The sequence below is a fragment of the Triticum urartu genome, chromosome 5A (genome assembly GCF_056163025.1).
Source record: "Triticum urartu cultivar PI428250 chromosome 5A, HENAU_Tu73, whole genome shotgun sequence".
NCBI lineage: Eukaryota > Viridiplantae > Streptophyta > Magnoliopsida > Poales > Poaceae > Triticum > Triticum urartu.
This window is the reverse complement of record NC_141877.1, coordinates 518,785,429-518,857,277: the sequence shown is the minus strand read 5'-3', so window position 1 is coordinate 518,857,277 and position 71,849 is coordinate 518,785,429. Positions and strand designations below refer to the sequence as shown.

Here is a 71,849-nt window from a genome sequence, read left to right as displayed (position 1 = left end):
CTGTGATCACGTTGGGTGTTGATCACAGGTGAATATATACATACTATACAGGTGGTGACTAAAGTCGGGTCGGCTCGTTGAGTACCCGCCGGTGATTCTGATGTGGGGGGCTGAAGGGGCAGGTGGCTCCATCCAGGTAGTGGTGGGCCTGAGTTCCCGACGGCCCCCGACTGTTACTTTGAGGCGGAGCGACAGGGCAGGTTGAGACCACCTAGGAGAGAGGTGGGCCTGGCCCTGGTCGGCGTTCGCGGATACTTCAAAATAACACGCTTAACGAGATCTGGGTATTTGATCTGAGTCTGGCTACTGGCCTATACGCACTAACCAACTAAGCGGGGACAGTTATGGGCACTCGACGTCATGGTATCAGCCGAAGCCTTCGTGACATCAGCGACTGAGCGGCGCACACCGAGTTCGACCACGTAACGCAACTTCCTTTGTAATGGAGGTTGCTAGGTCTGCTCACCGGCTGCGTAGGCAACGTGCAGGTGTGCAATGGGCGATGGGCCCAGACCCCTGCGCACATAGGATTTAGACCGGCGTACTGACCTCTCTGTTGTGCCTAGGTGGGGCTGCGACGTGTTGATCTTCCGAGGCCGGGCATGACCCAGGAAAGTGTGTCCGGACAAAAGGGATCAAGCATGTTGGGAAATGTGGTGCACCCCTGCAGGGAAGTTAATCTATTCGAATAGCCGTGATCTTCGGTAACAGGACGACTTGGAGTTGTACCTTGACCTTATGACAACTAGAACCGAATACTTAATAAAACACACCCTTCCAAGTGCTAGATACAACCGGTGATCGCTCTCTCACAGGGCGACGAGGGGAGGATCATCGGTTAGGATTATGCTATGCGATGTTACTTGGTGAACTCACCATCTACTCGCTTCCTCTGCTGCAAGGTGGAGGTTACCAGAAGCGTAGTCTTCGAAAGGACTAGTTATCCCCCTCCTATTCCGGCATTCTGCAGTTCAGTCCACATATGATACCCCCCCCCTTTTCCATTTGATACCAATGCATACATATGTAGTGTAGCTCCTTGCTTGTGGGTACTTTGGATGAGTACTCACGGTTGCTTTGCTCCCCCTTTCCCCCCTTTCTCTACTCGATTGCTGCGACCAGACGATGGAGCCCAAGAGATAGATGCCACTGTCGATGACGACTACTACTACTCGGGTGGTGCCTACTACTACGTGCAGCCCGCTGGCGACGACCAGGAGTAGTTTAGGAGGATCCCAGGTAGGAGGCCTGCGCCTCTTTCGATTTGTATCCCAGTTTATGCTAGCCTTCTTAAGGCAAACTTGTTTAACTTATGCCTGTACTCAGATATTGTTGCTTCCGCTGACTCATCTATGATCGAGCTCTTGTATTCGAGCCTTCAAGGCCCCTGGCTTGTAATATGATGCTTGTATGAGTTATTTTATTTGTAGAGTTGTGTTGTGATATCTTCCCATGAGTCCCTGATCTTGATCGTACACGTTTGCGTGTATGGTTAGTGTACGATTGAATCGGGGGCTTCACAAGTTGGTATCAGAGCCGATTGCCTGTAGGAATCCCCCTTCCTAACTCCTTGGCCGAAGTTGAGTCTAGTCTTTGAAAAACTTTTACTAACATGTCTATGTGTCTTACGGGCCCACGTCGCCAATTGGGTGGTATTAGGATCTTTTACTCCTCGATCTTTACTCTGGGACTCTGAACTCTCTTCTACTTGGGTTAAACGAATTTACTAACTCTGACATTAGGATCTCGTGATCACATTCACCCGGAGAGCCCCTTATTATAGATGATCGCCTGCTGCACCAGAAGATTCCGAAGTTACTCTATGATGTCCTCTCGAGAATTTGTGCCCATTGCTTTTGCAATTTCCTACCATCGATATATCCCTATGGATAAATACATACACTTGTTGTTCTTACTTTTATTCCCAATTGATCTTGATATTATAAGATACCCTGAAATTCTCTCTATTGTTTCAAGAATACTTTGTGCCTACTACCTTACTTTTCTTTGCCACATGAATACCCCTACGGATAATTCCTCACACTTATCGAGTATCCCCTCATTCCCAGTTGTTCATGTGTTTCAAAAAAGTCGTCGAAATACCATTTGATCTTCCGAAAATCCTGAGCAACCTATTGCTCTTGAAATTCTTGATTGCTTGCATTATGGTTAATCCCATAAGTCTCGTAATCTTATTGGCATCCCTTGTCATTGACATTTTAAGTCCGTCGATGCAATATGTTGCGAATGCTGGCAATCCTCAATCAGATCCTAGAATTCATCCTTCCGGCTTAGACGTTATTTTAAACACGAGCTGGATCTCGACCAATCAAAGTGCCGTCGATTATGCCCCTAAGTCTATTGAACTTATCCATCCTTGATCAGATTGTCTGCTTCTGATCCCTCGCTTTGTAAATCATAATTCATTTGCAATTGATCTTTGAGTTAGTCAGTTGTTTCTATAATCGAATCTCCTTGCATTCTTTCTTACTCTGTTTGAGTGCCGATGCTCACACCAGATTCCTTGAGGACCACCAGTTCCTTGTTGGATTTTTATGCAATAATGTCCTTCATATTCAATAGCCTTGTGATCCTTTTCATGGGTATATAATGTCTTTGGTAATTTGTATCCTCTGCTTTGATAACCATACTCTACTTTCGAGCTTGTACTATTTACTCTGAAGTTTGAGGTATGTGTTCATAAGATGCCCCGATGGGTTAAACCTATGCCTTCCTTACTCTGTGTGAACCTGAAAGATTTCACGGGTCATACTTATCTGGTATTGCACCAGGTAAAACTTTCAACAACTAATGTCATTTTCAAAAGGTGAGAGGTGAATGGAAGGTTATACATTGAAGAAGTGGGAGTCGACCTTGAACTTTGTGTTCATGCCCATGGACACGATGTAGATCCTACCATAGAAGCTTCTTGCAATAATAACTGTTTCGTTGATATAATATCATTTGGTATCTATGAATTGATCCTACGCAATCGTGGTTCCGACCATATTTTCTCTTTGATCCTATTTCTCGGACAAGTTAAAGCACTTGTCTTTTGCAAGTCAATACACCAGTCCAACCTCTACTTTGATCTACCATCGAGTATTACCCTCTGGTATCTCGAGAATATCTAAGAACCGTGTTGCATCTTATGAGTTCTTCATCAAGTGCTACATTCCCACTGATTCCAATTTTTCACGGGCTCTGAGTTATTAAACACTCAAAGACACCGATAACTGACTCAAGTCCGCACCGCGATTAAACAAATCTTGGTTACCTTCATTACTTACGAGTTTGAACTCGATCACGTCATTCCTAGCCTGGTTGGCTATATCCTTGTCCTGCCGATTTTAACTGTGCTACCTGGTCCTTCTTCCCGGAGCAAAAATTTCGACGATCAGCAAATCTTACATTGATCTTCCTCGTCATATCAATTGTCCTTGAACAACAAGCTTGATTTCGAGTTTGTGTCATACCCATGGTTTCAAGAACTTTTTGCTTCATCATTCCGTTGACTTGCTGTCATCGCCGATAGGTTACATCTTCTTGAAACCTCTCGACAAATGTGTCGTGATCATCATCAACATTCTGAGGTCTTCTAGGATATCAATTGAATTCGTGATGGGAAATACCATCCTTGCCCTCGATGATTTGTATTCTCATCAACCATTTTATTGCCTTCCCACCAACACAAACTTGTTCTTGTTTTGTGTTATACCTTGAGTTCCTTGCTATCCAGCAATTATTCTTCTTACCTTGGAGTATTACCATCTTTTATGTCAAGAATATTGCAAGAATTTCACCACCACTTAAGAATTCTTGATATCGTAATACTTCTCGCCATCTCCGTTCTTATCTTGGTCCCCGTGTTGTTTCTAACCGGGATACCAGCCATTTAACTATGATGTCTGAAGTTAAAACTTCTAACAACCCTATTGCTTGTAAGTGAATGAATGATAGTTACATTCTTTGTGTATTGGATATCAAATCACCATTCTAACATTGATCGTACTACCTATGCCCATATTTCGGGTGCACTTTTCAACCAATGATCGGTTGTGTATGCTTTCCTCGAGCATACATCAGTATATCACTTGATCTGACAAATGTTATCCCCTTTCACATAATTGTCGGAATCCATCTTTTTAGTAATCTCGATGAGTTGTCGCCAACTCCATCAGCCACCTCTTCATCCTCTCCTTGGTTTAATGATGAACTCTTGTTTCAGAACTTGCTTCCACAGTTCATTGCCCGAGAATCTTATAATGTCATCTTGTCAATTGTGTTGCACCTTTTCTTTCTTAGGCATCCTGAGGCTGAGGTATCCTGACACCAATCAGATTTGAATCTCGGTCAGATATGATGGTTGGAACGTTTTTCAAGAGTTATAACCTTGGACTTTATATGACCTGGCAAGGTGTTGTCATGCCTAGCACGCCTGGCCGGAGGCCCTATTGTTATGGATTCCTTTTCAGCAAGGTTATCCATTCTTCCATGACGAAATGTAAAACTTATTCTACAAGTTATTCCTGATGGATCCTTTGTGTTTCCAAAGTCCGACCTTGCTTGGAGACCATGTCAATGCTATTACGGAGCATGTCTGTGGTACTCCAATTTTCAATAAGAGCATTGAAAGCGCAATGCTAAGTTTTCTATATCCATTATCCAAACACCATTGTATGGGTAATGCCATGAAAATTCCTCTCCCATTACCTAAATGGTTTCCTACATTATATTCTGCCATGGATATCATATTCGGCTTGTCCTTGGGAAGGATATACCCTTGAAATATATGTTTAAGCACATTTTCCTTTCCATTCTTCTGTTTAATCTGATAATCACATTTTCCTTTCAATTTTTTTGTTTAACCTTCTTGAGGTTTATATGATCTAAGCAGTAATAAGTCACTGTTTTTGTAAGCACCTCGGTGTACAACTATGTCAGTAAGAACCTATTACTATTGATTGGTGACATTCCGGAATCCACCGATGGACGAGAACTTTGCCTAATGGTCCGCCTCGTTCAACGAGCAGGAGAATGGTTCTGTTCATCCCTCGCCCTTGGTACCGATGTTGTGCCAACATAACTGATAGGCTATCCTCTGGCATGCCTTGTTATCATGATTGTGCAAGATATCACCGCCCTTTCTACTTTTAACCTACATGGTGGGCCCATAACCCACAGTTCCACAGGATCGAAACCTGACTCTCCTGTACACCCTGTTGTCCAAGTTATTCCTCGCGCTTGACTTCGTATATGATTCACGGACCACCTGCCTAGTGATCTATTCTGGTATCAGACACAATACTTATTCCAGTTGCTATGAACACCTTTCACGCCCCATAACAGGCATCGAATGATTGCCTGCCCACTCGAAACTTCCCATGATACCTCCGTACTTTGCTCTCGATATTTTCTTAAGTTTCAATTCGAGAGTTACTTTCTGCCACCTTCCCCGATATTATCGACTAGATAGTCAACCTTGCAGAGGTCCGTTTCCCCGGAATACCCACCCTTTATTCTTCGTAAGTACGATGGAATTCCTGAAGAAAGGATGTCGACTTCATCATGATGAACTGAAGCAGAGGACTGAAGACCTCAAGTAATGGATCAACCTCTTCAGGAAGAGCAGCCAAGACCGAGAAGACTCGATAGAATTTCGTAACCAGAATTCCCCCCCCTTACACCCCTCTTAAATCTCGGGACGAGATTTCTTGTAGTGGAGGAGAACTGTGACGCCCGGATAATTAAGCTACAGGAACCCTCTGCTAATGATGTCATGTCACTTCAATTACTGTTGCTAATCTTGCGTTAGTTCAAAACCGATTCAAATTCAAATTCAAAATCAAGAAAACAATAAAAGTTTTCAGATATTAAAACTAAAATGTTCATCATGTGGCAAATAATCCCTAACTAGTTTTGGTGGTGGAACCAACCTTTTACAAAGTGTTTAAATGCCCTAAGCTTATTAAAAACAGTGGCTAAAATAATAATTTAATTTCTCTTGAAAGTATAAAAATATTAAACTAATTTATTTTGGGTCCAAAATAGGTTTGGCAGTGGCCTATTTTTATGATACTAATTTAGGTGCTAACTTGGTATTTTAAAGAAACTAAAATAAAGTGTGGAAAAAATGATAAATAAAGAAGAACAGAAATAAGAAATAAGAAAATAGAAATGGGCCTAAGTTCTACTGTGCACTTAGGCCTACTGGCTACAGGTGCGGCCCAGCCCACCTGGAGTTCCCTTCTTCCTCCTACTGCTCATCCGAGCTCGGTGGCCGCCGGGCGCTCGTCCAGGCCGCGGATGGCCACGCGGGGACCATCCGCCGTGCCCCCCCCCCCCCCCCCCCCGCGCGGTTAAGGCCACCCTCGAGCCCCTGGAAACCCTAGCTACCCCCAGTTTTCCCCCTCGCTCTCTCTATCACTCCCGCTGCGAGCTTGCCCGAGAGCTCGCCGCCGCTGCTCAATCCTGCGGCCACCGTGCCCCAATTTCCCCGTCGACGTGCCCTAACGGCTCCCCGACGTCGACTACGTCGACTACACCGAACGAACGCGCCAGCAAGCCTCCACGCTACCGCCATATTCTTCTCCTTCCTCGGATCGCCGTCATCTGTCGCCGTCGATTCCAGATGCTCCGCGCCTCCCCGAGCACACTGCCACTTCCTTAAGGCTCCTGGTGAGCCACCGCGTCTCTCCACTCATTTCCCCGCATGGATCCATCACCGTAGCCGCTGCTGCCATCGCCGCCCGAAGCTCACTCCACAGCAGAGCTCGTCATCATTGTCCTCGTCGATGTCGTGCTCACCCGAGCTCGCCACCGTGCTCTAGGCCTCGCCAGGTCCCCGTAGAGCCTCCCCAGTAGTCCTGCCGTGCACTCCAGCCGCAGTTCACGCGAGGGCCGAACTCTGGCGTCCGCTCCGCCACTCGCCGCCATAGTTTCCGGACGTTTATGGCCGCACCGCCACCGTAGATGGATGTGGCGTTGAACGCTCGATCGAACGAGCCTAAGCACGCCCCGAACGGACCACCGTAGTGTTTTACGGCCAAGTCCGGTGATGCTCCGCCGCTAAAATGGTCGTCGGCGTTGCTCCGGCCGCCACGCTAACCTGGCGCCGGTGGGTCCCGCCCTGTGCCACTGAGTGTGGGCCCCGCGGGCCCCTTTGACCCTGTTGACTTGGGTCAACGCTGACTGGGCACCACCGTGGCTATGACATGCGGGCCCCACTCCTTTAAACTGTTCAAAATAAATACATAATTAGGTAATTAATTAATTTAGTTAATTAAATGGCTAAACACCCACTGACAATAGGTCCCGCACAATTATTAGTCTAATTAGATTAAACAAACCCCACTGTTAGTACATTGTCAATGACATGTGGGTCCCACCGGACCCACCTGTCTAGTTTGAGTGGTCAGCCGACCTGTTGACCTGCTGACGTCAGCATTGCATCATGCTGATGTCATAATTCCCTTTTCTGTTAAATAAGTAAATTCCAGTAAATGTCTTTGAAAATTCATAGAAAATAATACGTAGCTCGGATGGAAAAGTTTTGTACATGAAAGTTGCTCAGAACAACGAGACGAATCTGAATACACTGCCCGTTCGTCCGCCACACATCCCTAGCATAGAGAACATGCAACAATCCCCCTCCGTTTCATCTATCCAAAAATGCCTAACACCGGGGATACTTTCCCGGTTGTTTTCCCCCCTTCACCGGTATAGCCTATCCCTACGTTAGGTCACCCCTAGCACAACGTATTGTCGCGTCTTTCCTTGTGTTACATTTGATTGCTCTGTTATTTATTGTGTTCCCCCTCCGTTACCTTTTCCGGTAAACCCCGAAACCATGGTTGAACCAGTGATCGACTACTTCACCTGCGAGGGCCCATTTCTGTCTGCAGAGCAACCAGGCAAGCCCCCCCCTTGATCACCAGATATTGCCTACTCTTCTCTTTTACTGCTTGCATTAGAGTAGTGTAGCATGTTACTGCTTTTCGTTAATCCTATTCTGATGCATAGCCTGTCATTGTTGCTACAATTGTTGATACCTTACCTGCAATCCTAAATGCTTAGTATAGGATGCTAGATTATCATCAGTGGCCCTACATTCTTGTCAGTCTGCCATTCTATACTATCGGGCCGTGATCACGTCGGGTGTTGATCACGGGTGAGTACATACATATATACATACTATACAGGTGGTGACTAAAGTCAGGTCGGCTCATTGAGTACCCGCAAGTGATTCTGATGTGGGGGGCTGAAGGGGTAGGTGGCTCCATCCAAGTAGTGGTGGGCCTGAGTTCTCGACGGCCCCCGACTTTTACTTTGAGGCGGAGCGACAGGGCAGGTTGAGACCACCTAGGAGAGAGGTGGGCCTGGCCCTGGTCGGCGTTTGCGGATACTTCAAAATAACACGCTTAACGAGATCTGGGTATTTGATCTGAATCTGGCTATCGGCCTATACGCACTAACCAACTACGCGGGGACAGTTATGGGCACTCGACGTCGTGGTATCAGCCGAAGCCTTCGTGACGTCAGCGACTGAGCGGCGCGCGCCGGGTTGGACCGCGTAACGCAACTTCCTTTGTAATGGAGGTTGCTAGGTCTGCTCACCGGCCGCGTACGCAACGTGCAGGTGTGCAATGGGCGATGGGCCCAGACCCCTCTGCGCTTAGGATTTAGACCGGCGTGCTGACCTCTCTGTTGTGCCTAGGTGGGGCTGCGACGTGGTGATCTTCTGAGGCCGGGCATGACCCAGGAAAGTGTGTCCGGACAAAGGGGATCGAGCGTGTTGGGAAATGTGGTGCACCCCTGCAGGGAAGTTAATCTATTCGAATAGCCATGATCTTCAGTAACAGGACGACTTGGAGTTGTACCTTGACCTTATGACAACTAGAACCAGATACTTAATAAAACACACCCTTCCAAGTGCCAGATACAACCGGTGATCGCTCTCTCACAGGGCGACGAGGGGAGGATCATCGGTTAGGATTAGGCTATGTGATGTTACTTGGTGAACTGACCATCTACTCTCTTCCTCTGCTGCAAGGTGGAGGTTACTAGAAGCGTAATCTTTGAAAGGACTAGCTATCCCCTCTTATTCCGGCATTCTGCGGTTCAGTCCACATATGATACCCCCCCCCCTTTCCATTTGATACCAATGCATACATATGTAGTGTAGCTCCTTGCTTGCGAGTACTTTGGATGGGTACTCACGGTTGCTTTGCTCCCACTTTTCCCCCCTTTCTCTACTCGATTGCTGCGACCAGACGATGGAGCCCAGGAGCCAGACGCCACTATCGATGACGACTACTACTACTCGGGTGGTGCCTACTACTACGTGCAGCCCGCTAGCGACGACCAGGAGTAGTTTAGGAGGATCCCAGGTAGGAGGCCTGCGCCCCTTTCGATTTGTATCCCAGTTTGTGCTAGCCTTCTTAAGGCAAACTTCTTTAACTTATGCCTGTACTCAGATATTGTTGCTTCTGCTGACTCGTCTATGATCGAGCTCTTGTATTCGAGCCTTCGAGGCCCCTGGCTTGTAATATGATGCTTGTATGACTTATTTTATTTGTAGAGTTGTGTTGTGATATCTTCCCGTGAGTCCCTGATCTTGATCGTACACGTTTGCGTGTTTGATTAGTGTACGATTGAATCGGGGGCGTCACATAACCGTACTTTATTAGATATGGTGCGATCTATGATGTCTCTTACCGAATTACTACTATCTTTTTGGGGTTGTGCATTAGAGACAACTGCATTCACGTTAAATAGGGCACCATCTAAATCCGTTGAGACGACACCATATGAATTGTGGTCTGGCAAGAAACCTAAGCTATCGTTTCTTAATGTTTGGGGTTGCGATGCTTATGTGAAAAAGTTTCAACTTGATAAGCTCGAACCCAGATCGCAGAAATGTGTCTTCATAGGAAACCCAAAGGAAACTGTTGGGTACACCTTCTATCATAGATCTGAAGGCAAGTTATCTATTGCTAAGAATGGATCCATTCTAGAGAAGGAGTTTCTCTCAAAAGAAGTGAGTGGGAGGAAAGTAGAACTTGATGAGGTAGTTGTACCTTCTCCCGAATTGGAAAATGGTTCATCGCAGAAATCAGTTCTAGTAATGCCTACACCAATTAGTGAGGAAGTTAATGATGATGATCATGATACTTCAAATCAAGTTACTACCGAACCTCGTAGGTCAACCAGGGTACATTACGCACCAGAGTGGTATGGTAATCCTGTTCTGGAAGCCATGTTACTAGACCATGACGAACCTACGAACTATGAGGAAGCGATGATGAGCCAAGATTCCGTGAAATGGCTTGAGGCCATGAAATCTGAGATGGGATCCATGTATGAGAACAAAGTATGGACTTTGATTGACTTGCCTGATGATCGGCGAGCCATTGAGAATAAATGGATCTTCAAGAGGAAGACGATCGCTGATAGTAGTGTTACTGTATACAAAGATCGACTTGTTGAAAAGTGTTTTTACAAGTTCAAGATGTTGACTACGATGAGATTTTCTCACTCGTATCGATGCTTAAAGTCTATCCAAATCATGTTAGAAATTGCCACATTTTATGAAATTTGGCAAATGGATGTCAAAACTGCATTCCTTAATGGATATCTTAAAGAAGAATTGTATATGATGCAACCAGAAGGTTTTGTCAATCCTAAAGGTGCTAACAAAATATGCAAGCTCCAGCGATCCATCTATGGACTGGTGCAAGCATCTCGGGGTTGGAATTTACGCTTTGATAAGTTGATCAAAGCATGTCGTTTTATACAGACTTGTGATGAAGCCTATATTTATAAGAAAGTGAGTGGGAGCACTACAGCCTTTCTGATAAGTATATGTGAATGACATATTGTTGATCGGAAATAATGTAGAATTTTCTGGAAAGCAAAGAGGAGTATTTGAAAGGAGTATTTCAAAGAAAGACCTCGGTGAAGCTGCTTACATATTGAGCATCAAGATCTATAGAGATAGATCAAGACGCTTGATAAATTTTTCAATGAGTACATACCTTGACAAGTTTTTGAAGTAGTTCAAAATGGAGCAGTCAAAGAAGGAGTTCTTGCCTGTGTTGCAAGGTATGAAGTTGAGTAAAGACTCAAAACCCGACCACGGCAGAAAATAGAAAGAGAATGAAAAATCATTCCCTATGCCTCAGTCATAGGTTCTATAAAGTATGCTATGTTGTGTACCAGACCTATTATGTACCTCACCATGAGTTTGGCAAGGGGGTACAATAGTGATCCAGGAGTGGACCACTAGACAGCGGTCAAAATTATCCTTAGTGGAACAAGGAAATGTTTCTCGGTTATGGAGGTGACAAAGAGTTCGTTGTAAAGAGTTACGTCGATGCAAGCTTTGACACCGATCTGGATGACTCTAAGTCTCGATCTAGATACATATTGAAAGTGGGAGCAATTAGCTAAAGTAGCTCCGTGCAGAGCATTGTAGACATAGAAATTTGCAAAATACATATGGATCTGAATGTGGCAGACCCGTTGACTAAACTTCTCTCACAAGCAAAACATGATCACACCTTAGTAATCTTTGGGTGTTAATCGCATGGCGATGTGAACTAGATTATTGACTCTAGTAAACCCTTTGGGTATTGGTCACATAGCGATGTGAACTATAGAGTGTTAAATCACATGACGATGTGAACTATTGGTGTTAAATCACATGGCGATGTGAACTAGATTATTGACTCTAGTGCAAGTGGGAGACTGAAGGAAATATGCCCTAGAGGCAATAATAAAGTTGTTATTTATATTTCCTTATATCATGATAAATGTTTATTATTCATGCTAGAATTGTATTAACCGGAAAGTTAGTACATGTGTGAATACATAGACAAACAGAGTGTCACTAGTATGCCTCTACTTGGCTAGCTCCTTAATCAAAGATGGTTAAGTTTCCTAACCATAAACATGTGTTGTCATTTGATGAACGGGATGACATCATTATAGAATGATGTGATGGACATGACCCGGCCCATCCGTTAGCTTAACACTATGATCGTTAGTTTATTGCTATTGCTTTCTCCGTAACTTATACATGTTCCTATGACTATGAGATTATGCAACTCCCGAGTACCGGAGGAACACTTAGTATGCTATCAAATGCCACAAGATAACTGGGTGATTATAAAGATTCTCTACAGGTGTCTCCGATGGTGTTTGTTGAGTTGGCATAGATCAAGATTAGGATTTGTCACTCCGATTGTCGGAGAGGTATCTCTGGGCCCTCTCGGTAATGCACATCACTATAAGCCTTGCAAAAATGTGACTAGTGAGTTAGTTGCGGGAAGTTGCATTACGGAACGAGTAAAGAGACTTGCCAGTAACGAGATTGAACTAGGTATGATGATACCTACGATCGAATCTCGGGCAAATAACATACCGATGACAAAGGGAACAACGTATGTTGTTATGCGGTTTGACCGATAAAGATCTTCGTAGAATATGTAGGAACCAATATGAGCATCCAGGTTCCGCTATTGGCTATTGACTGGAGATGAGTCTTGGTCATGTCTACATAGTTCTCGAACCCGTAGGGTCCGCACGCTTAACGTTCGATGACGATCGGTATTATGAGTTTATGTGTTTTGATGTACCTAAGGTAGTTAGGAGTCCCGGATGTGATCACGGACATGATGACACTAGTAGAAAAAGGGCCTTCAGTCCCGGTTCATAAGGGCCTTTAGTCCTGGTTCTGGAACCGGGACTAAAGGGTCGGTACTAATGCCTATCCCTTTAGTCCCGGTTCAATCCAGAACCGGGACTAAAGGGCGTGGCCACGTGGAGCTCCACCTTTAGTCCCGGTTGGTAACACCAACCGGGACTAAAGGAAATTTTATGATTTTTTTTTTGAAAATAAATTTTGAAATTTTTTTTAAATTTTTTTATTTTCAAATTTCTGAATTATTTTAACCTCTAGTCTGTAATCACCACCCCTCATCACTTCTCAATTTATCCTCTAATCACCCCTCATCATTCCAAATCATCTGACTTCCCGAACGGTCACCCATCCTCCCTCGCTTAACTTCCGGGTTCTATTCTCCCTCGCTCCAAGTCTGCACTTGTTGTTTTCCTGACAATACTAAGATGTCAATCCTATTAACCTTCAGGAATTTTGCTTGAGCATGAAGTGACACATTTCATAGTTTTATTCTGAAACTATTGTTTTAAAAAACAATAATTATTTAGTAACACTAATATTTCTTGAATAATTAGTTTGACCATTGTTTGACCATAGTTTGACCAGATTTGACCAAAATTGAAATAACAGAAATAATTATTTAGTAACACTAATATTCTAGAATAATTAGTTTGACCATCGTTTGACCACAGTTTGCCCACTGTTTGAATTTTTTTCGATTTTTTTCACTCTAGATCTTAAAAGCCCCGTAACCTTTTTTCTATTAGGTTTTTGAGGATTTTGAAAATGTTTAACAGGGTTCCCCGACAGATACTTCATCTACCGGATCAGCAGCAGCACTGGCCTCAAGAAGCCTTTGCTTCGTCTGCTCCCCGACCCTGACAAGCTCATATTTTCTGACGATGATGTTGGTCTCCTGAGCTGCTGCGGCACCGGCCACCACAAAAGCTTCTTCGTGGCCGCCTTCTCCACAGTGCCCTTACCCAGACCTGGCAGCTCTGTCAAGTTCTACATCAACCTGTTTGATTCGAAGACCTGGCAATGGACCACCAAGAGGGTCTTCGCCGATTCACCACATGCTTGCCAATACAGGTTCACAAACAAGGTGATCACAATCGGAGGAGACAACGGTTCAATTGCTTGGGTTGACCTCTCACATGGTATCCTCATCCACGATGTGCTCCTAGGCAACACCATCCTTCGTCACATTCCCTTGCCACCGTCAGAGTTGCCCAACCCCAGAATCAACTCGGTGCGGGACATGGCTGCAGTCAACGTTTGCCTCAAGTACGTCAGCATGAGCTACCCTGGTATCATCAAACGCGGCACTAGCTACTACTTTGGGAATTGGAAATTCGATGGATGGAAGATGGCGATGTATCCTTCAGGGATCTGGCAATGGCAGGACTACCATCTCAGAGCTTCATAGATCGAAATAGATGACCCAAGCCATCTCGAGCTGATGCCTAATCATCTGCCTCATGATTTCGACAAGAAGCTTGTTCTGACGAGGCTCCACGCAGGAAGTCCTGCTGTGAGCTTGCAAGATGATGATACTTTCTACATCATGACCAAGGTTGATTTCTCAGATCACAAGTCATGGGTGCTTGCTGTCAACACGAGCACCAAGGCTCTGCAAGGGCTGGCTGAGTTTGGCGCCGAAAGATGTGTTGGTTTCAATTACACATACACTCAAAGTGGGATATCCAAACATACGGGCATCGAGTCAAATGCACTTCCTCACAAGCATCCTCAGGCTTTATGGAATTTATTCCCAATCCTGGGGAAAAAGGGTGGTCCTCCAGGTAATTTTCTTTTGCTTTTGTTTTCTTTTTGAAAGATGCAGCAGGTAGTTTTGTCGAGCCAGTCCAACTCATGTCTGTTTTGTTGTAGAAACGCCTTTAATGGTGCAAACACTGTTTAATATGGCTTTTCAGAATTGTTGTGTATTACTTTGACTTTGCTAAATGCCAGGTGCCTAGGTTAGGGAACCATTATTGTTTGATTACACGACATCCTTGGTAGCAAACAAGGGCAGACCTCAGTAAACTGATAAAGCGTGCTCCCTCCGCCCCCAAAATGTAAGACCCTTTTTGACATTATCATAGTGTCAAAAATGGTCTTATATTTTGGGACGGAGGGGGTACTATACATCAATACTTGTAACCATGATCAGAGGGGGCTGTAGCGTGCTCATTTAACTTCAGAACCTGTATGACAAACTGCCAACATAGTTCTTTGTTAAATATAACTCACAAAAGAGGCTGTTGAAGTGGAAGGACAATTATCGTGGGTGCTTACGAATGGAGGGCGAATCACATGTACTACTGTTGTTTGCTTGTTGAATACGTGTGCAACCCCATGTAAATCACATATGTGAGACTGCTATTTTATGATCAATGCTGTCAGCTCAATAAAAGCATGCCGCTCTTAGGAACCCCATATAAGTAGCATCTAGCTTAAGATGTTTTTGCACCGATATTTTCAGTTGAACACTGCCTTCTTTTTGCTTCTTCTTTTCAGTCCCAAATGCCATTGCGCAAGGGGTGGCTGTCGAGCTGAACCTGTTTGAGGCCCTGACTTGACGTGGCCCTGAGGTGTCGTGAGGCAGACAGCAGAGGTCATGACTTGACGTGGCTCTGAGGTGTCGTGAGGCAGAGGTCAAGAGTGCGACGGCGGGCAATAAAATTTCAGCAATTTTTGTTGTTTACTTGGTTTGGTGTCTAAGCTAGAGTTTATAGCAACTAAATCCTGAAGTTTGGTTTGACTGTATCCGCTCAAGGAAGCCAGGTGATGTGTATGTGTAAACGAGGCAATAAAATTCGGATGTAACTTTTCGAGTAGATGATTTTTCATATAAAAAACTTTTTCATCCGAGTTAGTATGCAAAAGTTATGCCCATTTTTACAAATTTCAGAGAGATTTTGCAAATAAAGTCAAAATTCACATTTGCAAATTTTCCCAACAACTAGACCACATATGACATGGGAAACTTATTTTCTTTTATTTTTTTTTGACATTTCCATCATTTTCTTTTATTTATTTTTTAAACTGAAAAGGCGATCCACGGGGGGGGGGGGTAGAGTTTGAAAGTGGGACCATTCGTACCGGTTCGTGGCACGAACCGAGACTAAAGGTCTCAACCCCATTAGTCCCGGTTCGTGCCTCAAACCGGGACTAAAGGTCTAATCTTTAGTCCCGGTTTGAGGCACGAACCGGGACCAATGGTTGTGGGCCAGGAGCGAGGCCCATTGGTCCCGGTTCATCCCACCAACCGGGACCAAAAGGTCCAGATGAACCGGGACCAATGGCCCACGTGGCCCGGCCGGCCCCCTGGGCTCACGAACCGGGACCAATGCCCCCATTGGTCCCGGTTCTGGACTGAACCGGGACTAATGGGCTAACCCGGCCTGGACCAAAGCCCTGTTTTCTACTAGTGCGAGGAGTCTCGAAAGGGTCGAGACATGAAGATTGATATATTGGAAGGTTATGTTTGGACACCGGAATGGTTTCGGATGAGTTCGGGCATATACCGGAGTACCGGGGGTTACAGGAACCCCCCGGGGGCTTAATGCACCTACATGGGCTTTAGTGGAAGAGAGAGGAGGCGGCCAAGAGGCGGGGGCGCGCCCCCCAAGCTAAATCCGAATTGGGAAGGGGCCCGGCCCCCCTTTCCTTCTTCTCCTCTTCCCCTTCCTTCCCCCTCCTATTAGGACTAGGAAAGGGGGGAACCTACTCCTAGTAGGAGTAGGAATCCCCCCTTGGGGCGCACCATGAGGGCCGGCCGGCCCCCTCCTCCCCTCCTTTATATACGGGGGAGGGGGGCACCCCATAGACACACAAGTTGACAATTGTTTTAGCCGTGTGCGATGCCCCCCTCCACAGATACACACTTTGGTTATATCGTCATAGTGCTTAGGCGAAGCCCTGTGCCGGTAACTTCATCATCACCGTCAACACGCCGTCGTGCTGACGAAACTCTCCCTCAGCCTCAACTAGATTAAGAGTACGACGGGCATCACCGAGTTGAACGTGTGCAGATCGCGGAGGTGCCATGCGTTCGGTACTTGAATCGGTTGGATCACGAAGACGTTCGACTACATCAACCGCGTTAGTAAACGCTTTCGCTTTTGGTCTACGAGGATACGTGGACACATTCTCCCCGCTCGTTGCTATGCGTCTCCTAGATAGATCTTGCGTGATCATAGGCACAATTTTGAAATACTACGGTCCCCAACAATTAGGGGGTGAGAATAACCTAGCGGAGTAGATCGATGCGGGAGGAGGCGCACGAGCAAGATGGGATCGTGAGGTTGGAAGAGAAATGCCACAGGGCTTCTTAGCTTGACTCGGAACGTCGAAATCGCTGAGGGAGAACGTCCTGGCCGCCACCGTTCGCCGTGCTTGGTGGTGCTTGGCGCTCCCTACACCGCACCAGCCGCTGTAAGTGAAGAGGAGAGGAGGCGGCCGCTCCCGGCGGCGGCTGCAACGGCCCTGCCGCTCCTCGCCGTGGAGAGGGAGATTATGCTTGGGGTGCCGTGATGGAAGCAGATTAGCTTGGTTCCTCTTGCCTGCCTCCCGAGCTACCATCTCCTCGTCCACATCACGTTGTTTGGTTCCGGAGGCAGGGAAGGAGGAGAGGAAGGGGAGGAGGAGGTGCTGAAGGCGGAGGGGGCGAGGCGGCCGTGAGGGACGGGGAACAGGAGAATGCGGCAGCGGCATGGAGAAGAGGAGTTGGATGAGAAGGGAGGAGGGAGAGAGGAGATATTTTCTCGCTGCCCGCTCGACGTGGATTCTTTTTCTCTCGCTCGCTGCCTGCCAACCCTTGAGCACCGCTGGGCCTTTTTCTAGCCGGACAAAGGCACGCAGACACGGCATCACTACAAGACAGGCCCCCGCGCAAAGTTGGGCCAGCCATCAACTGCTCCTAGCCCGATTACGCGGCGTATACAGAATAACGGGCGTACAGATCTTCGCCAGCTCGATGAAAAGTACGCTCACAACCGCCAACGAGACGAATCGAGCGTGCATGATCACTTTGAAATGGGAAGGGCGCTGGAATGGCAGGTTGGGTAGAAGGGTTTATATGTTCGATATATCAGCGCGTACAAATTAGGAACAAAATTTTAGACGCACTATTTAGAAAAAGATGATTTCTTTTCAGAAATAAATGTGATATAAATTTGAATGTCCACATATTTAAAAAAAATCGCGAATTAGAAAAAAGTTCACGGATTCAAAAGAAGTTATGAATTAAAAAAATCAACAAATTGAAAAAAGTTCATCGAATTTAAAAAAAAATCATCAAATTTGAAAATTCGATTTTGGAAAAAGCTCGTTGATTTTGAAAAAAATCATCAATTTTTAAAAAGTTCACCAGAAGTTTAAAAAGGGTTCATCTTTTTTAGAAAAATTTCATCGATAAAAAAACATCGGTTTTGAAAAAGAGTTCACGAATTTTATTAGAAAATTTGATTTTGAAAAAACACAATCACGAAAATAATAAAATCATGCATTTAGCAAAAGAAAAAACCAAATAAAACCATTTGAAAAGGGGGGGGAGGGGGGGGGGAGGGGGGGGTGGGCTTCACAACTCGGAAAGAATAAAATGGAATAACGAATTCAGTCGGCACATGTGGTGTGATGATCTAGTGATTGGTATGATGTTCCCTGAATACCCACCATCTGCTAGACCTAGACATCACGTAATCAATCGACACCATATACTCACGTATTTGAGGCTGATCGAGCCGCCGAGGCGACTTCCTGGGCTATGTGGTTTTCCGTGTCGACGTTGTGCCATGACGCGTTAGGGCTTTGTTCAGCACTTGAGCATTGTAGTCGGCCGGTCGGGCGTCGCACCGTCGCCGCTTGGTAATTAGCAAACCTACCACTTGCCATGCAACAAACCAATACGATTCTATGCACGTACGGACTATGGTCAATGTGAGCGACTCCAAACACCGTCAGAGGCGGAGGTATTAGGGTTTAGGGTTACTACTCCCTCCGTTTCTAAATATTTGCCTTTTAGAGATTTCAACGAGTGACTACATACATAGCAAATTGAGTGAATTTACCTTTAAAATATGTCTATATACATCTATATGTGGTAGTCCATTTGAAATCTCAAAAGACAAATATTTAGAAACAGAGGGAGTAGTATATTTTGTCACTTCTAATAATGAAGATGAAGACTACATAATTAACTTGTTTGATTGGTCTGCCGGCAATTCATAATTGTACAATAAATACGTATACTCACGCATCCACCATCTGCTTGAGGAGAGAGTAGCGCGCAGGTGTGTGTGTGTGTGTGAGTTAGCAAATACGTATACGTCACGTGATCAATCGACACCGTATATTCACGCATTTGAGGCTGATCGAGCTGCCGAGGCCACGTCCTGGACTATGTGGTTTTTCGTGTCGACGTTGTGCCATAACGCGCTAGGGCTTTGTTGAGCACTTGAGTGTTGTAGTCGGCCGTCGAGCGTCGCACCGTCGCCGCTTGGTAATTAGCAAATCTACCACTTGCCATGCAACAATCCTTCTACGCACCTACGGGCCATGGTCAATGCGGGCCACTCTGAACACCGACAGAGGCTTAATTTGATTGCTACACGTACAAATGAGTTATAAGTTTTTACAAAGAGGATTAATTTGATTGGTCAATAGGTGGGGAGGCGGTCCATCCCCCTGAAAATCAGGGGGGTAAGTTTGTGATTGGTTAGTAGATGGAAAAAATCCTAGTCAACGTGTAATTGCGTGTAACTCTTTGTATGTTTAGCATTATTGGAGACGGAGATATTGCCATTATGATTAGACAAATCATGAAATCGGTGAATCAATTGTTAGTAGTTACTAGTATTACAGGTTACATATTTGCTTTGTAGTAACATCATAATTGCATGGGTAATGAAGAGGATGAAGCCAATGGCTACAAACCCTAACTCTACGATTGAATGTGCAAATCCAACCAGAGTGATAGATGTCACAGAGCAACCTGTTGTCCCCAGTCTCAGTTCGGTTGGTATGAGACGATCGCAACAAAATGTCCCCAATCCTAGATCTCAAGGTATCACTATACACAACTAAAATACCAGCAGTTAGGGATTTTATCATCCTACTTATAAATTGTTGACCAAGAAAATAAATTAATTGATCCATGAAAACTACTATTTATTTATTTTTCATGAAGAACGCTTCTTATATTTGTTTTATCTTTCAACTTATTGTAAGTTGCTTAATACATCAATAAAGCTAAGTTTTTTTACTAATACTGAAAGATATAACATTTTATCATCTTCCAATAATGAAGATGAAGACTACATAATTAACTTGTTTGATTGGTCTGCCAACAATTCATAATTGTACAATAAATTTAGAAATATAGCTTTGTATTGTTGCTATATGTTAGACTTAACTATATATTCATATACGATGAACTATATCATTATATTCTTCGCCCCCGTATGCTCAAATCCTGGCTTTGCCCCTGGGGTTTCAGATCAGGAACATGTGGATGAGCTAATGATTTAACTCCTATTGGGTATCTCTTACTTTTCAAGGAGATAGGAATCACTCTACGAGGAAGGAATTAGACTCTGGATGAGATATTTTTCACCAATACAATGTGTTATTGCATTAGAAATTTTCAACGCTTGTTTTGGAGGAAGTGGGAGACACTCCATGGAAAAGGAATTAATCACTTGACTTAACGGTACTGAATTCAGACGTATGGATCGACATATGTAGCCATGTTTATGTTGGATGAACATATATGACCATGTTTATGTTTGAAACGAAGAAATAAATAACATTATTTCAATGATGGGAGAGAACCCCACATCAAGAAATGATGGGAAAGAAAAGGATGAAGTGTGGGTTGATTTCAGCACAGTATGAGGTCTTTCTTGCAAATGCTTCAACAATCTATCTTCTCTCATCCCTCATATCAAACATCACCGGTGCATTCAGTGCACCAATTGGACCGGTACACCAGATACGTCCCCCGGTCTTACCCAGACTCGACAAAGATGGGCTGGCATAGCTCAGTCCGGCCTGGGATATACATGGCATGTAACTACACGAGCCATGTCATGCCGACAGGCTTGCCGTGCTCCCTCGCTCGGGCACGACCACTTATTAGCCCCTTGGCCCGTGTAGGACTCATCCCACTGAGCTTTTTTGGAAAAAAAAGTGGTCTTGTGAGCTCGAGCTCACAAGCACCCTTTGCAATAGTAAAATTCCAAAAATTGTTTAATTTCTTTACAAAAGTGAAATTTTGGTCAACAAACAAACATTGATGTGTTTTTCACGTGTGCACATTTTTTGGCGAGGAAATGACATCCATGTAAGTCTCGGAAAAAACCCCACTGGTAGAAAAAGGGCCTATAGTCCCGGTTCGTAAGGGCCTTTAGTCCCGGTTCAATCCAGAACCGGGACTAAAGGGCGCGGCCACGTGGAGCTCCACCTTTAGTCCCGGTTGGTAACACCAACCGGGACTAAAGGAAATTTTATGATTTTTTTTTTGAAAAGTTTTTTTGAATTTTTTTTTATTTTCAAACTTCTGAATTATTTTAACCACTAGTCTGTAATTATCACCCCTCATCACTTCTCAATTTATCCTCTAATCACCCCCCATCATTCCAAATCATCTAACTTCCCGAACGGTCACCCATCCCTCTCACTACTCCAGCCCGAGCACGCTTAACTTTCGGGTTCTATTCTCCTTCGTTTCCAAGTCTGCACTTGTTGTTTTCCTGACAATAGTAAGATGTCAATCCTATTAACCTTCAGGAATTTTGCTTGAGCATGAAGTGACACATTTCACTGTTTGAGTTTGAAACTATTGTTTTAAAAAACAATAATTATTTAGTAACACTAATATTTCTTGAATAATTAGTTTGACCATTGTGTGACCACAGTTTGACCACAGTTTGACTAGATTTGACCAAAATTTAAATAACTAAAATAATTATTTAGTAACACTAATATTCTAGAATAATTAGTTTGACCATTGTTTGACCACAGTTTGCCCACTGTTTGAATTTTTTTAGATTTTTTCCACTCTAGATCTTAAAAGCCCCGTAACTTTTTTTCTATTAGGTTTTTGAGGATTTTGAAAATGTTTAACGGGGTTCCCATTAGTATGCAAAAATTTGGATATAACTTTTAAATTTGGATATAACTTTTCGAGTAGATGATTTTTCATATAAAAAACTTTTTCATCCGAGTTAGTATGCAAAAGTTATGCCCATTTTTACAAATTTCAGAGAGATTTTGCAAATAAAGTCAAAATTCACATTTGCAAATTTTCCCAACAACTAGACCACATATCACATGAGAAACTTATTTTCTTTTATTTTTTGACATTTCCATTATTTCCTTTTATTTTTTAAAAAACTGAAAAGGCGATCCACAAGGGGGGGGGTAGAGTTTGAAAATGGGACCTTTAGTACCGGTTCGTGGCAGGAACCGGGACTAAAGGTCTCAACCCCATTAGTCCCGGTTCGTGCCTCAAACCGGGACTAAAGGTCTAATCGAACCGGGACTAAAGGTCATCGCACCCTTTAGTCCCGGTTCATGTCTTAAACCGGGACTAAAGGGCCCGAGTGAACCGGGACTAATGCCTTAGCCGCACGAACCGCGACCAATGCTCACATTAGTCCCGGTTCTAGACTGAACCGGGACTAATGGGCTGAGCCGGCCTGGACCATAGCCCTGTTTTCTACTAGTGCCCGATGCTTAAAAAAATAGCCTTTTTGGAGCATCGATATTGTTATTTTTGCCGAGACTTTCACAAATGCCATTACTTCATCTGAAAATTGGCACGGATGTGAAACACACATCAATGTTTGTTACCAAAAGAAAATCAGAATTTTTGAATTTGTTTAGTATTTTTATGGATTTTACTATAGCAAATTTAAGGATGTGAAACACACATCGATGTTTGTTACCAAAAGAAAATCAGAATTTTTTTATTTTGTTTAGTATTTTTATAGCAAATTGTACATATGAGCGCGAGATCACAAAATCCATGTCTGTTGTTTTGAACCTATATTCAGCCTATATAAAAATTAAAAAAAATAAAAAAAATGAAACGGGCCGTGCCGTGCCAGGCATGACCTTAGACGGGCCACGTGCCCGCACGGACCGACTGATTATAAACATGCCCGGCACGCCAGGACCGGCCCATTTGGCCAGGTTTGGTCTTACCGAACTGCACGCAAAAGAGAGACGGACGGTTCTGCCCCTCCCGAGTCCCGTGTAAGGATTCCTCTGTTCTCTTGAGCGTCTTCCTCTAGGGTTAGGTTTCCTCGTTTTCGCCGCCACCCCACAATCGAATCCCCTCCCTCGCCGTTTTCCTCATCCATCTGACTCCTCCTCCTCTCTCGAGCTGAACCTGTTTGAGGCCCTGACTTGACGTGGCCCTGAGGTGTCGTGAGGCAGACAGCAGAGGTCATGACTTGACGTGGCTCTGAGGTGTCGTGAGGCAGAGGTCAAGAGTGCGACGGCGGGCAATAAAATTTCAGCAATTTTTGTTGTTTACTTGGTTTGGTGTCTAAGCTAGAGTTTATAGCAACTAAATCCTGAAGTTTGGTTTAACTGTATCCGCTCAAGGAAGCCAGGTGATGTGTATGTGTAAACCAGGCAATAAAATTCGGATGTAACTTTTCGAGTAGATGATTTTTCATATAAAAAACTTTTTCATCCGAGTTAGTATGCAAAAGTTATGCCCATTTTTACAAATTTCAGAGAGATTTTGCAAATAAAGTCAAAATTCACATTTGCAAATTTTCCCAACAACTAGACCACATATGACATGGGAAACTTATTTTCTTTTATTTTTTTTTGACATTTCCATCATTTTCTTTTATTTTTTTTAAAACTGAAAAGGCGATCCACGGGGGGGGGGGGGGGGGTAGAGTTTGAAAGTGGGACCATTCGTACCGGTTCGTGGCACGAACCGAGACTAAAGGTCTCAACCCCATTAGTCCCGGTTCGTGCCTCAAACCAGGACTAAAGGTCTAATCTTTAGTCCCGGTTTGAGGCACGAACCGGGACCAATGGTTGTGGGCCAGGAGCGAGGCCCATTGGTCCCGGTTCATCCCACCAACCGGGACCAAAAGGTCCAGATGAACCGGGACCAATGGCCCACGTGGCCCGGCCGGCCCCCTGGGCTCACGAACCGGGACCAATGCCCCCATTGGTCCCGGTTCTGGACTGAACCGGGACTAATGGGCTAACCCGACCTGGACCAAAGCCCTGTTTTCTACTAGTGCGAGGAGTCTCGAAAGGGTCGAGACATGAAGATTGATATATTGGAAGGTTATGTTTGGACACCGGAATGGTTTCGGATGAGTTCGGGCATATACCGGAGTACCGGGGGTTACAGGAACCCCCCGGGGGCTTAATGCACCTACATGGGCTTTAGTGGAAGAGAGAGGAGGCGGCCAAGAGGCGGGGGCGCGCCCCCCAAGCTAAATCCGAATTGGGAAGGGGCCCGGCCCCCCTTTCCTTCTTCTCCTCTTCCCCTTCCTTCCCCCTCCTATTAGGACTAGGAAAGGGGGGAACCTACTCCTAGTAGGAGTAGGAATCCCCCCTTGGGGCGCACCATGAGGGCCGGCCGGCCCCCTCCTCCCCTCCTTTATATACGGGGGAGGGGGGCACCCCATAGACACACAAGTTGACAATTGTTTTAGCCGTGTGCGATGCCCCCCTCCACAGATACACACTTTGGTTATATCGTCATAGTGCTTAGGCGAAGCCCTGTGCCGGTAACTTCATCATCACCGTCAACACGCCGTCGTGCTGACGAAACTCTCCCTCAGCCTCAACTAGATTAAGAGTACGACGGGCATCACCGAGTTGAACGTGTGCAGATCGCGGAGGTGCCATGCGTTCGGTACTTGAATCGGTTGGATCACGAAGACGTTCGACTACATCAACCGCGTTAGTAAACGCTTTCGCTTTTGGTCTACGAGGATACGTGGACACATTCTCCCCGCTCGTTGCTATGCGTCTCCTAGATAGATCTTGCGTGATCATAGGCACAATTTTGAAATACTACGGTCCCCAACAATTAGGGGGTGAGAATAACCTAGCGGAGTAGATCGATGCGGGAGGAGGCGCACGAGCAAGATGGGATCGTGAGGCTGGAAGAGAAACGCCACAGGGCTTCTTAGCTTGACTCGGAACGTCGAAATCGCTGAGGGAGAACGTCCTGGCCGCCACCGTTCGCCGTGCTTGGTGGTGCTTGGCGCTCCCTACACCGCACCAGCCGCTGTAAGTGAAGAGGAGAGGAGGCGGCCGCTCCCGGCGGCGGCTGCAACGGCCCTGCCGCTCCTCGCCATGGAGAGGGAGATTATGCTTGGGGTGCCGTCATGGAAGGAGATCAGCTTGATTCCTCTTGCCTGCCTCCCGAGCTACCATCTCCTCGTCCACATCACGTTGTTTGGTTCCGGAGGCAGGGAAGGAGGAGAGGAAGGGGAGGAGGAGGTGCTGAAGGCGGAGGGGGCGAGGCGGCCATGAGGGACGGGGAACAGGAGAATGCGGCAGCGGCATGGAGAAGAGGAGTCGGATGAGAAGGGAGGAGGGAGAGAGGAGATATTTTCTCGCTGCCCGCTCGACGTGGATTCTTTTTCTCTCGCTCGCTGCCTGCCAACCCATGAGCACCGCTGGGCCTTTTTCTAGCCGGACAAAGGCACGCAGACACCGCATCACTACAAGACAGGCCCCCGCGCAAAGCTGGGCCAGCCATCAACTGCTCCTAACCCGATTACGCGGCGTATACAGAATAACGGGCGTACAGATCTTCGCCAGCTCGATGAAAAATACGCTCACAACCGCCAACGAGACGAATCGAGCGTGCATGATCACTTTGAAATGGGAAGGGCGCTGGAATGGCAGGTTGGGTAGAATGGTTTATATGTTCGATATATCAGCGCGTACAAATTAGGAACAAAACTTTAGCCGCACTATTTAGAAAAAGATGATTTCTTTTCAGAAATAAATGTGATATAAATTTGAATGTCCACATATTTAAAAAAAATCGCGAATTAGAAAAAAGTTCACGGATTCAAAAGAAGTTATGAATTAAAAAAATCAACAAATTGAAAAAAGTTCATCGAATTTGAAAAAAAATCATCAAATTTGAAAATTCGATTTTGGAAAAAGCTCGTCGATTTTGAAAAAAATCATCAATTTTTAAAAAGTTCACCAGAAGTTTAAAAACGGTTCATCTTTTTTAGAAAAATTTCATCGATAAAAAAACATCGGTTTTGAAAAAGTGTTCACGAATTTTATTAGAAAATTTGATTTTGAAAAAACATAATCACGAAAATAATAAAATCATGCATTTAGCAAAAGAAAAAACCAAATAAAGCCATTTGAAAAGGGGGGGGGGAGGGGGGGGGGGGGGGGGGTGGGCTTCACAACTCGGAAAGAATAAAATGGAATAACGAATTCAGTCGGCACATGTGGTGTGATGATCTAGTGGTTGGTATGATGTTCCCTGAATACCCACCATCTGCTAGACCTACACATCACGTAATAAATCGACACCATATACTCACGTATTTGAGGCTGATCGAGCCGCCGAGGCGACTTCCTGGGCTATGTGGTTTTCCGTGTCGACGTTGTGCCATGACGCGTTAGGGCTTTGTTCAGCACTTGAGCATTGTAGTCGGCCGGTCGGGCGTCGCACCGTCGCCGCTTGGTAATTAGCAAACCTATCACTTGCCATGCAACAATCCAATACGATTCTATGCACGTACGGACTATGGTCAATGCGGGCGACTCCAAACACCGTCAGAGGCGGAGGTATTAGGGTTTAGGGTTACTACTCCCTCCGTTCCTAAATATTTGCTTTTTAGAGATTTCAACGAGTGACTACATACATAGTAAAATGAGTGAATTTACCTTTAAAATATGTCTATATACATCTATATGTGATAGTCCATTTAAAATCTCAAAAGACAAATATTTAGAAACAGAGGGAGTAGTATATTTTGTCACTTCCAATAATGAAGATGAAGACTACATAATTAACTTGTTTGATTGGTCTGCCGGCAATTCATAATTGTACAATAAATACGTATACTCACGCATCCACCATCTGCTTGAGGAGAGAGTAGCGCGCAGGTGTGTGTGTGTGTGTCAGTTAGCAAATACGTATACGTCACGTGATCAAACGACACCGTATATTCACGCATTTGAGGCTGATCGAGCTGCCGAGGCCACGTCCTGGACTATGTGGTTTTTCGTGTCGACGTTGTGCCATAACGCGCTAGGGCTTTGTTGAGCACTTGAGTGTTGTAGTCGGCCGTCGAGCGTCGCACCGTCGCCGCTTGGTAATTAGCAAATCTACCACTTGCCATGCAACAATCCTTCTACGCACCTACGGGCTATGGTCAATGCGGGCCACTCTGAACACCGACGGAGGCTTAATTTGATTGCTACACGTACAAATGAGTTATATGTTTTTATAAAGAGGGTTAATTTGATTGGTCAATAGGTGGGGAGGCGGTCCATCCCCCTGAAAATCAGGGGGGTAAGTTTGTGATTGGTTAGTAGATGGAAAAAATCCTAGTCAACGTGTAATTGCGTGTAACTCTTTGTATGTTTAGCATTATTGGAGACGGAGATATTGCCATTATGATTAGACAAATCATGAAATCGGTGAATCAATTGTTAGTAGTTACTAGTATTACAGGTTACATATTTGCTTTGTAGTAACATCATAATTGCATGGGTCATGAAGTGGATGAAGCCAATGGCTACAAACCCTAACTCTACAGTTGAATGTGCAAATCCAACCAGAGTGATAGATGTCACAGAGCAACCTGTTGTCCCCAGTCTCAGTTCGGTTGGTATGAGACGATCGCAACAAAATGTCCCCAATCCCAGATCTCAAGGTATCACTATACACAACTAAAATACCAGCAGTTAGGGATTTTATCATCCTACTTATAAATTGTTGACCAAGAAAATAAATTAATTGATCCATGAAAACTACTATTTATTTATTTTTCATGAAGAACGCTTCTTATATTTGTTTTATCTTTCAACTTATTGTAAGTTGCTTAATACATCAATAAAGCAAAGTTTTTTTTACTAATACTGAAAGATATAGCATTTTATCATCTTCCAATAATGAAGATGAAGACTACATAATTAACTTGTTTGATTGGTCTGCCAACAATTCATAATTGTACAATAAATTTAGAAATATAGCTTTGTATTGTTGCTATATGTTAGACTTAACTATATATTCATATACGATGAACTATATCATTATATTCTTCGCCCCCGTATGCTCAAATCCTGGCTTTGCCCCTGGGGTTTCAGATCAGGAACATGTGGATGAGCTAATGATTTAACTCCTATTGGGTATCTCTTACTTTTCAAGGAGATAGGAATCACTCTACGAGGAAGGAATTAGACTCTGGATGAGATATTTTTCACCAATACAATGTGTTATTGCATTAGAAATTTTCAACACTTGTTTTGGAGGAAGTGGGAGACACTCCATGGAAAAGGAATTAATCACTTGACTTAACGGTACTGAATTCAGACGTATGGATCGACATATGTAGCCATGTTTATGTTGGATGAACATATATGACCATGTTTATGTTTGAAACGAAGAAATAAATAACATTATTTCAATGATGGGAGAGAACCCCACATCAAGAAATGATGGGAAAGAAAAGGATGAAGTGTGGGTTGATTTCAGCACAGTATGAGGTCTTTCTTGCAAATGCTTCAACAATCTATCTTCTCTCATCCCTCATATCAAACATCACCGGTGCATTCAGTGCACCAATTGGACCGGTACACCAGATACGTCCCCCGGTCTTACCCAGACTCGACAAAGATGGGCTGGCATAGCTCAGTCCGGCCTGGGATATACATGGCATGTAACTACACGAGCCATGTCATGCCGACAGGCTTGCCGTGCTCCCTTGCTCGGGCATGACCACTTATTAGCCCCCTGGCCCGTGTAGGACTCATCCCACTGAGCTTTTTTGGAAAAAAAAGTGGTCTTGTGAGCTCGAGCTCACAAGCACCCTTTGCAATAGTAATATTCCAAAAATTGTTTAATTTCTTTACGAAAGTGAAATTTTGGTCAACAAACAAACATTGATGTGTTTTTCACGTGTGCACATTTTTTGGCGATGAAATGACATCCATGTAAGTCTCGGAAAAAACCCGATGCTTAAAAAAATAGCCTTTTTGGAGCATCAATATTGTTATTTTTGCCGAAACTTTCACAAATGCCATTACTTCATCTGAAAATTGGCACGGATGTGAAACACACATCGATGTTTGTTATCAAAAGAAAATCAGAATTTTTGAATTTGTTTAGTATTTTTATGGATTTTACTATAGCAAATTTAAGGATGTGAAACACACATCGATGTTTGTTACCAAAAGAAAATCAGAATTTTTTTATTTTGTTTAGTATTTTTATAACAAATTGTACATATGAGCGCGAGATCACAAAATCCATGTCTGTTGTTTTGAACCTATATTCAGCCTATTGAGTTGTATAAAAATTAAAAAAAAAATTAAAAAAATTAAACAAGCCGTGCCGTGCCAGGCATGACCTTAGACGGGCCACGTGCCCGCACGGACCGACCGATTATAAACATGCCCGGCACGCCAGGACCGGCCCATTTGGCCAGGTTTGGTCTTACCGAACTGCACGCAAAAGAGAGACGGACGGTTCTGCCCCTCCCGAGTCCCGTGTAAGGATTCCTCTGTTCGCTTGAGCGTCTTCCTCTAGGGTTAGGTTTCCTCGTTTTCGCCGCCACCCCACAATCGAATCCCCTCCCTCGCCGTTTTTCTCATCCATCTGACTCCTCCTCCTCTCTTCCCCAGCTTAATTTCCATGGCATGCTTGTTGAACGAAGATGGCACATACTCCATGGTCTTCCCCGAGGAGGACGGGGATGACACCAGGCCGATCTGGCTCCGTCCGGCGGACCGTCCCGAATCTTACCCAGGTTCCCCTCCCAAGTCGGTCCTCCTCGACACCATGAGCTACATCGACGACGAGCGCAACGACACCACGGCCGACTACGACGCCAAGGACGGCAGGCCCATCCAGGTGACCTTCTGGATGTACCACCCGACGCTTGTCTCCTATTTCACCGTCCACTGCCCCAGCCTGAAACCTGACGCGTTCCCTGAGATGCCAAATATCCTCGCCACGGACGGCGACCTCGCGCTCCTCCGCATCCCCTCCGGCCCAGCAAATCCACTCAGCGATCTGCCCCTCGACAGATACTTCATCTACCGGATCGGCAGCAGCACTGGCCTCAAGAAGCCTTCGCTTCGTCTGCTCCCCGACCCTGACAAGCTCATATTTTCTGACGATGATGTTGGTCTCCTGAGCTGCTGCGGCACCGGCCACCACAAAAGCTTCTTCGTGGCCGCCTTCTCCACAGTGCCCTTACTCCGTCCCGGCAGCTCTGTCAAGTTCTACATCAACTTGTTTGATTCCAAGACCTGGCAATGGACCACCAAGAGGGTCTTCGCCGATTCACCACATGCTTGCCATTACAGGTTCACAAACAAGGTGATCACAATCGGAGGAGACAACGGTTCAATTGCTTGGGTTGACCTCTCACATGGTATCCTCATCCACGACGTGCTCCTACGCAACACCATCCTTCATCACATTCCCTTGCCACCGTCAGAGTTGCCCAACCCCAGAATCAACTCGGTGTGGGACATGGCTGCAGTCAACGGTTGCCTCAAGTACGTCAGCATGAGCTACCCTGGTATCATCGAACGCGGCACTAGCTACTACTTTGGGAATTGGAAAGTCGATGGATGGAAGATGGCGATGTATCCTTCAGGGATCTGGCAATGGCAGGAGGACTACCATCTCAGAGCTTCAGAGATCGCAATAGATGACCCAAGCCATCTCGAGCTGCTGCCTGATCATCTGCCTCATGATTTCGACAAGAAGCTTGTTCTGACGAGGCTCCACGCAGGAAGTCCTGCTGTGAGCTTGCAAGATGATGATACTGTCTACATCATGACCAAGGTTGATTTCTCAGATCACAAGTCGTGGGTGCTTGCTGTCAACACGAGCACCAAGGCTCTGCAAGGGCTGCCTGAGTTTGGCGCCGAAAGATGTGTTGGTTTCAATTACACATACACTCAAAGTGGGATATCCAAACATACGGGCATCGAGTCAAATGCACTTCCTCACAAGCATCCTCAGGCTTTATGGAATTTATTCCCAATCCTGGGGAAAAAGGGTGGTCCTCCAGGTAATTTGCTTTTGCTTTTGTTTTCTTTTTCAAAGATGCAGCAGGTAGTTTTGTCGAGCCAGTCCAACTCATGTCTGTTTTGTTGTAGAAACGCCTTTAATGGTGCAAACACTGTTTAATATGGCTTTTCAGAATTGTTGTGTATTACTTTGACTTTGCTAAATGCCAGGTGCCTAGGTTAGGGAACCATTATTGTTTGATTACACGACATCCTTGGTAGCAAACAAGGGCAGACCTCAGTAAACTGATAAAGCGTGCTCCCTCCGCCCCCAAAATGTAAGACCCTTTTTGACATTATCATAGTGTCAAAAATGGTCTTATATTTTGGGACGGAGGGGGTACTATACATCAATACTTGTAACCATGATCAGAGGGGGCTGCAGCGTGCTCATTTAACTTCAGAACCTGTATGACAAACTGCCAACATAGTTCTTTGTTAAATATAACTCACAAAAGAGGGTGTTGAAGTGCAAGGACAATTATCGTGGGTGCTTACGAATGGAGGGCGAATCACATGTACTACTGCTGTTTGCTTGTTGAATATGTGTGCAACCCAATGTAAATCACATATGTGAGACTGCTATTTTATGATCAATACTGTCAGCTCAATAAAAGCATGCCGCTCTTAGGAACCCCATATAAGTAGCATCTAGCTTAAGATGTTTTTGCACCGATATTTTCAGTTGAACACTACCTTCTTTTTGCTTCTTCTTTTCAGTCCCAAATGCCATTGCGTAAGGGGTGGCTGTCGAGCTGAACCTGTTTGAGGCCCTGACTTGACGTGGCCCTGAGGTGTCGTGAGGTAGACAGCAGAGGTCATGACTTGACGTGGCTCTGAGGTGTCGTGAGGCAGAGGTCAAAAGTGCGACGGCAGGCAATAAAGTTTCAGCAATTTTTGTTGTTTACTTGGTTTGGTGTCTAAGCTAGAGTTTATAGCAACTAAATCCTGAAGTTTGGTTTGACTGTATCCGCTCAAGGAAGCCAGGTGATGTGTATGTGTAAACCAGGCAATAAAATTCGGATGTAACTATTTGAGTAGATGATTTTTCATATAAAAAACTTTTTCATCCGAGTTAGTATGCAAAAGTTATGCCCATTTTTACAAATTTCAGAGAGATTTTACAAATAAAGTCAAAATTCACATTTGCAAATTTTCCCAACAACTAGACCACATATCACATGGGAAACTTAATTTCTTTTATTTTTTTGACATTTCCATCATTTTCTTTTAATTTTTTTTTAACTGAAAAGGCGATCCACCGGGGGGGTAGAGTTTGAAAATGGGACCTTTAGTACCGGTTCGTGGCACGAACCGGGACTAAAGGTCTCAACCCCATTAGTCCCGGTTCGTGCCTCAAACCGGGACTAAAGTTCTAATATTTAGTCCCGGTTTGAGGCACGAACCGGGACCAATGGTTGTGGGCCAGGAGCGAGGCCCATTGGTCCCGGTTCATCCCACCAACCGGGACCAAAAGGTCCAGATGAACCGGGACCAATGGCCCACATGGCCCGGCCGGCCCCCTGGGCTCACGAACAGGGACCAATGCCCCCATTGGTCCCGGTTCTGGACTGAACCGGGACTAATGGGCTAACCCGGCCTGGACCAAAGCCCTGTTTTCTACTAGTGCGAGGAGTCTCGAAAGGGTCGAGACATGAAGATTGATATATTGGAAGGTTATGTTTGGACACCGGAATGGTTTCGGATGAGTTAGGGCATATACCGGAGTACCGGGGGTTACCGGAACCCCCCGGGGGCTTAATGCACCTACATGGGCTTTAGTGGAAGAGAGAGGAGGCGGCCAAGAGGCGGGGGCGCGCCCCCCAAGCCAAAGCCGAATTGGGAAGGGGCCCGGCCCCCCTTTCCTTCTTCTCCTCTTCCCCTTCCTTCCCCCTCCTATTAGGACTAGGAAAGGGGGGGAACCTACTCCTAGTAGGAGTAGGAATCCCCCCTTGGGGCGCACCATGAGGGCCGGCCGGCCCCCTCCTCCCCTCCTTTATATACGGGGGAGGGGTGCACCCCATAGACACACAAGTTGACAATTATTTTAGCCATGTGCGATACCCCCTCCACAGATACACACTTTGGTTATATCGTCATAGTGCTTAGGCGAAGCCCTGTGCCGGTAACTTCATCATCACCGTCAACACGCCGTCGTGCTGACGAAACTCTCCCTCGGCCTCAACTAGATTAAGAGTACGACGGGCATCACCGAGTTGAACGTGTGCAGATCGCGGAGGTGCCATGCGTTCGGTACTTGAATCGGTTGGATCACGAAGACGTTCGACTACATCAATCGCGTTAGTAAACGCTTTCGCTTTTGGTCTACGAGGATACGTGGACACATTCTCCCCGCTCGTTGCTATGCGTCTCCTAGATAGATCTTGCGTGATCATATGCACAATTTTGAAATACTACGGTCCCCAACAATTAGGGGGTGAGAATAACCTAGCGGAGTAGATCGATGCGGGAGGAGGCGCACGAGGAAGATGGGATCGTGAGGTTGGAAGAGAAACGCCACAGGGCTTCTTATCTTGACTCGGAACGTCGAAATCGCTGAGGGAGAACGTCCTGGCCGCCACCGTTCGCCGTGCTTGGTGGTGCTTGGCGCTCCCTACACCGCACCAGCCGCTGTAAGTGAAGAGGAGAGGAGGCTGCCGCTCCCGGCGGCGGCTGCAACGGCCCTGCCGCTCCTCGCCGTGGAGACGGAGATTATGCTTGGGGTGCCGTCATGGAAGGAGATCATCTTGGTTCCTCTTGCCTGCCTCCCGAGCTACCATCTCCTCGTCCACATCACGTTGTTTGGTTCCGGAGGCAGGGAAGGAGGAGAGGAAGGGGAGGAGGAGGTGCTAAAGGCGGAGGGGGCGAGGCAGCCGTGAGGGACGGGGAACAGGAGAATGCGGCAGCGGCATGGAGAAGAGGAGTCGGATGAGAAGGGAGGAGGGAGAGAGGAGATATTTTCTCGCTGCCCGCTCGACGTGGATTCTTTTTCTCTCGCTCGCTGCCTGCCAACCCATGAGCACCGCTGGGCCTTTTTCTAGCCGGACATAGGCACGCAGACACGGCATCACTACAAGACAGGCCCCCGCGCAAAGCTGGGCCAGCCATCAACTTCTCCTAGCCCGATTACGCGGCGTATACAGAATAACGGGCGTACAGATCTTCGCCAGCTCGATGAAAAGTACGCTCACAACCGCCAACGAGACGAATCGAGCGTGCATGATCACTTTGAAATGGGAAGGGCGCTGGAATGGCGGGTTGGGTAGAAGGGTTTATATGTTCGATATATCAGCGCGTACAGATTAGGAACAAAACTTTAGCCGCACTATTTAGAAAAGGATGATTTCTTTTCAGAAATAAATGTGATATACATTTGAATGTCCACATATTTAAAAAAAATCGCGAATTAGAAAAAGGTTCACGGATTCAAAAGAAGTTATGAATTAAAAAAATCAACAAATTGAAAAAAGTTCATCGAATTTGAAAAAAAATCATCAAATTTGAAAAGTCGATTTTGGAAAAAGCTCGTCGATTTTGAAAAAAATCATCAATTTTTAAAAAGTTCACCAGAAGTTTAAAAAGGGTTCATCTTTTTTAGAAAATTTTCATCGATAAAAAAACATCGGTTTTGAAAGAGAGTTCACGAATTTTATTAGAAAAATTGATTTTGAAAAAACACAATCACAAAAATAATAAAATCATGCATTTAGCAGAAGAAAAAACCAAATAAAACCGTTTGAAAAGGGGGGGGGGGGGGGGGGGGGCTTCACAACTCGGAAAGAATAAAATGGAATAACGAATTCAGTCGGCACATGTGGTGTGATGATCTAGTGGTTGGTATGATGTTCCCTGAATACCCACCATCTGCTAGACCTAGACATCACGTAATCAATCGACACCATATACTCACGTATTTGAGGCTGATCGAGCCGCCGAGGCGACTTCCTGGGCTATGTGGTTTTCCGTGTCGACGTTGTGCCATGACGCGTTAGGGCTTTGTTCAGCACTTGAGCATTGTAGTCGGCCGGTCGGGCGTCGCACCGTCGCCGCTTGGTAATTAGCAAACCTATCACTTGCCATGCAACAATCCAATACGATTCTATGCACGTACGGACTATGGTCAATGCGGGCGACTCCAAACACCGTCAGAGGCGGAGGTATTAGGGTTTAGGGTTACTACTCCCTCCGTTCCTAAATATTTGCTTTTTAGAGATTTCAACAAGTGACTACATACATAGCAAAATGAGTGAATTTACCTTTAAAATGTGTCTATATACATCTATATGTGATAGTCAATTTGAAATCTCAAAAGACAAATATTTAGAAACAAGAGGGAGTAGTATACTTTGTCACTTCCAATAATGAAGATGAAGACTACATAATTAACTTGTTTGATTGGTCTGCCGGCAATTCATAATTGTACAATAAATACGTATACTCACGCGTCCACCATCTGCTTGAGGAGGGAGTAGCGCGCAGGTGTGTGTGTGTGTGTCAGTTAGCAAATACGTATACGTCACGTGATCAAACGACACCGTATATTCACGCATTTGAGGCTGATCGAGCTGCCGAGGCCACGTCCTGGACTTTGTGGTTTTTCGTGTCGACGTTGTGCCATAACGCGCTAGGGCTTTGTTGAGCACTTGAGTGTTGTAGTCGGCCGTCGAGCGTCGCGCCGTCGCCGCTTGGTAATTAGCAAACCTACCACTTGCCATGCAACAATCCTTCTACGCATCTACGGGCTATGGTCAATGCGGGCCACTATGAACACCGACAGAGGCTTAATTTGATTGCTACACGTACAAACAAGTTATAAGTTTTTATAAAGAGGGTTAATTTGATTGGTCAATAGGTGGGGAGGCGGTCCATCCCCCTGAAAATCAGGGGGTAAGTTTGTGATTGATTAGTAGATGGAAAAAATCCTAGTCAACGTGTAATTGCGTGTAACTCTTTGTATGTTTAGCATTATTGGAGACGGAGATATTGCCATTATGATTAGACAAATCATGAAATCGGTGAATCAATTGTTAGTAGTTACTAGTATTACAGGTTACATATTTGCTTTGTAGTAACATCATAATTGCATGGGTCATGAAGAGGATGAAGCCAATGGCTACAAACCCTAACTCTACGATTGAATGTGCAAATCCAACTAGAGTGATAGATGTCACAGAGCAACCTGTTGTCCCCAGTCTCAGTTCGGTTGGTATGAGACGATCGCAACAAAATGTCCCCAATCCCAGATCTCAAGGTATCACTATACACAACTAAAATACCAGCAGTTAGGGATTTTATCATCCTACTTATAAATTGTTGACCAAGAAAATAAATTAATTGATCCATGAAAACTACTATTTATTTATTTTTCATGAGGAACGCTTCTTCATATTTGTTTTATCTTTCAACTTATTGTAAGTTGCTTAATACATCAATAAAGCAAAGTTTTTTTTACTAATACTGAAAGATATAACATTTTATCATCTTCCAATAATGAAGATGAAGACTACATAATTAACTTGTTTGATTGGTCTGCCAACAATTCATAATTGTACAATAAATTTAGAAATATAGCTTTGTATTGTTGCTATATGTTAGACTTAACTATATATTCATATACGATGAACTATATCATTATATTCTTCGCCCCCGTATGCTCAAATCCTGGCTTTGCCCCTGGGGTTTCAGATCAGGAACATGTGGATGAGCTAATGATTTAACTCCTATTGGGTATCTCTTACTTTTCAAGGAGATAGGAATCACTCTACGAGGAAGGAATTAGACTCTGGATGAGATATTTTTCACCAATACAATGTGTTATTGCATTAGAAATTTTCAACACTTGTTTTGGAGGAAGTGGGAGACACTCCATGGAAAAGGAATTAATCACTTGACTTAACGGTACTGAATTCAGACGTATGGATCGACATATGTAGCCATGTTTATGTTGGATGAACATATATGACCATGTTTATGTTTGAAACGAAGAAATAAATAACATTATTTCAATGATGGGAGAGAACCCCACATCAAGAAATGATGGGAAAGAAAAGGATGAAGTGTGGGTTGATTTCAGCACAGTATGAGGTCTTTCTTGCAAATGCTTCAACAATCTATCTTCTCTCATCCCTCATATCAAACATCACCGGTGCATTCAGTGCATCAATTGGACCGGTACACCAGATACGTCCCCCGGTCTTACCCAGACTCGACAAAGATGGGCTGGCATAGCTCAGTCCGGCCTGGGATATACATGGCATGTAACTACACGAGCCATGTCATGCCGACAGGCTTGCCGTGCTCCCTCGCTCGGGCACGACCACTTATTAGCCCCCTGGCCCGTGTAGGACTCATCCCACTGAGCTTTTTTGGAAAAAAAAAAGTGGTCTTGTGAGCTCGAGCTCACAAGCACCCTTTGCAATAGTAAAATTCCAAAAATTGTTTAATTTCTTTACAAAAGTGAAATTTTGGTCAACAAACAAACATTGATGTGTTTTTCACGTGTGCACATTTTTTGGCGATGAAATGACATCCATGTAATTCTCGGAAAAAACCCGATGCTTAAAAAAATAGCCTTTTTGGAGCATCGATATTGTTATTTTTGCCGAGACTTTCACAAATGCCATTACTTCATCTGAAAATTGGCACGGATGTGAAACACACATCGATGTTTGTTACCAAAAGAAAATCAGAATTTTTGAATTTGTTTAGTATTTTTATGGATTTTACTATAGCAAATTTAAGGATGTGAAACACACATCGATGTTTTACCAAAAGAAAATCAGAATTTTTTTATTTTGTTTAGTATTTTTATAGCAAATTGTACATATGAGCGCGAGATCACAAAATCCATGTCTGTTGTTTTGAACCTATATTCAGCCTATTCAGTTGTATAAAAATTAAAAAAAATAAAAAAAATTAAACGGGCCGTGCCGTGCCAGGCATGACCTTAGATGGGCCACGTGCCCGCACGGACCGACCAATTATAAACATGCCCGGCACGCCAGGACCGGCCCATTTGGCCAGGTTTGGTCTTACCGAACTGCACGCAAAAGAGAGACGGACGGTTCTGCCCCTCCCGAGTCCCGTGTAAGGATTCCTCTGTTTTCTTGAGCGTCTTCCTCTAGGGTTAGGTTTCCTCGTTTTCGCCGCCACCCCACAATCGAATCCCCTCCCTCGCCGTTTTCCTCATCCATCTGACTCCTCCTCCTCTCTTCCCCAGCTTAATTTCCATGGCATGCTTGTTGAACGAAGATGGCACATACTCCATGGTCTTCCCTGAGGAGGACGGGGATGACACCAGGCCGATCTGGCTCCGTCCGGCGGACCGTCCCGAATCTTACCCAGCTTCCCCTCCCAAGTCGGTCCTCCTCGACACCATGAGCTACATCGACGACGAGCGCAACGACACCACGGCCGACTACGACGCCAAGGACGGCAGGCCCATCCAGGTGACCTTCTGGATGTACCACCCGACGCTTGTCTCCTATTTCACCGTCCACTGCCCCGGCCTGAAACCTGACGCGTTCCCTGAGATGCCAAATATCCTCGCCACGGACGGCGACCTCGCGCTCCTCCGCATCCCCTCCGGCCCAGCAAATCCACTCAGCGATCTGCCCCTCGACAGATACTTCATCTACCGGATCGGCAGCAGCACTGGCCTCAAGAAGCCTTCGCTTCGTCTGCTCCCCGACCCTGACAAGCTCATATTTTCTGACGATGATGTTGGTCTCCTGAGCTGCTGCGGCACCGGCCACCACAAAAGCTTCTTCGTGGCTGCCTTCTCCATAGTGCCCTTACTCAGTCCCGGCAGCTCTGTCAAGTTCTACATCAACTTGTTTGATTCCAAGACCAGGCAATGGACCACCAAGAGGGTCTTCGCCGATTCACCACATGCTTGCCATTACAGGTTCACAAACAAGGTGATCACAATCGGAGGAGACAACGGTTCAATTGCTTGGGTTGACCTCTCACATGGTATCCTCATCCACGACGTGCTCCTAGGCAACACCATCCTTCATCACATTCCCTTGCCACCGTCAGAGTTGCCCAACCCCAGAATCTACTCGGTGCGGGACATGGCTGCAGTCAACGGTTGCCTCAAGTACGTCAGCATGAGCTACCCTGGTATCATCGAACGCGGCACTAGCTACTACTTTGGGAATTGGAAAGTCGATGGATGGAAGATGGCGATGTATCCTTCAGGGATCCGGCAATGGCAGGAGGACTACCATCTCAGAGCTTCAGAGATCGCAATAGATGACCCAAGCCATCTCGAGCTGCTGCCTGATCATCTTCCTCATGATTTCGACAAGAAGCTTGTTCTGACGAGGCTCCACGCAGGAAGTCCTACTGTGAGCTTGCAAGATGATGATACTGTCTACATCATGACCAAGGTTGATTTCTCGGATCACAAGTCGTGGGTGCTTGCTGTCAACACGAGCACCAAGGCTCTGCAAGGGCTGGCTGAGTTTGGCGCCGAAAGATGTGTTGGTTTCAATTACACATACACTCAAAGTGGGATATCCAAACATACGGGCATCGAGTCAAATGCACTTCCTCACAAGCATCCTCAGGCTTTATGGAATTTATTCCCAATCCTGGGGAAAAAGGGTGGTCCTCCAGGTAATTTGCTTTTGCTTTTGTTTTCTTTTTCAAAGATGCAGCAGGTAGTTTTGTCGAGCCAGTCCAACTCATGTCTATTTTGTTGTAGAAACACCTTTAATGGTGCAAACACTGTTTAATATGGCTTTTCAGAATTGTTGTGTATTACTTTGACTTTGCTAAATGCCAGGTGCCTAGGTTAGGGAACCATTATTGTTTGATTACACGACATCCTTGGTAGCAAACAAGGGCAGACCTCAGTAAACTGATAAAGAGTGCTCCCTCCACCCCCAAAATGTAAGACCCTTTTTGACATTATCATAGTGTCAAAAATGGTCTTATATTTTGGGACGGAGGGGGTACTATACATCAATACTTGTAACCATGATCAGAGGGGGCTGCAGCGTGCTCATTTAACTTCAGAACCTGTATGACAAACTGCCAACATAGTTATTTGTTAAATATAACTCACAAAAGAGGCTGTTGAAGTGGAAGGACAATTATCGTGGGTGCTTACGAATGGAGGGCGAATCACATGTACTACTGCCGTTTGCTTGTTGAATATGTGTGCAACCCCATGTAAATCACATATGTGAGACTGCTATTTTATGATCAATACTGTCAGCTCAATAAAAGCATGCCGTTCTTAGGAACCCCATATAAGTAGCATCTAGCTTAAGATGTTTTTGCACCGATATTTTCAGTTGAACACTGCCTTCTTTTTGCTTCTTCTTTTCAGTCCCAAATGCCATTGCGCAAGGGGTGGCTGTCGAGCTGAACCTGTTTGAGGCCCTGACTTGACGTGGCCCTGAAGTGTCGTGAGGCAGACAGCGGAGATAATGACTTGACGTGGCTCTGAGGTGTCGTGAGGCAGAGGTCAAGAGTGCGACGGCAGGCAATAAAATTTCAGCAATTTTTGTTGTTTACTTGGTTTGGTGTCTAAGCTAGAGTTTATAGCAACTAAATCCTGAAGTTTGGTTTGACTGTATCCGCTCAAGGAAGCCAGGTGATGTGTATGTGTAAACCAGGGACAATTATATCTGAATCTTGACTGGGCTGTTTCTGGTTGCATATAGCCTATGAATGGTTTTGCTGCTCTCATGTGCTATGGTAACTTAGCTTGTCTATAATCTGTCCGGGTGTTGTTTTCAGTTGCAGATGTTAGGGAAATGCAAAATGGCTGTGAAGTCGAAGATGCAAGGTTTTGATTTGTGCATTACTAATGATGTATGTTGCTCATTTAGAGAGCATCGCTTTGGTTGGTCTGATGTTATTGGCTTTGGCCTTTGATTTGTATCACATATAACTGGATTACCTTCAATCTGATATATACCGAGAAATAGTGCATTGATGAGTTTGAGTTGTGGCTTATTGGGTTTGGAAGCTGCAACCAAACTGATGAATGAATCTACGGTGTGTGCAATTTGATTCTTGTTACAGTACGTTCACACAAGAGAGTTGATCTGCTTATGTTTCTGAATTGGATCCCCTCCCAACTTAATGCATGTTTTGAGTGCAATATTTTTCGATCAAGTCCTAATCACTTAGCTGTACTAGTAAGTGTGCACGTGCAACGCACGTATAACCTTGAGAAATAAATCTCCTGTTGCATGTAATATGTAGCATGTCAATTCTGCAAAGAGGAAGTTAAGTACTTCCCGTGCATGGAGAAAAAGGATCCCGTCATGATATAGTTGAAAGTGCGTTATATCGACTAGAGGGGGGGGGTGAATAGGCGATTTTTATGAAAGTCTTCAAAACGTGAGAGTTATGAAGACAAACAGTGAAGATTATGCCTATTGCTATGCAGCGGAAGTTAGATTACACTAGGCCAGCCATGGTCATGTATTCAATAGAGTGAAAGCGCAGTGACAAACAGCTTCAGTGTAATAAGGATCAGGTAGGAAGAAGTTATGAAGCCAAACAGATCATACATTCATGTTGTGAAGACAAACGGTAAAGCAGGCATGTAATGGCTTCACAATGAATAACTGTAAGTAAAAGGAAGTGAAGATGAAACCAGTGACACGTTGAAGACAATGATTTGTTGGACCAGTTCCAGTTGCTGTGACAACTGTACGTCTGGTTGGAGCGGCTAGGTATTTAAACCAAAAGACACACAGTCCCGGACACCCAGTCAAGGACACTTAGTCCAAGACACCCAGTCCTCACCGTTTTCTCCTTGAGCTAAGGTCACACAGACCTCGCCCAATCACTCAGGTAAGTCTTCAAGGTAGACTCCCAAACCTTCATAGACTTCGTTCACTGACAATCCACAATTTCTCTTGGATGCTCAGAACGCGACGCCTAACCGTCTGGAGGATGCACAGTCCTCAAGTGTAATAAGTCTTCAAATCACACAGACACGAAGACTTAAGTGATGCCCAATTTACTCTGGCTCTGGGTGGTTAGGGCTTTTCTCCTCACTGGGAATTTTTCTTTCAAAGGCTTCGAGGTGGGTTGCTCTCAAACGACAAAAGCCGTGCACTGAAATCTGAGCAGCCAACCGTTTAAGGTTGTGGGGGGTGGACTATTTATAGCCACTTGGCAACCCGACCTGATCTGTCCGAAATGACCCTGGGTCACTAAGGAACTGACACGTGTACCAACGGTCGGATTTCGAACTCACACGGAAACTTTACTTGGGCTACAAGTAAAGCTGACTTGTCTGACTCTGGACAAGATTTTCTCTCATAGGCTTCGCTCGAAGACATAGGATTTGAATTAGGCATCACTTCAGTCATTCTGACTGGTTCTCTTCGACCCCACTTAACAGTACGGTGGTTCCTATGACACAACATGAATGAAATAAAACTACGAAGGATCTAGGTCTTCGAGTTTCAAAAGCTTCATAGGGAGTCTTCTCATGTCATTGTCTTCAATATGAATATCTTCATAAACCACCATTGTCTTCAATGTCTTCGTACATTTTTAGGGGTCATCTCTGGTAGTAAAACCGAATCAATGAGGGACTTCTACCTGTGTTTTCCTGCAATTCTCACAAACACATTAGTCCCTCAACTAGGTTTGTCGTCAATACTCCAAAACCAACTAGGGGTGGCACTAGATGCACTTACAATCTCCCCCTTTTTGGTGATTGATGACAAACTAGTTGAAGTTTTCAACGGGAAACATAATTTGTGAAATTGTGAAAGAATTGTCTTCATAAGTTGCAAGGGCTCCCCCTGAAGATGTGCATATAAGTAATTTGCTTCTTGAATGCAAATGCACATGGCAGGTTGTACTTGTGGAGATCCACTTCAACTTATGACAATCCACTATGCATGTGAAAGTATATGAAGATAATGGCATGCATAATGGAAAATGGACGTCTGCAGAATGAGATGAGTGCGGAATTTATCTTCGCAAAACGGAGTGACAAACAGGTAGCAGACGACCATCAAGGCTAAGTGTTACAACTCAATGAAGCAAATGTAGCAAAAAAAAACGGGAGTTATAAGCACGAAGCAAAATGTAGCAAAATATGAAGGCACCCGCCCATAGTGACCCGCTTGAAGACTATAACCATCATATGCTTCTCCCCCTTTTGTCAGTGATGACCAAAAAGGTTTGAAGACATAGTGGTTTCTATGCGTTCCCAGGCGCAGCAGGGTCGGTGGAGTTGTTTGGCGGTGGTGCAGACGAGCTTGGTGCAGATTCGACGCGTGTTGAAGCAGGTGGAGATGATGTCGCGTCGTCTTCTTCTTCAATAATCCGGGCAGACACGGTGGCAGCAGAAGAAGAGAACTCTGACTCTTCAAGTGATGGTGTGCTGCGCATCACCGCTCGTCTTGGAGGCGTGGAGTCAAATTTGAAGTGCTCAGTGAAGCCATCCTCATGCAGTTCAGCTTCAGGGCACATCATGGTGAGGCCCTTCCAAGTGCGGCGACAGGTCTCGTGTGTGACAAATGCATTCTTGGTTGCCATATTTCTGATGCGATTGACGTCTTGCATGATGCTTCTCATCTGCCTCTTGAGCCAGTCGTGATGCCTATCTTGCTTTTGGTGAAGAGCCACAAGAAGCTCTCTGTCATTGAGTGCATGAGCGCGCTTCTTGGGTCTCTTTGCAGCTGTGCTGTTGGTGGCTTCAGTTGATGCAGGGGCACGTGTGGTGCCAGCCATTGGATACACTCGGGAGAGAGCTGCAACACCTTCAATATTTTGAGTGAAGCTCTGGTGTTCTGCATTCTGAAGACTTAGTGGTTGCTTGGCCGGCTCTGGATATATTGCTTCAGCAGATGTGTCCACATCTGGCAAAAATATCCTATGATTGCGGGCTGAGGGTTGATAGGAGATTGCAGAGTGAAGTTTGATCAGCCTCATAACCCAAGGAGCATAAAGCTTTAATCCAAACAGTTCTGAAGCAGATGCTGCAAATTGACGGATGAAGAGATCCTGTGTATTGAAGCATTTGCCGTGAAGAATGCAGAAGATGAGAGTCTTCATTGCACCATCAATCGTTGCATATCGAGAGTGTCCCTTGACAGGCCAGAGAGTCCGCCTTATGATGTGATATATTGTTCTGGGCAGGTACTCTAAGTCTTCAACGAAGAACCTAGTTGGATAGGGTGCATTTGGAGGAAATGGCTTCATCATTGAGAGCATCTGACTCATATCTGGCTCAGGACGCTGAAATATGCTCTCAATTGCTTCAGCATGAAGTTGGCACCCTTCTTCAAAGAATTCGCCAGGAGTGGGAAGGCCGGTAAGCTCAATTAGGTCGAAAGCATTGGCTTCATGATGGATATTGCCTGTCATCCACTCTAGAATCCATGTCTTCGGATCTCTGTTATAGCCTTTGATATGCACAGTGGCATAGAACTGGAGCAGAAGCTCTTCGTTCCAGTGCTCTTCATCAGTGATAAATGGCAGCAAACCCACTTGCTTGAAGCAATCCAGTGCTTCTTCTAGACCAGGCAGACCAGCAACAGCTTCAACCTCAAGGCGCTTGTGAGGAAAGATGCGGCCTTGGTTGTAAAGGATGCATGAATAATAGCTGCGTTGTTGATGGCTCCAGAACCTATCTGATACAATCTGTTCCCTTGAATAAGGGTTCTTGGAGCGGTCGAAAAACGTGTTATCTGCCCTGAAGCCGTTGATGTTGAAGGAACCAGGAGCTGATGCAGGACCTGGGAACCTTGGTAGTCATGGGATCGGCTTCTGGACCTGGGGCCTGTGCGCAATATGATAGTTGAATTGTGGTCCGGCAGCAGACTCAGGCACAGAATGTTCAGGAGCAGTAGCTTCGGTGTCTTCTGAAGCTGTTGTTGGGGAGGGCTCCACATTTGCTTCGGCGTTGTTTGTGGCAGCCTCAACATTTTCAGCTTCAGGCACGTTCTCCTTGAGAACTGCTTCTTGTTGGTGCGGGGGAGTTGGAGCTTGTGGTATTTCTGCTTGCTCTTCGGCTGATGCAGCCGGAATGTCTTCAGCAGCCTGAGCCCTTGGCCCTTTGCGAAGCCTATGGAGTGTAGGCGTTGGTGGAGTTGCAGTAGGTTGGGGCTCATCTTCCTCCTGTGGGCGATCTGCCCACGACGCATTTTGTGTGATTGGCGTCAATGGACGACCAATACTGATCTGTTCGCTTGTCTCAAGCTGAGGAAGGGCTGCATCACCTTGCACATTGTCTTGGGGACCAATGTCTTCAGCAGCATTGGGGTTGGCTGCTGGAATGTCTTCAGCGTGCGGAGCCTCTATGTAAGCAGGCTCATGCACTGTCAACTGACGATCTGCGTCAGGATAGCGGACGCAGAGTGGTTCAACTATCAGGGGCTCTGTGGGAGCAGCCCGAGATTTCTTGGTCTTGCGCTTCTTGATGATGGGTTCAGAAGGAGAGGCTTCAGAATGTTTTCTCTTCTTAGCTTCAGCCTCTGCAGTCCGTGTCTTCTTGTGCTGTGAGGCGGTTGATCGACTCTTTGGCTTCGAGCCAGTCGTTGCAGCGGGGAAGACAATCGGAGCATCAGGTTCTGACCTTGGCGCTTCAGGTTCGGGCACAGACGCCTTCTTTTTCTTCTTCGCGGCCATCCTGGGGTCAATGCCGGGACGCCCAAGTGCCTTGCGCTTTTCTGCCTCATTGTAGGCTTGCACGCAGCGATCAGCCAAAGTCTTCATGCGTTCTCGCGAGCCTTGAGCTTCGGCACGCATCTTCAGGAAGTTCTCTTTCAGCTCGTGCAACATGATCTTGAAGTTTTTCACTTCTTGCACACTGAGCTTGGCCACGTGCTTCTTGAACTGAGCCTTTTCATGATCAATTTTCTGCTTCAGTTCTACAATTCGCTGGGCTATTGCAAGTTCTGAAGTGATTGCACCTTGAAAGGCAACGCTGAGGCCTATGGGTAGCTGCAGATCATTGAAGCTTATGTCTGGTGTGTCAAACCATTCATCGATGAAGTTGTGGATGATGGCGACATCAAACAGAGGCAGATTATTGAAGATTTCAGCCTCCTCCTTGCTCTTGATGAGCTGCTCAAGAGCATCATCTCCAAGATCTTCATCGCTTGAGAGATCAATGGCTTCGCAGCGCAGAATGTCAGCAGCTGTGAGCTCTTTGCCTGTGTGTGGCTGAGGCTTCTTGGCTTCTTAGGGCTTGGACACTCGTGATAAGCCTTCTGACTGCACACTGGCTTCAGGAGGTGCAGTTGCTAAAGACTTCACTCTTGCGATCTTGGGAGAAGCGGCTGGCTTTGAAGCTTTTGGAGCTTTTGGCTTCTTCTGCTTTGGCTTCAGAGCAGCAGGGGCGTCATCTGACTCAGTATCTGCTGGAGGGTCATTCACAGCAGTCCCTTGGACTAGGATGCGAGTGATGAGGCCTGCAAGATTGGCATACGGCCCGATGATATTGGGATCGGCGTTGCGTGTGCCATCTGCCCTTGGTGAGGAGGGACCAGGGTTGAAGTCAAGCCCAAATTTCTTCTTGTTTATCTTCGCTGACTGTTGTGCAAACTGAAAGTTGCGCTTGAAGAGATTATCATCGCGGCACCAGAGAAGTGATGACGGATGTGCCTCAGCTGGCTGTGGTCCTCTCACCATGCATGGATAGAAGCCTTGAGCAATGACTTCGTCTCTGGACCTGGGTACGAGATTTTTGTATAATACATCTCCCCACGGTCTCTTGATGGCGCACTTCTCCGCATATTCCTGAGTGACGAAGCGGTAGTGGAACCATTGCTCTGCCCAATATGTTCGAATCCATTGGATTCGTGTCTTGCGCTGACCATAGCTTTCTTCAGGATCAGTTTTGTACATCTCTGCCAATTCATCAGGCAGATCTTTGGATGTTTCACCACGTCGCTGTCTGCCTCCCTTCCTTGCTGCTGTTTCTGAAGCCATGAATAACTTGGAAGGCTTCAAGATGTTCAAAGGCTTCAAAGGCTTCCTTTTGCAAGAACTGGCTTCAGGCGAGTTGATGTGATGCTGCAAGTGCTCTGCAAATGAATGCAGACTATGAGAACCAAAGGATTCTCCCACGGACATGTACCTGTGACAGCATTAAGGTGCGAGGGAAGGGGAAGAGGTCATATGCATTCTCAGAAGATTTTGAAGATAAATCGGTTTAGAAGACATTGACCTCATTATGCGAAGACATTCACTTGTAGATAAGAAGTTGGTTCCAGATTTGTACGAACCCATAGATCAGTACAAGTGAGGAATCTAACTACTTTATGAAGTACAAGTGAATATACTAGGCATGTTATGAGATGCAGCGAGAGATTTAACTGGTGTGAAGAGAAACTTCTTATGGCAGAAAGTGACTGAACTGTAGGATCAAAAGAAGCTGTAAAAAGAGGTTTTATTTACCACACTTGGAACTGCTAGACGAAGTGAGAGTTGAGGCCGAGCAGTTCGATCCTCCGTGCCCTAACTTGGCAACGGAAGACACCTACGGCGACGGCGGAGAGAGCGATGTCCGCTGTCGGCGTGAAAACGGCGTCGGAGAGGTTGCGGCAGTGAAGCGCTTCGTCGCCGGCGTCGTCGAGTGCTAGCGGTGGCGCTAGGGTTCGTGCGAGGGTGGAAGAAGGAGATAATGACCGCAGTGAATTGTATTTATAGGGATAGAGGCGGCACTGTGCTATTACGCAGGTACCCCTGGCGGTTCGCATTTGAGGCACGCGTGGCCAGTTAGAGGAAGATTGGGATTTGTTCCATGTCCCACGCACGCCTAAATTGTCGGGCGGTCGTTCCTTCTTCTCCGGATCTTATGTGGAGGAATGAGCATTAAAAACGGACTTTTATGGTTGTCACTATGTCTTCAGCTGACAAGGACACAGTGAAGACATTTGACAGTTTCAACAGAATGCATATGACTTGGAGAGATAGAGTTTGAGATAGAAAGCATAGAGAGGTTAGGGTCCGATCACATCCACTTAGTTCAAAAGATTCAACCAAGAAGACATAGCTATAAGTGAATGCTGTAGAGGACAGAACATCAGTACATATATATCCATATAATCAACGCAGTGAAGATAATCATGAAGACATATTGAGAATGAAACCAAACCAATTGTGAAGACATTGAGAGGTAACGCCATGAGAGAAACACTTCAAAATGGAACGTTTGGTGGTGGCGTTACCCACCGTATAGGAAGTATTAGACCCAGACACGGCGCACAATTATCGTGGCGCTCCGAAGTCAAATTCCACATTAATGTATTCACACTTAGAATGTATGTCTTTATTGTTTGAAGATATACGCTACTTCGTGTGTTGCACATCTAAGTCATCAATATGCTTAAGTGTTAGGATGTGTGCCTGATCACAGGACATTTGAGGATTCCAAGATATTTAGCTCACACTGTAACTTGCAAAATCTCTTCTCATCCAAGGGCTTTGTGAAGATATCTGCCAATTGCTCTTCAGTGTTGACGTGTATGATATCAATGTCTTCCTTCACAACATGATCTCTGAGAAAGTGATGACGAATTTCAATGTGCTTTGTCTTCGAGTGCTGAACTGGGTTGTTGGCAATCTTGATGGCGCTTTCGTTGTCGCAGTAAAGTGGCACTTGCTTCAGATGAATGCCATAATCCTTGAGTGTTTGCTTCATCCACAGAAGCTGAGCGCAGCAAGATCCAGCAGCAATGTATTCAGATTCAGCAGTGGAGAGAGATACACAGTTCTGCTTCTTTGAAGACCAACATACAAGTGATCGTCCCAGAAAATGACATGTGCCTGATGTAGATTTGCGATCAACTTTGTCACCAGCATAATCAGCATCCAAAAATCCAACCAGATCAAACTCTGAGCCCTTTGGATACCATAATCCTAGAGTTGGGGTGTGAGCCAAATATCGAAGAATTCGCTTCACAGCTAAGTGATGCGACTCCTTTGGTGCCGCTTGAAATCGAGCACACATGCAAACACTAAGCATGATATCTGGCCTAGATGCACATAAATAAAGCAAAGACCCAATCATGGAGCGGTATACCTTTTGATCGAACTCTTTACCATTGTCGTCGGGACCCAGATGATGCTTGGCTGGCATTGGTGTTGTGAAGCCTTTGCAGTCTTGCATACCGAACTTCTTCAGGCACTCTTTAAGATATTTCTCTTGTGATATGAAGATGCCGTTGCGTTGTTGCCGTATTTGAAGACCGAGGAAGAACTTCAGCTCACCCATCATGGACATCTGATATTGCTCTTGCATCATATATCCAAACTCTTCACTATACTTCTGATTGGTGCAGCCGAAGATAATGTCATCCACATATATTTGGCACACAAACAGTTCACCATCATATGTCTTCGTGAAAAGAGTGGGATCCAGGGAACCAGGTATGAAGCCTTTGCTCTTCAGAAAGTACTTGAGTGTATCATACCAGGCCCTGGGGGCTTGTTTGAGGCCATACAGTGCCTTGTTGAGCTTGTATACCATATCAGGATGTTTTGGATTTTCAAAGCCAGGTGGTTGTGCAACATACACTTCTTCTTCAATCTTGCCATTGAGAAAGGCACTTTTCACATCCATTTGATATAGAAGTATGTTATGATGATTAGCATAGGCCAGCAGTATGCGTATGGCTTCAAGCCTAGCCACAGGAGCAAATGTTTCATCGAAGTCAATGCCCTCCACTTGAGTATATCCTTGAGCAACTAGACGAGCTTTGTTTCTGACAACTTGACCATGCTCATCTTGCTTGTTGCGGTATATCCATTTGGTGCCTATTATGTTGTGCTTCCGTGGATCAGGACGCTTAACCAGTTCCCATACATTATTCAGCTCAAACTGGTGAAGCTCTTCTTGCATAGCTTGAATCCATTCAGGTTCCATGAAGGCTTCTTCAACTTTCTTGGGTTCTGATATTGAGACGAATGCGAAATGCCCATAGAAGTTTGTTAGCTGAGTTGCCCTTGAACGAGTGAGTGGACCAGGTGCATTGATGCTGTCCAGTATTTTGTCAATTTGTACTTCATTTGCAACACGAGGATGTGTAGGGCGAAGACTTTGCTCTTGCTGATCTATGTGGTCATTTGAAGGTATATCTTCAGGCTGAGCATTGTCTTCATGTGGATCAGGTGCTGAGATGATAAGTTCTTCTTCAGGTTTAGCTTCAGAAGGTACAATTTATCCAGTTCCCATAATCTTGATTGATTCATTTGCTGGAACTTCATCTAGCACATTTGGCAATTGCTCTCTTTGTATTCCATTGGTTTCATCAAACCGCACATCCACTGTTTCAACCACTTTGTAGTGGAAGAGGGTGAAGACTCTGTAGGAGTGCGAATCCTTTCCATATCCAAGCATGAAGCCCTCATGTGCTTTTGGTGCAAACTTTGAGGTGTGGTGTGGGTCCTTGATCCAGCATTTTGCGCCAAATACTCTGAAGCAACTGACATTTGGCTTCTTGCCAGTTAGGAGTTCATAAGATGTCTTGTTCAGAAGCTTGTGAAGATAAACACGATTGATTGTATGGCATGCAGTATCAATGGCTTCAGTCCAGAATTTTCTTGGAGTCTTGTATTCATCTAGCATTGTTCTGGCCATCTCAATGAGTGTTCTGTTCTTGCGTTCGACGACGCCATTCTGCTGTGGCGTGTATGGAGCTGAGAATTCATGTGTGATGCCCAAGGTGTCCAGATATGTATCAAGACCAGTGTTCTTGAATTCAGTGCCATTGTCACTTCTGATGTGCTTTATCTTGGCGCCAAAATTGTTCATAGCTCGATTTGCGAAGCGTCTGAAGACATCCTGCACTTCAGTCTTGTAAAGGATTATGTGCACCCAAGTATATCTAGAATAATCATCAACAATTACGAAGCCATAGAGGCATGCAGAAGTAGTAAAAGTTGAGTAGTGAGTGGGACCGAAAAGATCCATGTGAAGCAATTCAAAGGGTTGTGTAGTAGTCATGATTGTCTTCGAAGGATGTTTTGCCCTTGTCATCTTCCCTGCTTCACAGGCACCGCATAAGTGATCTTTCTTAAACTTGACGCCTTCGATGCCTATGACGTGCTTTTTCTTCGCAAGGGTGTGGAGGTTCCTCATGCCAGCATGCCCAAGCCTTCGATGCCAAAGCCAGCATTCTGAAGCTTTTGTAAGAAGACATACTGCAAGTTGTGGTCCTGCTGAGAAATCTACCACATACAAATCACCTTTCCTATACCCTTCAAACACTAGAGATTTGTGAGATTCCATTAGCACCAGGCAGCGATATTTGCCAAACATTACAATCATATTCAAATCGCAAAGCATTGAGACAGACATTAAGTTGAAGCCAAGGGATTCAACAAGCATGACTTTATCCATGTGTTGATCCTTTGAGATTGCAACTCTACCTAGACCCAATACCTTACTTTTACCAGTGTCAGCGAATGTAATGTGGCTCTTGTCGGATGGACGTAATGTTGAGTCCATAAGAAGGCTTCTTTTGCCAGTCATATGATTTGTACACCCACTATCAATAATCCATTCTGAAGACTTTGAAGTCGCTGGTGTCGTACCCTACAGTGCAGTTAGGGGGATAGGCTTCACGAAGGGTATTGTGAAGCATAAACATTTGACGAACCAGTGGGTTATGAAAACTTAGATCCAGATTAGGACTAATGGGGAGAGTAGCATGCGATTCAGGAACGAAGTACATAGTGATGCCATTTGGGCAGTTTATCTTGCGCCCCACAAGATTTTTATGGTCCCCAGCAATAGCATCAGAAGATTTTGTTTTTGTGCTGGAGACCTTTCCCTGCAAAGGAGAGTTAAGCTTTCTTAACCACCCACATCTTCAAGGGTGGCTTAGAAGCTATAAGTCTAAGTGCAGCATCTGAGAATTTTGGCTTTGAAACCTTAGCAAACAGTCTAGCAGGTGGACAATAATATTCATAGGAATAAGTAGAATAATTTTTGGTCATATGAACATGACGGTTCGATGAACCACTCTCATATTCATATGCCTGAGTATGGTTCCCCTGCAAAACATTTGCGTTAGTGCGACTCAGGTGATTCCCCTGTTTGTATGAAGCATTTGGACCATATGAAGCCTTTGGTCTGGGGTTTGTCTTCTTCAAGTGAGGTGTCATGAAGACATTCACAGGAAGATTTTCCAGACATGTTTTCGGAACCCAGATCTTCTTCATAGGCGGTCCATTCCTGCAGTTAGTACCAATGTACCTGGCAAACACTTCATCATTCTGATTCTTAAACAGTTTATAGTTTGCATCAAAGGATTCATCAATGATAATTGGGTTAGCACAACTGAAGCCAGATAAATTGGATGGATCTGCTGAAAGTTCCTTTGCAGCAACCCATGTAGTTTTGGGGTACTGCTCAGGTTTCCAGTAAGAGCCATCTGCATTGATTTTCCTTATGAACCCAACACCATCTTTCCTAGGGTTTCGGTTCAGAATCTGCTTCTTAAGGACATCACATAATGTTTGATGCCCTTTCAGACTTTTGTACATCCCTGTTTCAAGCAATGTCTTCAACCTAGCATTCTCATCAGCAATAGCAGTGGTATCCTCAGCAGAGGGGTTAGTTACCACATCAACAGTTGAAGATATTGAAACAGTAGTAGCAGTGGAACATTCAGCAACAGAAGCAACATTATCACGCTCAATGCATTTAAGACATGGTGGTTCAAATCCTTCCTGAGCGGGACTGATCTGTTCAGCGCGAAGTGACTCGTTTTCCTTTTGAAGATCTTCATGAGCCACCCTCAATTTCTCAAGTTCTTGCTTCCTTTGAAGATAATCATAGGAAAGCTTTTCATGAGTTGTTGAGAGAGTATCATGACGATCTTCAAGTTCCTGATACTTAACGTGAAGGTTTTTTATGTCTTCAATTAAGGATTCAGATCGAGTCATTTCAGCACCCAACAGATCATCGCTTCTGTCTAACAGTTTTTGAATATGTTCCATAGCTTTCTGTTGTTCGGTTGCAATTTTAGCAAGTGTTTTGTAGCTAGGTTTTGAATCACATTCAGAGTCATCGTCACTGGATGTTTAATAGCGAGTGGTGCGTGTGTTTACCTTGGCACCGCGTGCCATGAAGCAGTAGGTAGGAGTGGAGTCGTTCTTGTCATTTGCGTCGGTGTCGGTGATGCAGTCATTGTCTTCAGTATTGAAGATGGATTTGGCGACGTATGCTGTAGCCAGACTAGCAATGCCAGAATCAGACTCCTCCTCAGACTCCACCTCTGCCTCCTCAGATGCGGACTCCTCCTCTGAATCCATCTCCTTTCCAACAAACGCACGTGCCTTGCCAGATGAGCTCTTCTTGTGTGATGAAGACCTTGATGAAGTTTTGGAAGAAGACTTTGAGTATTTCTTCTTCTTCTTGTCGTCAGAATCATATTCCTTGCTCTTCTTCTTCCTTCTGTTCTCATTGTCCCACTGTGGACACTCAGAGATGAAGTGTCCAGTTTTCTTGCACTTGTGACATGTTTTCTTCTTGTAGTCATGAGCAGAAGCTTCATCATTCCTTGAGCTTGATCGTGAAGATTTCCTGAAGCCTTTCTTCTTAGTGAATTTTTGGAACTTCTTCACTAGCATTGCAAGTTCTATTCCAATGTCTTCAGGATCATCAGAACTGTAGTCAGATTCTTCTTCAGATGAGGAGACAGCTTTTGCCTTCAAGGCACGAGTTCGCCCATAGTTTGGGCCGTAGATATCTCTTTTCTCAGAAAGTTGAAACTCATGTGTGTTGAGCCTCTCAAGTATGTCAGACGGATCGAGTGTCTTGAAATCAGGACGTTCTTGAATCATCAGGGCCAGGATGTCAAACGAACTATCAAGTGATCTCAGCAGCGTCTTGACGATTTCATGTTTGGTGATCTCAGTGGCGCCGAGGGCTTGAAGCTCATTTGTGATGTCAGTGAGCCGGTCAAATGTGTGCTGGACATTCTCATTGTCATTTCGCTTGAAGCAGTTGAAGAGGTTGCGAAGAACACTGATTCTTTGATCTCTCTGGGTTGAGATGCCTTCATTGACCTTTGAGAGCCAGTCCCAGACTAGCTTGGATGACTTCAAAGCACTCACATGGCCATACTGTCCTTTGGTCAGATGACCACATATGATATTCTTGGCAGTGGAGTCCAGTTGAGTGAACTTCTTGACATCAGCAGCAGTGACACCTTCTCCAGCCTTGGGAACGCCGTTCTCGACGACATACCATAGGTCGATGTCAATGGCTTCAAGATGCATGCGCATCTTATTCTTCCAGTAGGGATATTCAGTTCCATCGAAGACGGGGCAAGCAGCGGAGACTTTGATTATCCCTGCAGTCGACATAACTAAAACTCCAGGTGGTTAAACCGAATCACACAGAACAAGGGAGCACCTTGCTCTGATACCAATTGAAAGTGCGTTATATCGACTAGAGGGGGGTGAATAGGCGATTTTTATGAAAGTCTTCAAAACGTGAGAGTTATGAAGACAAACAGTGAAGATTATGCCTATTGCTATGCAGCGGAAGTTAGATTACACTAGGCCAGCCATGGTCATGTATTCAATAGAGTGAAAGCGCAGTGACAAACAGCTTCAGTGTAATAAGGATCAGGTAGGAAGAAGTTATGAAGCCAAACAGATCATACATTCATGTTGTGAAGACAAACGGTAAAGCAGGCATGTAATGGCTTCACAATGAATAACTGTAAGTAAAAGGAAGTGAAGATGAAACCAGTGACACGTTGAAGACAATGATTTGTTGGACCAGTTCCAGTTGCTGTGACAACTGTACGTCTGGTTGGAGCGGCTAGGTATTTAAACCAAAAGACACACAGTCCCGGACACCCAGTCAAGGACACTTAGTCCAAGACACCCAGTCCTCACCGTTTTCTCCTTGAGCTAAGGTCACACAGACCTCGCCCAATCACTCAGGTAAGTCTTCAAGGTAGACTCCCAAACCTTCATAGACTTCGTTCACTGACAATCCACAATTTCTCTTGGATGCTCAGAACGCGACGCCTAACCGTCTGGAGGATGCACAGTCCTCAAGTGTAATAAGTCTTCAAATCACACAGACACGAAGACTTAAGTGATGCCCAATTTACTCTGGCTCTGGGTGGTTAGGGCTTTTCTCCTCACTGGGAATTTTTCTTTCAAAGGCTTCGAGGTGGGTTGCTCTCAAACGACAAAAGCCGTGCACTGAAATCTGAGCAGCCAACCGTTTAAGGTTGTGGGGGGTGGACTATTTATAGCCACTTGGCAACCCGACCTGATCTGTCCGAAATGACCCTGGGTCACTAAGGAACTGACACGTGTACCAACGGTCGGATTTCGAACTCACACGGAAACTTTACTTGGGCTACAAGTAAAGCTGACTTGTCTGACTCTGGACAAGATTTTCTCTCATAGGCTTCGCTCGAAGACATAGGATTTGAATTAGGCATCACTTCAGTCATTCTGACTGGTTCTCTTCGACCCCACTTAACAGTACGGTGGTTCCTATGACACAACATGAATGAAATAAAACTACGAAGGATCTAGGTCTTCGAGTTTCAAAAGCTTCATAGGGAGTCTTCTCATGTCATTGTCTTCAATATGAATATCTTCATAAACCACCATTGTCTTCAATGTCTTCGTACATTTTTAGGGGTCATCTCTGGTAGTAAAACCGAATCAATGAGGGACTTCTACCTGTGTTTTCCTGCAATTCTCACAAACACATTAGTCCCTCAACTAGGTTTGTCGTCAATACTCCAAAACCAACTAGGGGTGGCACTAGATGCACTTACAATAGTAATTCTAACTAATATGATAAACAGAAGGCACATGAAACTAATGAGGTTAGTATAATATAGCCAAAATAGCACATCTGCATTGCTATATTAACACACACCTTGATAGTTAGCGAGCATCAAAGGAAGAAATTAAGATAGCTTGAGCAAAATACAGGAATAAGCAAATAATTTGGTGGGTTATATGCTTCATCTTTGGAAACTGGTAGGCCCGAGTTTCATACAGAATAAATCTGATAGCTTTACAGTCAATCGATCAAGAATAAGAATACATCTATGGCCTATACATTCAACTCTGTTGTAATATGTACAAAGTCGAACAACCATTTATGAGTTTGTTCTTGCAGCTCTTACCAGGTTTAGTACAAAGGACTAAAGTAGCAGAAGATGAGTCTGAACTGAAGGAAATCAAATAAACCAAATATGATAGTAGAAGATCACATGGTACACATGGAGCCAATATCATATCCAGCCTTTTGTATTGTCCCTGATATCTGAGATGTGATTTGTTACTATGGGTGTAGCATACACATTTGCGAAATTATATATAGCATTAGTTGGCACCAAAAATTACTATACACAATGTGGATGTGGATTATACTCTTGTCATTTTGAAGTTAAGCTTTGATCAGCATATATGCAAAGGAAGTGCACGCAGATGAACAAAAAGTCAAATTTTCTTTGCTTTTTGCTGTTCACGGAAGTATACATGCAGTGCACCTACAAACCTTGAATGAAACTAAGGGCCATAGTTAATTAGCACCACCACCACTTTATGAAGGAAAAAATACCAACCAGTAGACATGCCCACTCTTCTAATGCTATTTGTGCACATCATCTTATCATGCACTTCAAACACACCGAAACAGACTCTTAATTAAACTAACGTCAGTGAGCGTGAAGACCGCATCACAACAGAGGAGGGCCGCCTGGGCCGGGGCTCAAGACAGGCCATCGGTAAGTTGCGCAGATCTGGCGGGCGGGTGGTCTGCTCCATTTTAGAGTCTACATTCCTAAAAACAAAACATTTCATGCATGAAAATCTGAGTCCCCTAGGCCCTAGCGACAGTGGTAATCAAAGATTAATTTAGGATCTATTATCATAAAATAAGAAAAGAGATAAATTTACTGTATGTACTAGCGGGCATTACCTCAAACACACTGTGTGCACCGTGGTGCGGGATCAGCACCAACAGAACATTGGCGTGATGGCATGGGGAGGACGATAGCTGATGTGTGGCCACCATCTTCTTCCACCTGGGATCCCCTTCCACCTCTCCGGTGCCTCGATCTCCCCTCTCCTTCACCGCACGGCCACTGCAACCACCTTGACCGCTATAATCAAGAAGCACAACTTGGGAACACGATGGCAACGGCGGCAAGTCCAGAGTAGTACGATGGAGGCTGCAGCGGCTGGGCAGCGGTGCTGGCGACGGAGGCGGCGTTGAGCATGATGCAGTCATTCCCCCTAGAGTAGCTGTTAATATGAAGACGGTGGCAGCGACGACTCCATGGAGGCTGCAGCGGCTGGGCTGGGGCGCCGGCGTGGGAGGCGGCGATGGGCGTGATGCAGACTACACAGTAGGCCGCGCTAGGCGGGGGCTCCGGCGAGGGAGGCCGCACTGGGCGGGGGCGCTAGCGAAGGAGGCCTTCCTGTGTTGGCGCGCTGCATGCCGGACTTCGTTCATGTTGTCGTTGGGCCGGCGGATGTGCGTGTGGGTTGGCGTCGGAGGTAGCCGGAGAGAAGAGTTGTGGCCTTGATCTGCGGCCGTATGCTGGCGGCGGCGATCTAACCTAGGAGGATGCGATGGACATGGAAAGATAGAACAGGAAGGAGCCGGCAATGGTGTTCGATCGGTTTGAGAAGGAGCTGATTACGCTTTGACGGAACACATATTCTTGGCGGACGATTTTTCGGCAGAGTACGTCCGCCGGAGGGTTTTTGCTAAGCGCTAACGTGGTGCTGTATTAGATTAATCCGGGCTGTTAGATCTGAAGAATTTTGGAAGAGGTAAAAGAAATTTCCAAGGTAAGACTTGAAGCTTCCTTGAACTGAATGTTGGTTATGCAAGCAGTCGAAGTTAGGACCTAGCGTGACAGTTATGCACTCTGAAGAATGTAAACCTTTGAACTTGTCTATCAAGTCAAGGATACATGATCCAACTATCGACATACTTTATAAAATCTATCAGAACACTATCTATAATAAATATAGCGAAAGCAAGCACTTGTAAGCACAATGTCTGAAAATGTCAAACTATGTACAAGTCTAGTTTACATTAAAAGTAGAAATAGATTTTATGCACTGTAAATGACAGAATCTACCAGCAAAGCTTAAAGGCACGGACTGGCAATATATATTTGTGAACCGAACATGACATAAACTGGCAATATAACCTCACGCCACAGTTTGGAAATAAATATGATGGTACATGACATTAACATTAAAAGTAATGTTAAAGAAATTTCAAGCCATCTGACAAAAATAGAATATCACATTAACCAAAAATCTACCCTGTTTTCACTCTAATTTAAGGGAAATAAACATGTTTTTACATGATAGGGAAGACAAATGACACGTGCTCCTTTTCAGTGGCATAGGGCGCTGGACGCGACTGTGTAAGGAGACATGCTCGTACCTGTCGTCGCCGCGTAGCGTTGCAGGCCCACGTCGCCATCATTCCTCGGGGCGAGAAGACCAGGAGAGTCAAACCAAGAGTCGAGCCGTCGAAGACGATGAACACTCAAACAGGTGAACGAAAAGAAGGAAGTTACGGAACTCAAGGAACGATCGGAATCAAGGTCAGGGTCTGATCGATCATGTGATCCGAACAAATAGGAAACGAGAGATTTGGTTTCCACGTTATTATCTGCCTACATGCGAACATGGACCAGACCTTTTTCTTATTTCCTTCTATGTACGCAGTACACAAGGCTGAGTTTAAAAAATATGATGACGTAGATCATGGTAATTATTATTAATTGATATTTTCCTTCTATGTACGCATCACACAAGCCTGAGTTTTAAAAAACATGATGGCATAGATCATGGTAATTATTGTTAATTGATATTTTCCTTCTATGTACGCATCACACAAGGCTGAGTTTTAAAAAACATGATGGCGTAGATCATGGTAATTATTGTTAATTGATATTTTCCTTCTATGTACGCAGCACACAAGGCTGAGTTTCAGAAAAAAAAAATATGATGACGTAGACCATGGTAATTCTTGCTAATTGATATGATTAAAATAGGCCCAGGTTGGAGCGAGATCATGGTAATTATTGCATAATTATGATGGCGTAGATCATAAGGTAATTGTTGATAATTGATTATGGTAAATGATGTGATACAACATTAAGGCAATCCGGTCCATTGAGAGATGGCGAATGTATGGTTGAGATGTAATCTTCCTGCCACAACTCGATTGTTTAATAGTAATAGAGAAAAGTAGGCTTTTTTCATCTCCCGAAACCCAGGCCCTCTCCCCAAAACTCCACACCAAGCCTTTAGATACGCAAATATGAGCTTGCCTTGGCTTTATTGCCCTTATTGGATGGAAGTTACGGATGAGAAATGACGTATCTCAAGTAACGGGTGAGAATTGACGTATTCAAAGTGGAAAGAACGAATATCGATTCTCGTGGATGAACGGAGGAAATGGGAACTTGGTCTTTGCACTCTTCTTTCGGCCGGGGGGGGGGGGGGGGGGGGGGGGGGGGGCGGGTATCCCATGACATGAAAAAGACCAATCAAAAACTTCTGCAAGTTAATCCCTACTATCAATGTCATGCAGTGTGTTTATCACATCGCTCTTTAACTGATCCAAATTAGCACGTAGCACGCCTAATAAGCATATAGTATAAATACGCGGCCACAACTATACTGGTGAACGTTGTGTGCCCTCTGAAACTCATTAGCTCACAAGGCAACACAAAGCAAAGGCGAACACCATTTTGATGGAAGATTTTGCAGATTGGATGGAGTATACGTAAATAACGTGTGGTTAACATGCATGGCGTAGCAACACAAATGTATGAGTTATACCAAACATTATGTTGTAGCTTCACATCTTGGCTGTTAGTACCACATCAACCAAGAGGAATGTATTCGGTGCATCCACACTTGTGATGCTACTGGTGCATCATATGTCGTAAAACATTTTTAAAAATCTGGCACATGGGTACAACATCATTGTATGTTGTCACAAAATTTCTTATTGAAACTGGAAACATTTCTTGAGATACAAAAATGACAATTTTGGCATCAATGCGATAACAGGCCAAATCTAAAGCTCAACTTATGCTATGTACTAATACTCCTTTCGTCCCAAAAAACTTGTCTTAAGTTTGTCTAGATACATCCTGTCTAGACACGTTTTAGTGTTAGATACATTCAAATCTAAAACAAGCTTTTTTGGGACAGGGGTAATATTTAGTGTTGATTTTGTCATTTTTGTAATTTTATTGTCTGACCTATGTTTCGAATTTTGACTCTGTCCGATGTGTCTAATGGCTTTGGTCACGCACGCAGAAACAAACAAACTGTGTGATGTGTCCAGTGACATTTGGCCGCGCGCACATATATGAACAGACAGTCTGATGTGTCCAATAGCCTTTGGTCACGCACGCACCTACGGCCGAATATTTTGATATGAGGAACGGGATAGTCCGGTTTTGGCCGACCAGACAGTCTTGTCACTGGGACCGGATGTCCAGTAGCAGGACTGGACTGCCTTTAGTGCAATTTTTGCAGAACTCCTTTTCTTCTTCTTGATGCTTCCGCTCCTTCCTTAAGAGCAACTTCAATGGAGGATCCATTTTGTCCACGGCCGCCCGTTTGAGTCGACGCGGACACAAAAACCGGCCCAATATATTGATTTAAACGGACGTGCGTCCGCCTGCCGACCCATTCTCGGCCCATTTTTGAGTCGGATTTGCGTCGGCGAGGACACAAAAGCCGGTCCAACGCACCGACCCAAACGAACGCGCTTCCGCTTTCGTCCGCCTGCCGACCCATTCCCGGCCCATTTTGAGCCGGATTTGCGCCGGCGCGCGCGCTCGCCCTCTCTCCTCTCCGGGCCCGCTGGTCGATGGCACATTGGGCGCCTCTCCACATCCAACAGCACACTGTCGTCGCCTGCTTCGTCGGCGACGCCGCCGGCCATTTTTTCTGATAGAACAAGGATACATAGATAGTTCTACCGTACACAGATAAAAAAAGACCAGCTACTCGTCGTCGCTTTCCGACTCTGACTCGGTAATGTCCTCCTCCGACGTTTGAATGTAGGCGTCAGCATACTGCTCGTCCTCAAAGTACCACCCCGACGTTTCTCGTAGCTTCAGTTTCAATTGAGCAGCCTGCTTCCGCGCACGCTTGTCCTCCCGATAGGTGGCTCGCTCCGTCCTCCTCGCCTCCCTCTCCGTCCTCCTTTGCTTATAGAACTGGCGCTCGTCGACGATGTCCTGCGGAAAGCGTTCGCGCCACACCATCATGGCTTCCACGTCCATCTCGGCGATGGCGAGGCGACATTGCCGCCTCTGGTGGACACGACGATCCTCGTCGGTGAAAAGCCGCGGGAGAGGCGCTAGATCTTGCGCCCGCTGGCTCGACACGTCAGAAAAATTCATCTCCCCACGAGGCCTCAGGAGGCGCCAGGCCGCCGCGTCGTGCGCGCGGGCCGCCTCCTCTGCGGTGTCGAAGGTGCCGAGGATGAGGCGTTTCTCGCCAAAACAGATCTTGGAGGAGAAGGCGCCGGAGCGGCGCTCGCAGACTCCGTGAAAATCTGAAGCGCCCAGGCGGCGAACCGACATGGTGGCGCAGAGGCGGCGAGGCTAGTGAGAGGGGGCGAGAAGAGTGGGCGGCGGACAAAGTGTACAGGGAGCGCCTTCTTATAACGAGCGCCGGCCGCGGCACGCGCGCAAACCTTTCCCGTGCACTGGAGCGCCAAAACCAGCGTGCTAGCCCCATTTTCGCCCGTGCACGCAAATACTTGTCCTAAAAATTGATAAAATGAGTGTATTTATAACTAAAATAAGTCTAGATACATCCATGCCCGTGCTCTTGTCGTAGGAGGGAAGTCACCTCGTTTGCAATGGCACGTGCCCGTGCTCTTGTCGTAGTTCCACTTGGCGCTTGTGGTGTTGGTGTCATTGGGTGTTCCGCACTATACTGAGCTTTGTTTTACTATGATGTTCTTAGGATCTTGCGTATCGCTCTCATGTTGTTGCATCCTATAGGTATGGTTCTAGATATGTGAGGATGTACGTTTCCTTTGTTTGTTTTGGTGCAAAATGGTGTTTTGCATCCTCCAAAAATGTAATGGCTCAGGTACACAGACTCCACAGAAGGAATGAATGACGACCAAACGCATCTACTCCCTTCATCTCATAATGTAAGACGCTTTTTTGACACTACACTAGTATCAAAAGGCGTATTACATTATGGGACGGAGGGAGTAGCTAATAGCCCCTCTGTTCCGTAAAATAAGTTGCATCAATTTCCATGCAAGTGCAATTTGCGTATGTTTGATCAAGATTATAAAATAAAATATCAACATCTACAATACAAAATTAATAAAATACTTTTCATGATGTATCTAATGATAGAAATTTGGTATTGTAGATATTGATACCTTTTTTTCAAAACAAAAAAATGCCAACATGCACTTGTTTGACTTTTGAAAAATCTAATACACCTTACGTTTTGGAAACGAAGGGGGGGTACTACAATAGTGCCATGTTAACAGCATGTTTTTTTATGGTGCGTTGACATCTTGTTTGCATTTTGTGCAGTACGCAATTGAAAATTGATAAAGAAAGCACGAGAGCGTTGGTAGTGCCTCTACTGCAAATATTTCTGAATGCATGTTTAAAGTGCTACTTCCTTCGTTTCTAAATATAAGTTCTTTTAAAGATTTCAATATGGACTACATACGGATGATAGAGACATGTTTTGAGTGTAGATTCACTCATTTGCTCCATATGTAGTCCATATTGGAATCTTTGAAAAGACTTATATTAAGAAACAAAGGGAGTACAAAAGGATAGATATGCTGAACGCATGTTGCAACTGCGGATACCAAATACTGTTGGTAGCAATCAGGCCGAAACAATACAATATAAACTAGCCTTACAGACATTTTGGAAACTCCCGAAATGATCATATTGACAGCACACCACCACACAGAAGTCTAGGTTGCAGAGGTAACCAACACTTCAACACAACCGGCGCCGTTATCCGAGCAGTCTATGAGCAATGCAAAAGTATCAAGACCCACAAGTCAAAACAAAACTGACAGCTCGACAGCAAAGAAGATAACATAAGAGAAACACCAGGAGTTATTTTCACGAGCCATAACACGGAGCACATTTCACCAGTCATCCGCAACCAGCACAGATCTGTTACACTTCCGTTCACCACTCAATGCTTTCATTCAACAGTCACCAGTATCTGCATCTTCTTCCATTTTGTCATACGAAGAACGATTCCTGTACAATTTAGAGTAACCATCACCTCTTTCATTCAGCAGTCCTGCCATCTGCATCTGCATCTTCTTCCTTTTTGTCATATGAAGAGCAATTCTTGTACACTCTCCAGTGGCTTAGGAGCCTACAGAAACACATCAGCGGGTCAGTGCCAACTCAATATAAATTGAGCACCAAATCAATAATTCAAAAGATTAAGAAAACAACGTACATTCCTTCGATCGCTCTTGAATTAATTAGCAAGGCAAGCACATCTTGCATGATTTCCGCCAGAAACATTGCTGCTGTTGTTATGATCTCATCTTGTAATTTGATCATTTGCAACCTCGGCTCAGGCTTCTTCTCTTCTACTGGCCCATCTTTACCCTCCAAGACAGGCTGGAATCGCCTCCTCTTTCTGGTATTGTCAGTTGTATGGAAACCCGAATGCCTTAGGTGTGAAGAGAAGGACTCGAGTGTATCAACATAGACATCAGGCAAAGGCCTGCCTGGATCAGGATCCGCTCTAGTTGGATAGTCAAGTACCTCAATCAGCATAGCATTCTTCGACTGCCTGACCATGTCCATCCAACTTCTCTTCCTAGTAGGACCTTTAGAAGATTTGTTACCCAGCAGAGTCTTGTACAATACTGTATCATCACCATGATCATATGATCTGCATGAGCTATGAATTCCGGAAAACAAATTGAGAACTGCTATTGGAGGCTTGATGAGTGCATGGTTAACCAAAAGCTCATAGTGCCCCTCCAGATCTGACCATGTGGTTATATTATCAAGCTTTGGTTTCTCCAGGCATCTCCTGAAGGCTGAAAGATGTGGAGGGGTTAAGCAGCCAAGAACCACAAATTTTGACAGAATAAGATTAGGTATGGCTCCAAAGTCCCTCCAGAAAGCATTCCTTGTTTCCAATGGTATAGTCTCATCCCCAATTTCATACTGAATCGGCTTCTTGGTGATAATGACTTCATGGCCATTAATTACTTCAAAATTATCTAGTGTCAACTGTCCATCCCACGATCTGCCCATCCGGTGGTTCTTCCGGAAGTCGAACAGTACACCTGATAATAACTCACAGCCAAACGGAGAAGGCTTGGCTACAGGATGTTTCTGAAGATGAACTTGTATTTTCTCTGTGATGTGAGGTGCAAGCAAAACGGCCTTTAGCATCGCACGGCTGCAAATGATCATTTACGATAAACGTTAGAGAGTTATTAGATTGATACAATTCGCAGCTTGCTCAGAAACCACGGCAGAAACAATGAATTCCAGCAAATAAGTTATGTCAGATCATATTTGCAGATGAACAACGATGAATAAGATTTTGAAGAGCTAAATTCTACAGAAACTGTGAATTCCAGAAGACTGTGTATCATCCGTTCACAAAAACATTCTCGGCAACTAACAGATAAGTATTCAAGTATATTTTTGGTGAAAGGTGATAAGGGCAAACTAATGCTTTTAAGTATGAACCTCGTACCTCTTCGGCATTTGAATGAACTCCACCTTCATCTCCAAAATGTCTGCCTTTATCTTATAACATCCAGCAACATGTCTCACGAATTCAACGGCAATGGTTGCCAACTGTCCAGCCAGCCTATTAATGAATGTGTTAGGAAACATTAACTGCTAAACAAGAAGAGACTAAAAGGCAGTTGCAGTACACACCTGTCTTTATTGTTAACAATATCTCTAGCCCACTCAGTATCATACGTGTCCAAATGACCATAGAGTATATGCATGATAGATGATCCACAGCAAGCTATCCCTATTGCTTGACAGACATAATAGTTTGCAACATCACCCGAAACTTTGAATCTGATCAAAATCATTATTAGATCAAAGGATGACATCTATACGCCGGCGCAAGAGAGTAAGGGACAAAACAAACATACCCTCCAAGAAAATTCCTGTACTTTGCAAGGATATGGGCATCATTCTTTCCGGTAACCACAGCCGAATATGACTTCTTTAGCAAAGCTGATCCAGAAGAAGATGAGTCTTCACTTCGTTTGTCTTCTGCACCTAATTCTGTAGCACTAAACCGCTGGATTGTTTCATCCAAAGTAAAACTGTCTTGGCTGTCTGCTGTTTCACCATTATTTACGACATTTGCTTCATTCTTCTTTTCCTGCATATTTGCATTGCATTAGGCACTAGCAAGTAACAACATCCAGCAGCTTTTGAATGCATGCAGTTATGCATGCACGACTAATACGGCTGTCATTTTGCACACCTTAGGCCTTGGTATGAACAATGTATGAGGTTAACAGACTACATCAACAAACCTATGGAAAACCATCCTGCACATATTTGCATTTCAACCAATATAATTGGGGTTTGCAGCAGTGGTTAATCCAAAAGGAAAAGGGGAATTAATGATCAGAATGAGGTGTAAACAGAGGACTACATGATACTATTTTTACAACAATTAGACCAAACGTAACATTTAGTCATTTACTGATAACAACAATGCTTTCTACCAGATGGAAGGCCATTACAAATGTAACATTCTGCGGCTATGATAAATCCTAAAGACAAAGGGAAATAGTGATCATAAGAAGGTGTAAATAGCAGGACTACATGGTACTGTTTCTACAACAGTTAGACCAAATGTACATTTATTTGAAACAAAACGTATTTTGAAAATTGGAGGCATTACCTCGTCCTTTTGCTTGTGTGACATTCCCACCTTCATATTAAAAGCATAGCAAAAGTGAGTATACTACCTTAATTTTTTTATCAGGAATATAGAAAGAAAATGCATTACAAACAAATGTAAACAGAGGAACTCTGAAGTCCACTCTTCATGTTGAAGTTAACCAACTTAAATGTCCATTCATTTTTCTCAAATCAAATGAGTGATAACTACAATGTTAAAGGAATGTGATACTAGTGTACAGATTGAACCACTCAACCCCGGTGACTTGCTGCCTCAGACAGCCACAGCTTTTTCTCTTATTGATGCACTACAAGCTTACATTACACAAGATGCACCATCCAATTTATAGGAGTTCTACGTCGGTGCTACAGTAAGACGGCAGTACGGTAGGGTGGTGCTACAGTGCACAGGCAGACAAAACCATTTCAGACACCTTCTCTATGAACGCAGCCCCTGCCGACCTGCTCTTACAGCTCGTAGCTAGTTTATTCTGGAGACTACAGCTAGCTATTACAACTTCTAATCTTGAGTCTGCTAAAGGACACAAGGATTATCCTAACAACTAACAACACATATATAATGTTAGATATACTACGCGTCAAAAAAATGTCAGATACACTACATGTGAAACATTAACGTATCACTGGTTCTGTTAAACACAGTGTAAGTGATACAGTGTGGAATGTATATTTCATAAATACTCCCTCCGTCTCATTATATAAGACGTTATTACATTCAGTATACTCACACATTGGATGTAATAACGTCTTATATTATGGGACGGTGGGAGTAACAGATAGGAATCTACCAGTAACAGTTGAGTGCACCGAAGATGAGTAGAAATAGCAAATGTGACAGCAAGCCATGGTGCCCAAAACAAAAATATTACAAACTTGAGTTAACACAAGAATATTCAAAGTTAAAGGCTGTATGCCACCATGTATTAATACAGGCCGGACATTTTGTTTAGAGGAGCTCTGATAAGAGGGAGTTATAGGCAAATCCCAGCAGAAACTTTACACAATCAGAGTTTAGTTGGTTAGTAACCACAAGGGTGTTCAAGAATGTCAATATGTCATGGTGGTTGAAGTTGCTGTGTCTAAGCAGTGTGCTGAGACACTGAAACTTTCGGCTAATCGAGTGAAGAATGTAGAAAAGGAAGCTGCCTAAATGCTGAGACACATGCATGCTTCACTAATCTTTTTTTATTTTAAGCTGCATGTATATTGAACATTTGTACATGCAATACTCCTACCTACATTTTCTTATCCTAGTATTTCAAGAACTGATAGGACCATACAAAACATCAGTAAAGTCATTCTCAAAAGCAGGGTTCCCTAATCCTGGGTTACCGATCAGCCATATATCAAAGTATCTGAATTTCCTTGCTAATCAACTCATAGGATGCTGTTGTGAACATCCAAGCTACGTTGCAACAACCTTTAGTCCTATGGTCCTACGTCGTGCTTTACTCCATTCAACATTATTAAATCAAAACCAGTGTAAATGTGTGATACACACTCCTTGTTGACTATAGTAGTAGTACTCCTGACAGCAGATTGACGACAGCAGATTATTTACCGCAGAATCACTACAGTTCTTCACTTTAAAATAAAGTGCGCATGTTAGAATCATCAATGAGAAAACTGGATTCAGTTAAACCTTTTTAATTACAGAAACAGAAAATAAAAGATTCACAAGTAGGACACAGAAAAATGAAATTAATAAATTTGCTTCTCACAACAACAGACCAATTCCAACTGTAGACAGTGGCCAATTCGAGGATAACAAGCCGTGCGTTTATCTTATTCTGCGTGGAGGAGAAAAAGAGCAATGTGGCAGGTAACGAGCGACAGATCCCCGCTCCAATACAGGTCTGCCAAAGGCGCAACTCGGAATACTTCAGGGATTTCTCAAAATCGGCAATCCGTGCCTCGAAATCGTACCTCGGGAGAAGCGGGGGAGAGCAGCTCCTTCAGGTTGTTGGAGAGGTCGCGGTGAAGATCCTCCAGGCTTCTCTTGACACCTTCCATGATGTACTTAGAGTCGCGGAGTTCTTGGCGAGTTATGGGCCTGCCGTCAGCGACCGAAGCTTCAAGCTCGGAGAGGAGAGCCAATCACTCCTTGTACGCGTCGATCCGTCTTGTGACCACGGTCAGCGCGGGCCCTTCCCGGGGCGGCGGCGCCCCTGCCGCGCCGGCTGCGGGGTTGGGGGCAGCCATGTCACGGCCTGCGGGGACGTCCAGAGGGTTCGGCGCCGCTTGCCGCGCCGAATGCGAGGTTGCCGGAGGGGGAGAGGGTGCGAGGCCGAGGGGCGCGAAATCGCGGCTTTAGGGTTTAGCCGCCCCCGCCACGGGTTTTGGGTTTCGCCCAATTGGTGAGGAAGAGGGACGACGGGGATGGGGGGGATGGGGGATGGGTCGGAACTGTACCTGCGCATTCCTCGGGCCAGGCGGGGTTTCGGGCCGGCTCGAACAAAGAACCAAAAAACTAGGCCCAGCCTGGCTTGAAGGGACTAAAATAGCAATTTCGGGGGAGCAACTAGTTAACGAGCGCTCCTTCCGGAGCCTTGCAACGATCAGCCTTACTTGACGCGCTCTCAGTTATTCGCCACGTGTCGCGCTCTGGACGCTCCCTCCGGATTTTGTTTTTTTATTTTTCTGCATGCATTTTCGGCTTTTAAACGGTTTTTTTTGGGAGTTTTCGATGTTTTGGTTTTCTCTGGGTCTTCCTTAGCTTTTCGATCAAAACAAATTTGGAAAAAAAATTGCACGAAAAAAAAGTGTTTTCTTTTTTTTCTTTCGCGAAAGTCACGGATTTTTTCGCAAGAGGCACCGTTGTGCTTAGCAAGAGTCACGGTCGTGCCTTTCAGAAACGAAAAAAAACGTGTTTTCTGTTTTTTTTCTTTTGCGAGTCACGGTTTTGCTTCCGCGAGAGGCACGGTTGTGCTTTCGCGAGAGTCACAGCCGTGCCTCTGGGAAAGGGAAAAACGAAACACGTTTTCTGCTTTTTTTCTTTCGCGAGAGTCACGGTTGTGCTTTCGTGGGCCGTGCCTCTCAAAAAGGAAAAAAACGTGTTTTCTATTTTTTTTTCTTTCACGAGAGTCACGGTTTTGCTTCCGCGAGAGGCACGGTTGTGCTTTCGCGAGAGTCACGGCCGTGCCTCACGGAAACGAAAAAAACGCGTTTTCTGTTTTTTTTTCCTTCCACGAGAGTCACGGTTTTGCTTTCACAAGGGGCACAGGTATGATTTTGAGAGAGGCACGGGCGTGCCTCTTTCGGAAAGGGAAAAAAACCGTGCTCCCGGTTCGGTTTTTTCGCCCGTTTTTTAGCCCGGTTTTTTTCATGAAAAAAATTCGTCAAAACCTATCAACATGGGATCTAGTTTTGATGATCTCGACGCGAGGAATCCAATGATAAAAACGGTTCGAGATTTGAACGCGCGGTTTAAAAGATAAAACATTTTGAATAAACGAATCTAAAAAAAAAGAAAACTCCCAGATTACGACAAGTGGCGTGCTACATGTGCGCCACTTGTCGCAACCTGGGGAAATGGAGTGTTCTTTGCAATGAGTATTCCTTAATTAGTGATTTCGCAATTTTGGCCGGGCCGGGTCGGGCCTCTGTTTGAACTGTTTAATTTGCTAGGCCCGAGCCCGACCGAAACACTAAACCCGAGTCGGGTATTTCAGGTGGAGTTCGGGCTGGGTTGTCGGGTCGGGCTGCCCATGGCCATGTATAGTCGAAACTCGAGACGTCGATCTTTATTATTATTTATTATTGATGCTCATATTATTATTATTATTATTATTATTATTATTATTATTATTATTATTATTATTATCATCATTATTACTACTATTCCTACAAAGTGTGTTATTCTGTTAAAATGAAATTAGAACGCGTCATTTCAATAAATGACTATGATTTTTTAACACAGTACAAAGCATTGTAATATGCATACTCATCCCTATGAACATACACATGCACACCTTACCCCTATCATCATCTTCGAGAGACTAAGAGCATCTCCAACAGCCACGCCAAAAGACGCACGCGCGCGGTAAATTGGCTTTATAGCGCGCGCGAGACGTTTACGCGCGCTCCAGCGGTGGCGCAAAACTAGCGCGCGCGGGGGAAAAGGCGGCCACTCGCGCGCTACATTTGGCGCGCCGCGTCCGGCGCGCCTATAAATTGCAGCGCCTCCGCCGCTCTCTCCATCGCCCTTTGCCGCTCTCTCCATCTCTCCATCGCCCCCTGCCGCGCTCTGCCGCCGACACGCCACCACCGCGCCACGATGCCGCCTCGGCGCCGGGGAGGTACGGGCTACCGCGGCGTCCGCGTGCGTCCGTCCGGCACCTACTCTGCCGAGATTCGGTCGGGCGGCGGCATGCGGCTCTGTCTCGGAACTTTCGACACCGCCCAGGAGGGCGCCCGCGCGTACGACGCTGCGGCGTGGCGCCTCCTGCGGTCCCAGGACATATCATCTTGAGATTGACAAAGTCACTATAGACACACCTCGTAGTCGACGGCAACGCCTCCTTCCACTGAACGCGCATCCAAAAAAATGCGAGCATCAGGACTTGAATCCTGATGGATTGAGGATACCACTGTCCTCCTAACGCGAACATGCATATAGTTAAGGGACATAACGCGGGTGCTTGTGATGCGTCCATTCATAGGAGTAAGTGTGTGCGTGTGAATGTATATCTTGTATTTTCTACAAACATCAAAATTGTTGGATAAGGGCAGCCATTCTTCGTTCTCTATGACAGGAGGCGTCACACAGCCCCCGCGTCATCCCCGCTAGGGCGACTTGGGAGCTCCCTACCCAGCCGTCGGGGGCGCATACTCCCTCCTCCCCTTCCTCTGCCAGTCTAAGCCCGGGGGCCGATGGCGGTGGTGGAGGGCATCACCTCTCTCCCGCAGATCTAGGGTTGTGCAGGGCCCCGAATCGTGTGGAGGCGCGTTAGATCCGATCGGCAACGGCGATGGCGGTGGCGCGGCGGCGTCGGAGGCGGCGCGGGCTACGGGCGCGGCGACCAGCCCTGTTCGGGCGGCGGTGTGCCATCTGCCTTTGGATCGGCGGCGGCGGCGTGGAGGGCCTGGTGGTCGCGTTGGCGGCACCCCCGGTCAAATCTGTTCTGACCGGTGTAGTCGATTGTGGTGGTCATCTCTTTCGTCAGAGGTGCTCGGCCTGCGGCTGGGTGGTCGGATCTCAAGATTCGTCATCTAGTCCTGGCTACGAGTCGAGGAGACATAGTTGCCGGTGAAAACTGAGCCGTTGGCGGGCGATGGCGACGTTTTGCGCCGTTACCTTGATGAGGTCATTGTCGTGTAACTGTTGTTGACTCACTCGTGCTACTTCGGGGAAACCCTAAGATCCGGTCTTCCAGATTGGACAATGGCGGCGCTACGGTGTCGTTTCTTTCTTGGGAGTATCGTTTGTGGAGCAGCGTTGGAAGATGGAGGCATGAGGTGGAGCAGCTTCGTCTTGCATGGAGCTTCGATGGAGCTGTCAAGTCATGCCTGGGTGACAGGTACTATGCTGAGTCATGCCTGGTCGACAGATGCTACGCACGACAGATCTTTCAGAGTCTTTGCGTCTGGGCGGATGAGCGCAGGGCGGTGGCATCGTTGGGTGCCGTGGTGGCGTCGACGGATGCACGGACTGGCAAGGACGATGCGGATATCTTTTCTGAAGATGGGTCAGTGGTCTGATAATCATGTCGGCTTCTAAAACGTGGGCATGTGATGTGCGCTTTAGGTAGGTTGCACCAGGCTGTTGGTCTCGATACGTTACATAGATGGATCGGCAACGACACCAGTATAGATATAGGGAGTGAGAGCACTTCTCATTATTGAGTTTATAGGTGTGAGTTACGGCTTTGGGTGAATTGATGTATGGTCTTATCAGATTTTTGTGAAATAATTAATAAAGATGGCTGCATGTATTGATTGATGTAGTGACC

General features: G+C 45.2%; 4 protein-coding genes and 1 pseudogene across 5 annotated transcripts; 3 read left to right on the top strand and 2 right to left on the bottom strand.

Annotated features, from left to right (window-relative positions):
* Window positions 1-7,849: 7,849 nt before the first annotated feature.
* LOC125510134 (uncharacterized) lies at window positions 7,850-15,485 on the top strand (annotated as a pseudogene). The gene is made up of 3 exons (XR_015603547.1): window positions 7,850-7,913; window positions 13,480-14,487; window positions 15,206-15,485. The product of XR_015603547.1 is annotated as an uncharacterized LOC125510134 (transcript).
* Window positions 15,486-29,443: 13,958 nt separating this feature from the next.
* Window positions 29,444-31,971, top strand: LOC147972407 (uncharacterized). Its single transcript, XM_087523057.1, has one exon. The coding sequence runs from the start codon at window positions 29,577-29,579 to the stop codon at window positions 31,086-31,088; it is 1,512 nt and encodes a 503-aa protein (XP_087379183.1). The 5' UTR covers window positions 29,444-29,576; the 3' UTR covers window positions 31,089-31,971.
* A 6,060-nt stretch (window positions 31,972-38,031) lies between these two features.
* On the top strand, window positions 38,032-40,662 carry LOC125510135 (uncharacterized). The gene is made up of 2 exons (XM_087521449.1): window positions 38,032-39,589; window positions 40,308-40,662. Exons 1-2 carry the CDS (start codon window positions 38,197-38,199, stop codon window positions 40,367-40,369), a joined length of 1,455 nt encoding a protein of 484 aa, XP_087377575.1. The 5' UTR covers window positions 38,032-38,196; the 3' UTR covers window positions 40,370-40,662.
* A 20,298-nt stretch (window positions 40,663-60,960) lies between these two features.
* Window positions 60,961-61,545, bottom strand: LOC147972406 (uncharacterized). The gene has a single exon (XM_087524324.1). The coding sequence runs from the start codon at window positions 61,543-61,545 to the stop codon at window positions 60,961-60,963; it is 585 nt and encodes a 194-aa protein (XP_087380450.1).
* Window positions 61,546-62,776: 1,231 nt separating this feature from the next.
* LOC147972405 (uncharacterized) lies at window positions 62,777-68,235 on the bottom strand. The gene is made up of 7 exons (XM_087523056.1): window positions 67,825-68,235; window positions 65,879-65,908; window positions 65,112-65,347; window positions 64,885-65,034; window positions 64,697-64,813; window positions 63,431-64,393; window positions 62,777-63,343 (listed from the first exon to the last, which is right to left on the bottom strand). The coding sequence occupies exons 1-7, from the start codon at window positions 67,909-67,911 to the stop codon at window positions 63,253-63,255; spliced, it is 1,674 nt and encodes a 557-aa protein (XP_087379182.1). The 5' UTR covers window positions 67,912-68,235; the 3' UTR covers window positions 62,777-63,252.
* Between the last annotated feature and the right edge of the window lie 3,614 nt (window positions 68,236-71,849).

Coding starts and splice junctions, on each gene's coding strand:
- LOC125510135 (XM_087521449.1), top strand. CDS start 38,197: ATGGCATGCTTGTTGAACGAAGATGGCACATACTCCATGGTCTTCCCT. Junction 39,590..40,307: donor GAAAAAGGGTGGTCCTCCAG/GTAATTTGCTTT, acceptor TCTTCTTTTCAG/TCCCAAATGCCATTGCGCAA.
- LOC147972405 (XM_087523056.1), bottom strand. CDS start 67,911: ATGGAAGGTGTCAAGAGAAGCCTGGAGGATCTTCACCGCGACCTCTCC. Junction 65,035..65,111: donor TACAGGAATTTTCTTGGAGG/GTATGTTTGTTT, acceptor GATTTTGATCAG/ATTCAAAGTTTCGGGTGATG. Junction 64,394..64,696: donor TTCATTCAAATGCCGAAGAG/GTACGAGGTTCA, acceptor GATCATTTGCAG/CCGTGCGATGCTAAAGGCCG.
- LOC147972407 (XM_087523057.1), top strand. CDS start 29,577: ATGGCATGCTTGTTGAACGAAGATGGCACATACTCCATGGTCTTCCCC.
- LOC147972406 (XM_087524324.1), bottom strand. CDS start 61,545: ATGTCGGTTCGCCGCCTGGGCGCTTCAGATTTTCACGGAGTCTGCGAG.